Raw genomic sequence first — 70,414 nt, 5'->3', positions numbered from 1 at the left:
CCAAGTATTCCGCATGTGCAAAACTGTCTTGCACCTGTTGTATGTAAACGTAGAGTCTATCACCCCCGATCATCACGTGGTGTCTCAACACGATGAACTGTAGCAACGGTGCATACTCAGGGAGAACACTTTTACCTTGAAATTTAGTGAAGGGATCATCTTATAATGCTACCGTCGTACTAAGCAAAACAAGATGCATAAAAGATAAACATCACATACAATCAAAATATGTGACATGATATGGCCATCATCATCTCGTGCTTTTGATCTCCATCTCCAAAGCATCGTCATGATCTCCATCGTCACCGGTTTGACACCTTGATCTCCATCGTAGCGTCGTGGTCGTCTCGCCAACTATTGCTTCTACAACTATTGCTAACTCATAGCAATAAAATAAAGCAATTACATGGCGTATGCATTTCATACAATAAAGAGACAACCATAAGGCTCCTGCCGGTTGCCAGATAAATTACAAAACATGATCATCTCATACAATAACGTATATAACATCATGTCTTGACCATATCACATCACAACATACCCTGCAAAAACAAGCTAGACGTCCTCTACTTTGTTGTTGCAAGTTTTACGTGCCTGCTACGGGTTTCTAGCAAGAACCGTTCTTACCTACGGCAAAAACCACAACGGTGATTCATCAAGTTTGCTGTTTTAACCTTCTTCAAGGACCGGCCGTAGTCAAATTCGATTCAACTAAAGTAGGAGAAACAGACACCCCCAGTCACCTTTATGCAAAACTAGTTGCATGTCAGTCGGTGGAACCGGTCTCATGTGCGTGGATATGTAAGGTTGGTCCGGCCGCTTCATCCCACAATACTGCCGAATCAAAATAAGACATCGGTGGTAAGCAGTATGACTATCACCGTCCACAACTCTTTGTGTTATACTCGTGCATATCATCTACGCATAGACCTGGCTCATGATGCCACTGTTGGGAATCATCGCATGGAAAACAAAAAAAATTCTACACACACGCAATGATCTATCCATGGAGATGCATAGCAATGAGGGGAGAGTGTGTCTATGTACCCTCATAGACCGTAAGCGATAGCGTTTCACAACGCGGTTGATGTAGTCGAACTTCTTCTCACCTCAACCGATCAAGTACCGAACGCACGGCACCTCCGCGTTCGACACACGTTCAGCTCGGTAACGTCCCTTGCCTTCTTGATCCAGCAAGACATCGAGGTAGTAGATGAGTTCCGTCAGCACGACGACGTGGTGACGGTGATGGTGAAGTGATCTCCGCAGGGCTTCGCCTAAGCATCGCGAAACTATGACCGGGGGTGTAAAAGGTGGAGGGGACACCACACACGGCTAGGCAATTGTCTGGTGTGTGCTAGGGCGCCCCCCACACATATATAGGTGGGAGGGAGAGGGGAGGCTACCAGGAGGCGCCCTAAGTAGGCTGAATCCTACTTGGGGTCTCCCCTTGACCGCGCCCCCTGCCATATTTGCCGGAGGGAGAAGGAAAGAGGAAGGGGGAGGCCAAATCCCCCTTTCCTTTCCTTTCCCCTCTTTCCTTCTCCTCTTGGTTCGGCCCATATGGGGGGCGCACCAGCCCCTTGTGGCTGGTGTGTTTCCCCTCTTAGCCCATAAGGCCCATATCTTTTGCCGGGGGTGCCCGGAACCCCTTCCGGTGTCCCGATATGTACCTGGTACCCTCCGGAACACTTCCGGTGTCCGAGTACCATCATCCTATGTATCAATCTTTACCTATTGACCATTTCAAGACTCCTCGTCATGTCCGTGATCTCATGCGGGACTCCGAACAACATTCGGTCACCAAATCACATAACTCATATAATACTATATCGTCATTGAACGTTAAGCATGCGGACCCTACGGGTTCGAGAACTATGTAGACATGACCGAGACACCTCTCCGGTCAATAACCAATAGCGGAACCTAGATGCTCATATTGGCTCCTACATATTTTACGAAGATCTTTATCGGTCGAACCGTTATGACAACATACGTAATTCCCTTTATCCATCGGTATGTTACTTGCCCGAGATTCGATCGTCGGTATCTTCATACCTAGTTCAATCTCGTTACCGACAAGTCTCTTTACTCGTTCCGTAATACATCACCTCGTGACTAACTCCTTAGTCGTTTGCTTGCAAGCTTATGATGTGTATTACCGAGAGGGCCCAGAGATAGCTCTCCGATACTCGGAGTGACAAATCCTAATCTCGATCTATGCTAACTCAACAAACACCTTTGGAGATACCTGTAGAGCATCTTTATGATCACCCAGTTATGTTGTGACGTTTGATAGCACACAAGGTATTCCTCCGGCATCCGGGAGTTCCATAATCTCATAGTCGAAGGAATATATATTTGACATGAAGAAAGCAATAGCAATAAAACTGAATGATCATTATGCTAAGCTAACGGATGGGTCTTGTCCATCACATCATTCTCCTAATGATGTGATCCTGTTATCAAATGACAACTCATGTCCATGGTTAGGAAACCTTAACCATCTTTGATCAACGAGCTAGTCAAGTAGAGGCTCAAAAGGGACACGGGGTTTGTTTATGTATTCACACATGTATTTAGGTTTCTGATCAATACAATTCTAGCATGAATAATAAACCTTTATCATGAATAAGGAAATATAAATAACAACTTTATTATTGCCTCTAGGGCATATTTCCTTCGGCCCGCCCGCTCATGAACGGACATGTGGCAGGAGTACGTTTCTTGGCTTTCACGCGGGTTTAGTGGAGGCGTGTTCAGCCGGGCTTGCAGCGGGCGGCACCCTCGACCGGCGGGCCGCTTCAATGGCGGAGGCAGTGAGAGGTCGCGTCCGCCCTGAGCCGCCTTCAATGCGGAGCGGCGCGCTCTACAGCGGCATGAATGCGGGCAGCTGGCGTCGGGCGGGATGCGCGCGGGAGGGGGAGGATTTTTTGGTGGGTCAGGGCGGTCAGAAGCAGGCTTAGGATTGGTCGGACTCTTGCAAACCTCCGGACTCTTGTCTCCGGTTTGCCGAAGAAATCGCGTCCGGACCGCCCCGCGGACCATACAGGTCAGCGTTGGATGGTTTCCTCGATCTGAACAACGTAATTCGAATGGTTGCGGGAGGTTTGAGAGTCGGCGTTGGAGCTGCCCTAAGGATGCATTCAGGACGACTGGAAAAAAGTCAACTGAAGCAGTATATTCGGGCATCCATGCCTGAATGGAAGCCGACGAAACAAACATCAAACATCTGACTGTGTGTTGAGCCGTTGGCGCGGTAAACAAAGCAAAGCATCGCTGTCCGGCCTTCACTTGTGAAATGTACAGACTGCGCTTTCCTGGCAAGATGCCAAGGCGTGAGATATCCTCCTCGTGCAAAGCGCGAACTCCTCTCGCCACTCCCCATCAATCAACTCAAATTAACCAGAACGAAACCTAAATTGAATTGAATATGCAAATGGAAAAACTAAAACGATGCCCGAATACATACATTGTTTAAACGAAACCCATTTAGCTATCCCCGATACTGTTTCAGAGCTCAATTCGATTTAATTCGGGATCAATTCGATTTAATTCGGTTTAAAAAACGTGTTTATTAAACAACAACTGGCGGTTTAAAAAGGTGGGCGGAGGGACACGAGCTGACGAGCAGCAGTACTACTATGCAGACGTCTGAACTTGAAGGGGAAGCAGGACAGTACCAGTAAAGCACGGGACCGAACCGAGGAGATCACGCCTCCTCCGTCTCTCCCACTCCCACGGCAGCAATCCAGCGAGGCACGGCAAGCAACCAGCGGCCGAGGGGGCGGGGGCCTCGGGTCTTCGGGCAGCCCACCACGCCGCGGCGGCGATCCACCGGGGTGGCGGGGCGGAGATGTCGGACGCGCTGATCAACGGCCTCGCCGGCGCCGGCGGCGGGATCGTCGCCCAGCTCCTCACCTACCCCCTCCAGACCGTACGTCTCGCCTCCCCGCGCCCCAGATTGCTCGCTCGCTCGCCTTTTGCTGTTGTTGCTTCCGCGTGCTGAACGGGGAAGGGTTTCCGCGGCAGGTGAACGCGCGGCAGCAGACGGAGCGGGACCCCTCCAAGCCGGCGTTCAAGGACGGCGCCGTCCGCCAGTTGTGCCTGGTCCTCCTCCTCCCCCCGACCCCCTTCTCCTCTTCGTCCGGGCTGACGCGTAATCTGCCCTGATCCGAGTCTAATGCTTCCATGATCTCCTCTTCTGCTCTAGTAGGTGGTGCAGAACGAGGGGTGGGAGCGACTCTACGGCGGCCTGGCGCCCTCGCTCGTCGGCACCGCGGCCTCTCAGGTTCGTTCCCTGCTTGCTCGATTCACCTACTACCTGCCTGCCTTGTTTTTCTTCTTCCTGTGAATACAAGTCCAGCCTTGTTTTTGAGATGCTTTACACGCTTCTTGATGAAATTGATGTGCTATTAGGGTGTCTACTACTTCTTCTACCAAATATTCCGGAGCAGGGCGGAGGCAGCATCCCTTCGGCGATCCATTAGAGGAATTGGGGATGGATCCGTCGGGATGTTCCAATCACTCACTGTCGCTGCACTTTCTGGGTAATTCGAATTATTTGTGCATCTATCGTTGACCTCATGCTTTCGCATTGTCTTTTCCTGGACTTAATTACTGTAAGCTCATACTGTGTGTTCTAAAAGGTTACGGCTATGATGATGAGCTTTTTGTGCTCTTGATTCCAAATCTGCACGTTTGCTTTTTGCAGATGCGTTAATGTACTTCTCACGAACCCAATTTGGGTTGTTGTCACACGAATGCAAGTAAGGAAATGCCAGTTTCTGGGAGCAGTGTTTCCCAGTCAACTGCCTTTAGTGGAAATCATTTGATATCCTGAATACTAATTTATTATTGTCTGCAGACTCACAGAAAGGCAAACAAACAGCAAGGCCCTCAGGATCAGGGTTTGACATCTGCTCTTGATAAGGCCCTACAACCTGCCCCAGTGGAAAACGTCCCTCATAAAACTATCAATGTTGTATGTATCCCTGATCATTCTCCCTCTAGGATAAGACAATAGGGATGCAATTACATTTTGCTGACTACTACATGTCTGATTAACGTTTTGTTCTTAACCATATTGGGAAAAGGTGACGCTACTATTAAGTAGTTTGTGGGATTATAAGGTTGTGACTGGGCTCATGTTACTATTAAGTAATCCCTGCGTCAGCGACACATATTTCGGACGGAGGGAGTACTATTTATTTTGCATCTTGAATATCTTTTGAGGATTTTCGTGGATATGGATGTTTACCTTGTAACTGATAGTTCGTGCACATCCACGTTTCTTTTATTATAATTCATTAGTATGTCATTTCTTGCTAAGTCACAACCTTTGGCATCAGCTAGAAGCCTATAAGGTTACCATCTAGTAACAAGACACATATATCCTTATAATCACTAAGATTTCAAACTGATAAATTCACCCTTTCTCCGCCCTTTATTTGAAGGCGCCCAGCTGGTGAGAATCGGTAATGCCTTAAATTGTTTATAAGTATCAGGTTCGGGTTCCACAGGGTGTCAGGATTCACTAGCTGAACAGTAAGCACTGAAATGATACATGATATATTCTTCACATCATTGCTATGTTGCTGCACGTATCGTACAACAAAGTGCATATGGTTTGTATTCTCGATAAAAGGAACATGGTCTGAGCCGACTCTTTGAATCTTGTAAATGTTGAATTATGATTGTAATGTAAGGAATATAACTTGGTTGGGCTAAACTTATGGGAAAAAATCTTCCTATTTTGAATTTGCATATGTCGGAATGGAAGGGCCTGGGAGTCATCTTGCGGTCAGCATTACAGGACCAAGATAAATAATGTACTAGAATAATGGGGTCAATAATGTTACTTTATGAAGGCACATAACAAATTCATGTTTCCTTTCGTTGTTGTCTTTTATTTATTTATGTAAGGCTGTTATTTCACATGTGATCTTAATTCAAAGCCGCTCTCAACTGCTACAGTTATGAACTAGTTTGAAGTATGGCTGATTGACTTAGTCTATCTGCAGATTCAGGATCTTTACAAGGAAGCTGGAGCGTTTGGCTTCTGGAAAGGGGTTATTCCAGCTCTTATTATGGTAAGTCTCTGTTTTTCGCACTTTCTGTTTCTCAGTGGTCTTACAAGGGTGGTTCACCACGTTTTACCTGCTACTAGGTCAGCAATCCCGCAATTCAGTTCATGCTGTACGAGACTCTTCTTAAGAAGCTGAAGAAGAGACGTGCCTCTAATTTTAAGGGGGCTCAAGGACTGACTGCTATTGAAGTAAGCTATAGCTTTTCTGGTGAATTATTTTTAGTGATTATTAGGAGGTCTGTTGCTGGGGCCTGAAGGTCCTGAACCTATTACTTATGAATACCTAAAAGTTTGTTCATTCATGATATATATCCAGTCTATAAAAAGGGAACAAGATTTGTTGAAAGCACTTTGGCATTTTGATGTGCTCCTCTAATATTAGCATCTCTTTGTTAGTTAACTATGTTATGGAAATTCGTAACAGCTAACCTCCTTCGTGAAAACCCATGCTCAGGTTTTTCTTCTCGGAGCTGTTGCAAAACTGGGTGCAACTCTTGTTACATATCCTCTTCTAGTTGTGAAGGTGATTATTTGGTGCAGCAGATATAAGTGCAACTTTTCCGCTGCATATTTGTGCATGTATGTCAAACTGAACCATGCTTATGCTACAGGCAAGACTTCAAGCGAAGCAGATGATTGATGATGACAAGAGGCATCGCTACAAAGGTACACGATCAGCCATCATTCGTGTTTTTTAAATGATTCAGTACTGTTGCTTCAGTTCCTCTTTCTGCTACCAAGTCATTTACTTCTCTTCCGGTTATTATTTCTTGCTATTACTGACCTTCCTATCAATTATTTCATTGCATGATGTCTTCCTTTCAGGCACATTTGATGCAATCACAAAAATGATGCATTATGAAGGCCTATCAGGGCTTTATAAAGGAATGGGCACAAAAATTGTACAGAGTGTTTTTGCTTCTGCTCTCCTTTTTATGATCAAGGAGGAGCTGGTGAAAGGTGCTCGATTCTTGGTAACCGGTGACACCAGCCTGGTAAAGAAGTTGCCTTCAAAGCCGTCAAGATGATCTAGGTCTGCGCAGAAGTGTTAGTTGCTGATTATATATCATAAATTGCAAACAGAGTAGGCAAAAAGAGCTCGCCTCTGAGGCATCAGGTTACAGATGGTAGACACAATGGGTATGTAAACTTGAGATTATACGGTGACCACTATGATTCTCGTAGGTACTGGGATAAATTACACATTGGATAGGATATTTAAGCCATTCATGTAATGTAAAATATATTCAGGAACGTTGGAACATCAAAAATAAGTTGGTAGTTCGAATTGCAACTGTCTCATGTGCTCGGGTCTCTTGGTTTTCTTTAGCTTGTGTTTGTTTCATGAAAGGATGTCTTGTAGTATATCTGAAAATCAGCAATTACTTCAGCTTATCGATATTGGAAAGTATCTATAACACCAGTGAGTGAGCAGTGAGCCTGGTACTTTAGGGACTAGAGCTGACTTTGGAAACTAAAGTGTAAACTAACTACCTGATAGGAGAAAGAACTCCAGATGGAATTTAATTTGTCTTTTTGGGTATTCTTCCTGCTTTGTTCTGAAATCTATCAAAAATCTTATATAAGACATTGAAAGTTAGGACATCACCCCCATAATAATTTGTTTCAATCATTGTTCTTTTATAAGAAAAGTGTAACTTTTTTTGAACAAAATCTTTCTGTGATGAAAAATCTTTATCCTAAATGTCACCAGGGGAAAACCCGGTTTTTTAGAGCATCTCCAACCGGGCACCCCATGTTGGCCCCAAACGCCCGGGCGGCCTGCCCGGTCATTGTTTAGTCAGGTATTCGCCACCCAACTGGGTTGTGCTTTGGATTGTCCGGTACTCTTCATACTCAGCCCATATGTGCGACAGATATGGGGACACCCAAACACGCCCGCCACGTAGGTTGTGGCCCGCTATGGCCCACCACAACCCCACAAATGCCCCACCTATCGGACAAAACCCTAGTTCAGTCCACACTCGACCGCTCCACTCAGTCTCCTCCCATTCCCGTCCCTTTTCGTCCCCTCCCCTCACCATGGCCGGCTTCGGCAGTGACTACGGCATTCTTTGTCCGTCCAGATCGCGGTTCGGCAGGAAGGCCGATCCGAACGGACTCCTGAAGGAGGACGACTACGATAGCGAGGCGCTGGACGACGAGGAGCTAGTGCTCCACATCACCATTAAGCGTTCGTGGGTGGACACTGGCGGGAGCTCGAGCTCTGCGCCATCCTCGGTGGCCCGCTGACGCAATGCGGCCGAGCGTGACGGGCCGTCTCGCTTTGCGCCGCTGCAGATCCGGTGTCGGGTGTGCCTCTCCCCTTCCCCTCCGAAGAACCATGTCTTTTGGGCGGATTGTGTTATATATTTGTAATTCTGATCTACATAGCAATGTTGATCTAGGTAGTTGCATGCTTTGGATGAATTTGGGGGTTGGACGATTTGAGGATGACGGTTGTGGGCGAGGACAAATAGACGGTGCAAGTCAGTGTTTGTAGACGCGTCTGAACGCATTCGCGGATGTATAGAGACCATATTTGACAACCAGGGTTGTAGATGCTCTTAGAGCAACTCTAGCAGATATTGCGAATCCGCCGTCCCACAGAATAACCGTTAACCTAAGGTACTGGGGCAAAAAAAGGTCCCGAACAAGTGCCATATATCGGGCCGTCCCATAATTTACAGTTTCCTTTATCCTTGGCGGGATGGAAATTTCTGCACCAACCGCCATGCCTCGCCTGCTCCCAACCCCAACGAGCCCAGCGCCGCTGCCGCCTAGGGCCGTGGAGCAGTGTGGGTGCAGGCCGGAGACAGTGGTGTGTTCAGCTACCGGGGAGGCTCGGGGAAGGGTGCAGGTAGCGGTGGAGCCTCCCTAGCGTCTAGCGACGCACTCGCCGGCCAATGGGAGGGGCATCAGAGAGCTAGGGGACTGGGCGGCGCGCGCGTGCTTGGGGAGGCGAGGGGACATGGGGGCATGGGAGACTGGGCACGCAGCTTGCGACTCAGCACGAGGGAGGAGGAAGGAGGCGGGGCAGGAGCAAAGGGCTCGCCGCCGGCGACAAATGCAACAGTCCCCGACCCCGCACCCCTGCATCACCCCGGTCATCGGCCCCCGCAACGGCCGCCTCGCCCACACCTACTGCTCCTCGCCAGCCACCCTGGCGAATCTCGGGCGTGAGCAGCAGCTCGGGCGCTGTCATGGGAACAATTCCGACAGTAAAAGAGGAGACTTTTTACTGTGCATCATACTACCCAACATAGTGGGTAGTATTTAGTTGATCCAATGGTCAGTATTGATCTATAAAATTTTCACTCAAGGACATGTTAGTAATTCTCAATAAGAGGTAGATTTATTCTTTCTTAGCTTTAATCATAATTATATTAATCTAATTAATTAAGTTAATCCCATCTGACGCGACATTGTTCCTCCGCTGCTCACGAGGCCACGCCGCCGCAAAAATCTCCATGCGGCTCGCCGGCGCAAGGACCTCCGCTATACCCACTCCCTTGCAGCCAATGCATGCACACAGAACAACACGGCTTCATGTGGCGCCCGGTGCACTAGCCGATTTGATTTTTATTTAATGAGTAGCAACGGCAACGCGGCTGACAGGGCGATGGCGAGCAAGGCGGCGCGGGTGTGCGACGGCCGTCTGAAGTGATGGGCGGGGTGGTGCTGCGAGGTGATTGACAAGTTCGATAACTCCCTCGGTGCACTCCCAAGCCTCATTGCGAGGAGGCACGAGCGGATGCATATGCGGCCCACGTTACAGCTACTCCCTCGGGCTGCCGGAGCTGCCCCGCGAGAGAGGCACGGCGACGGCGACGAACCTGGTTCAGGCGCATGGTGCGGAACCCCTGATCGCAGGCCAAGAGCGTCGGGCAGCTTGTCGGCCCGGAAGTGTCCGGCGTCGACTCGCCCGAGGAGCAGAAGGGTGAATGGAAGACTTATCAACTGCCCATCTTCGATCCCGCCGTCGTAGAGCTCTGCTCAACGCCACCGGCCTTGTAATCACAAGGTGAGTTGATGCAATAGAGACAATCACAGGGGACCATATGTGCTTGTGGCCATCAGCAAGCGTCTCGCGTGCGCACTTGTGTTACGAGAGCAAGCAGTGATCTGATTGTTGCATATGTGCATGACGTGATTGTCTATCCGGTCGGCGGAGCTTTTCTACATCGTTGTGTCCTGTCTACGTGAGGGAAATTCCAGCTTGGTGCACGAACCGAGGCCGTCAGCTTTGCTTCGTCGGCGGCCGTGGCTTGTCACCGAAAAGTACAGGACAGCTTGCCGGCGTGGACTGGGCAAGAGATGATGGGAGGAAAGGTTGGCCATGGCGGGGAAGAAACCTGACCGCGCGATTGATAAATATTGAAGTACCCAAAATGCCCTAACTAGTAAATATACTACCCAAAACCTGGTGTAGTATGGACTCATCTGGGCTCTCCAAACCATAGAAACGAACAGCCCAAATTGACTTGATGCACTGTAAAAAGTCTCAAGAGGAGGGGTACGGTAAAGGAGTATGATCTATCGAGATGCAAACGGGTGTCACAAGTATTTTTACGAGTTCAAGCCTCTCACGACGGAGATAACAACCCTACGTCTCGTGCTTTGGAGAGGCTTTCTCTGTTTCCATATGATCATGAAATTGCAGTGAGTGTGAGAGAGAGTTTTTAGAGAGAGAGAGAGAGAGAGAGAGAGAGAGATGGAAGAATGAGAGCCCCTTTGTCTAGTGGTGAGGGGTGACCACCCTCCACCTCCTAATAGGTTGGCAATGAGGATTACCCAGGCGGGTATTGGACTCCCATCTCCGTCCCCATGATAGCCTTTCCATGCTCGTCCCCATCTCCATACCCGTCTGCGGAGATAAAAATATTACCATCCCATCCCCGTCGGGTTTTTATCACCGTGGGAAAACCCATACGCGCAAGCAACAACAACCTTTGATAGCATTTCAGTAGGTTAGGGTTTTCTTAGGGTTTTTTGTCCAAAGGTGGGATGAGTGGAAATTTGGGTGGGTAAGGGCGTGAATTACATCGGTTTTACTAATTTTAGAGCCCACATGTAAGGTCTTCATGTGTAAGGCGGGTAACTGGCAGGGGTAATGCTATCCCATCTCCATCCTTGTCTTGCACGCTAAGTAAGGTATTTTACCCACCAGCTTCCCTATGGACATTAAAGTTGGCACATCCCCGTCTCCTAATAGAGTAAGTATCCATGGGGATGCAGGTAACGATTAATCATTACCAGCTTGACCTCCTATGTTACAAGTGGAGATATTATTTCAGCCCACATCAAACCGCTATTACCGTCCACTACGCAATATAGTGAGAGTTTTAATAACGTATGGAGTGTTGAACCCTTCGATGCCTCAGACGCTCCTATTGGTTGTTCACCTTCTAATACGTTATTCAGCAGAGTAATTCCCATCTGCCCGAGTACCTGACACGCCGGGTCGTTCGAGTAATGTTGGCTCAATGTCGTCTGAGTAAGGCCAACTTCAACGTGTGATCTCAAACGGATGTTCGGTTCGTCCGCTTTTTGTTTGTTTGAGGCAGAAAAAAGGCACGACCGTCCATTTACTGTCGTGCGGGCATCGGTGCGCCCAACAGGCACGCCTTGCCTTTAAATTTTTGCCCCCAAAAGACGAAAATAAACTTGCAAATAATACAAAAACATGAATATAAATATAAAACGTCCATACGATACGCCCATACGTCCATGGTACCAAAGTTGAACGCAGATCTTAATTAAACTACAACTTAATCAAAGCCATTAAAAAAGTAGATAAAGGCCCGTCGCCGGTGGGCGCCGTCGTCGTCCTACTGGTCATCGTCACCGGTGAGGTTGGCGTAGGGCGGTGGCTGCCACAGGTGGGCTGGCGGCCCCTGCCAGACGGGGGGCGCCTGTGCCGGAGGCGCCTGTACCACCTCCTCCCGTGGCTCCTGCTCGTGCTCTGGTGACCGTGGCGGTGGGCTGACCATGGGCCGACACCCACTGCGTCAGCCATCTCCGGCGCCGTGCACGACCAGCTCCATCGCTGGCCCACCAGACGAGGGTTCCACGCGGCGATGGGCGCCTCCTCCGGCACCTCCTCCTTGACGTCGACGTCCATCTCCGAGATGGCCACGTCTCCGGCCGCAGACAGGGCCAGAGCGGTTTCCAGGCCATACCATTGCTGCTCATTGTGCGTGTTCATGGAGTCCTCCATAACACACCTCATGAGCACGGGCCTCCTCCTCCTCGGTCATGGGCGGGGGCGGTGGCAGGGACGGGAACGGAGAAGGCGTCGGTGTGATGCCGCCACACGCCTACGACTCCGCGTTTGGGGAGGGCTATCATCAGCACGAGGAGGACGCGGGCGGCGCGGGCTAGGAGGACGACCGGCAAAAAAGGATTGCCGCCTCTGGTCGTGCTCGTCGCGGAGCCACGTGTCCCATACCGGCGAATCTATGGCGTACCTGGAGTCCGCCAGTAGATCCGGTGGGAGGCGTCGACGCCGTCGGTTGATCTCCTCGCAGCGGGCGCGTCGCGGGCACTGGAGGGATCGACACGCGGTCGACAGAGAGATGCCAGTTATTTGGCAGGTGGACATCTCCCCAGGGCATCGGCATCGCCGTCTCCCAGTAGCGACGACATACATCGACATGGATGTATGGCCTGTCGCGATGCCCTGCCGCTGGCGGCGCCATCTGGAAAGCTGGCGGAGCAGGTGGCGGAGAAGGCGGTCTGCTGGAGCGGCGTTGGCCCGAGGAGGAGCTGGCCTCGCGGTCGTGCTTCCCCTTGATCCAATGCCAGCCCGTGGCGCCGGCGGTGAGGTGGGCGAGCGGGGCGGCGGGGAGGTGGCTAGGGTTTGCTTGTGTCGGCAATGGAGGAGGCAAGCCGGCTTGGAAGTGGAAGCTGTGGACTGGGCGGTCCACGACTTCCACATTAAGAAGGACGGTGACCCCATGCCCCTATCAATGACAGCCGGGCCCCGCCATGCATGTGCATTCAATTTGGACGGTGAAGGTAGGTGGACGGCCGCCACGCGTCCCATGGCGGGCGAGGAGCTACCGCGTGCCCGTCCGTTCGGCGTCCGTCTAGACGCAAACCGGGCGTAAGTTTGCATCGGAAATGGGGCGGGCCGGACGCAAAACAGACAAAATTTAAGAATGCGGTCGCGCGTTGGGCCGTGACATCTGTCTGTTTTGGAACAAACGAACGCGGGCGGACAGGATGAGGCCGCGCGTTGGAGTTGGCCTAACTTCATAGGTGAGCGAGCATGACCCAATTACAATCTATATTTTATTTGTAGGGTGTTTTATGCTATTTTGCAGGACCGCTGACGATTTGTATGTGATTTGCTATGTCCAATGTCTCGCGGTACTGTAAATCCGGTTTAGTAGGAACCGTGTAATATTTCTGCGGGACGAGTTTTTTGGCGTTTCTGCTCCGGTGCTCCCCCTGGGCTGAACGCGAGGGGGAGAAACACAAGGACGGCTGAGATCTGTCAAAAACGATTCGTGAAGAGGGGCACGATCGTATTTTTATGCCCGCGGAGAGCGCGCGTACAGCCCTGTACAAGCCCGCATCGGCCCGATTACTTTTGTACACCGGGGGTATACATGTATTGTACGTGGGCGATTCGTTTTCCCTTGTCACGTGCGGCGGTCGTGGGCGTGGGCGGCGGCGGTCGTGGGCTAGCCACGCGGCCACGCGGCGCACGAAAACTTCCAAAAACGTCACATCCTATAAAGAGGGAGGGGAACCACCACCGGCCGCATCTCCCCCACCATTTCCCCCCAAATCGGCTCACTCCCTCTCTCCTTGCCGCATCGTCTCCCCCTCGTCTCCATCGCCCCGCCACTGTACCTACTCGCTCAACCCCACCGCCTCCCTCTCTCCGGTGGGTTCTCTTAGGCTTCGATGGCGCAAGGTGGTGGCGCTGCCGCCACTGCGCACGGAGTTGCGGTCGAGGCCGCGAACACCGCGGCAGATGCCGTCCAAGAAGTGGCCGCCGTCGGCAGTGCGGGAGATGCTGCACCCGCAGTCGCTGGATCGGTCGCTACGGCGGCGGATCCGGTGGAGTAGGGGTGGTGGGCTCGGACTCCGTCGTGCCGGACCTGGTGGTGACGGCGTCTGGCGGCGCACTGGATGCAGGTGCGGAGGCGAGCGACAAGCAGGTGGTGGATTTGGTAATCCTTCTCGTTCCCCTCCTCTCTTAGTTGTAGTTGTTAAGCAGAAGATTTAGTAGATAGGGTTTTTTATTGTAGATTTGTGATTGAATGCGGCACCCCCTTCTGCTTGTTAGGGTTTTTTGATTGAATGGGGAACCCCATTTGAGAGTTAGGGTTTTTTATAGTTGATTCATGGTTGAATGCTAGAGAGATCATAATGAGAGTTAGGTTTTTTATATTAGAATCTGGATTGCCTCATGTGCTCAGATTTTGTTCTATGATGTATATGTTGTTAGATTTGTTTTGCATATTCCCTCAGTGGGCCACGACAGGGGCCGAGCCACCACCCAGTGTATCTATTAAAGTTGATATTGTACAAATGAGGTTAAAATCCTACTTTGTTCATTTGATGTCTATCAATTAATTGTTGAAATGAACACAGTACGTTTAACTAGTGCACAATTTCAAAATAGTTAGGAGCTTCACTTTATTATCCATAAACTAAAATTGTAGGTAGGATTTATTTTTGATCTGTAGGATTGCTGTACTTATAAAGTAAACCATAAGTAGATTTGCTAGACATGCAACTATGCCAGATGACCAGGTCATATTAAATTTATGTTGCATAACTCCATGAATGAATGTCACTATCCAATATAAGGTTCAGATTATAGGGCAGCTGATGCACCACTATGTACATTACATGAGCCAGATGAAGTAAATGCAATTACTTGTTGTCAACCAATGTACTACCTCCATTAACTGGCAGACCTGAGCACTCACAAGATTATTGTTGCTGCCCAGTCTGGCATTATAGTTTGAAGGACCACAGTCAGCATGATCTAAAATTTTAGTTTGACCAAGCTATCATTGTAGAATGCTTGACCTTTGGATAATTTTAGGTCAAAGTAACATTTTAGGTTATTAGAAGCACATTGCAGATTACTTGACCTTTGCATACTATGTTATATGTAGTTAGTAGTATAATTGAATTAATTACTTATATTGCAGAATGAGGAAGCTGCTGGCAACAAGAGGAAGCTGGACATCGCTGGGTTCGACGACCCGTCTGATTCTGACGACGACGAGGAGGTAACCCCAAGTTGTTTTTGGTCTGTTTATTAATCTGTGTGAGATGTTGTTTGTTGATGATGCCCTATATGAATGCCTCTAAATTGGAATGCTATATAGTTTATTCATTGATATCATAAAGTTGTGTTGTTTGGTCATTAATTAGCTCTAAATGGCATATTTGTGGTCTTTGATCATGAAACCATATCTGAATGCACATAAATGGAAATATTGTGTTGTTTGTCCATTGTATTATTCTAAAATGGAAAGTTTTGTTGTACTTTCAATTAATTCCTGTGAAAGTTGTGTTGTTTGTGCATTAATTAGCTGTAAATGGGATATGTGTGATGTTTTTTCATGAAACCATATATGAATGCATATAAATGGAACTATTCTGTTGTTTGTCCATTAAATTCTTCTAAATGGAACTATTCGGTTGTTTGTGCATTAATTAGCTGTAAATGGGCTATTATGTTTGTTTGTTCATTAACGGGCAAGTAAATGGCAATTATTTGATGTTTGTTAATTACATTACTCTAAATGGGAAGTATGTATTTATGCAAATCATTTGTATGTGCAGTACAACTCTGGAGATGAGGTGGAAGAGTGGAACCACAAGTCCTTCATTGAGCATGAAGCCAACAAGATCAGGGAGAAGGGGAAGGCGGCGTACTACAAGTGGGGCAAGTTCAGGTGCCCATACTGCACCACTAAGCCAATTCCCAAGGATGGGATGTATGAGCACCTTATGTCGCATGCACGCGCTTTAAAGACGAGTGGGCGAGACGTGAAGATCAGGGCAGAGCATGCAGCCCTCCTGAAGGCTATGGATCCCATGTAGTCACCCTCTGTGAAGCTGGTAGTGGTACTAATCATCAGTATAGTTGATGATGTTTAACTTTTGCGCTAGTATGGTTGTGAACTGTGAATCTGGAAGGTGGAAGTGTTTGTGAACTGTTAAGTAGTATGGCAGACTCTTAAGTAGTATGGCAGAGACTTAATTAATCTAGTATGTCTCTGAAGTATATCAACTGTCTAGATGCAGGTCAGCTATGCTTTGTTGCAGTGTTTATATTCTGATGCTGCAACGATCACAGTAGGTGCTTCAATGTTGCTTGACTGATGAGACATGCTGCATACAGTGGGCATGTGCTTGGTAATGGTGTGTGCAAAGAACAAGCCTTATCTACATAGGATAGATAGTAAAAAACATTGACTTGAGGTTTTCATAAGTTAGCATGATCGAATCTTCCATTACAAATATATTATTAAATTTAGAAAATGTTGAAAATCATTTTTTGTCAATGTTCTTAAGTTAGCATGATTGAATATTCCATTTCAAATATATTATAAAAATTGGAAAATGTTGAAAATCCTTTTTTGTCAATGTTCATAAGTGAGCATGATTGAATATTCCATTTCAAATATATTTTTAAAATGAGAAAATGTTGAAAATCCTTTTTTGTCAATGTTCATAAGTGAGCATGATTGAATATTCCATTTCAAATATGTTTTTAAAATTAGAAAATGTTGAAAATCTTTTTTGTCAATGTTCATAAGTTAGCGTGATTGAAACTTCCATTTGAAATATATTATAAGAATTAGAAAATTTTGAAAATCTTTTTTTGTCAATGTTCATAAGTTAGCAAGATTGAATCTTCCATTTCTAATATATTTTAAAAAGTGGAAATTTTGGAGGTGGTCGATAAAATCACCGCCTTCTGGAGGGACCATTTGGTCAAACTTACATGGTGATTTTTTGCAGTCAGTCTATAGGGCAGTATAAATTCAAAAAAAAAACTAATATAAAACCTTGGAAACCTAGCTTTGTTTGTGCAAGAGATCATGTGTGCCCAAATTGAGGTGATTTGGAGGTGGTCGAAAAAATCACCGCATTCCGGAGGGGCCATTTGGTCAACTTAAGCCAGTTTTTGAGCATAGCTGATTTTTTCCACCACCTCCAAATCACTCAAATTTTCTTGTACTTGGTGACCCACATGTGCCAAACATGGCTATGATAGAAAAATTTGAAAATATATATTTTACAATGCCCCCTTGAGGTATAGACCGATGTTTTGACCACTCAGTCTAGAGGGCATTATAAAATTAAAAAAATTAAAAAAAATATAAAACCTTGGAAACCTACCTTTGTTTGTGCAAGAGATCATGTGTGCCCAAATTTAGGTGATTTGGAGGTGGTCGAAAAAATCACCGCATTCCGGAGGGGCCATTTGGTCTAACTTAAGCCAGTTTTCGAACATACGTGATTTTTTCCACCACCTCCAAATCACCCAAATTTTCTTGTACATGGTGACCCACATGTGCCAAACATGGCTATGAAAAACAATTTGAAAAAAATAATACATTACAATGCCCCTTGAGGTATAGACCGATGGTTTGACCACCAGTCTAGAGGGCATTATAAATTAATAAAAAATTCAAAAAATATAAAACCTTTGAAAACTAGCTTTGTTTGTGCAAGAGATCATGTGTGCCAAAATTGAGGTGATTTGGAGGTGGTCGAAAAAATCATCGCATTCCGGAGGGGCCGTTTGGTCTAAACTTAAGCCAGTTTTTGAACATACGTGATTTTTTCCACCACCTCCAAATCACCCAAATTTTCTTGTACATGGTGACCCACATGTGCCAAACATGGCTATGAATTTTTTTTGAAAAAATAATACATTACAATGCCCCCTTGAGGTATAGACCGATGGTTTGACCATCAGTCTAGAGGGCAGTATAAATTAATAAAAAATTCAAAAAAAATAAAACCTTTGAAAACTAGCTTTGTTTGTGCAAGAGATCATGTGTGCCAAAATTGAGGTGATTTGGAGGTGGTCGAAAAAATCATCGCATTCCGGAGGGGCCATTTGGTCAACTTAAGCCAGTTTTTGAACTTACGTGATTTTTTCCATCACCTCCAAATCACCCAAATTTTCTTGTACATGGTGACCCACATGTGCCAAACATTGCTATGAATTTTTTTTTGGAAAAATAATACTTTACAATGCCCCCTTGAGGTTAGACCGATGTTTTGAGCAGTCAGTCTAGAGGGCATTGTAAATTAATAAAAAATTCAAAAAAATGTAAAACCTTGGAAAACTAGCTTTGTTTGTGCAAGAGATCATGTGTGCCAAAACTGAGGTGATTTGGAGGTGGTCGAAAAAATCATCGCATTCTGGAGGGGCCATTTGGTCTAACTTAAGCCAGTTTTTGAACATACGTGATTTTTTCCACCACCTCCAAATCACCCAAATTTTCTTGTACATGGTGACCCACATGTGACAAACATGGCTATGAATTTTTTTTGGAAAAATAATACTTTACAATGCCCCCTTGAGGTATAGACCGATGTTTTGACCAGTCAGTCTAGAGGGCATTATAAATTAATAAAAAATTCAAAAAAATGTAAAACCTTGGAAAACTAGCTTTGTTTGTGCAAGAGATCATGTGTGCCAAAACTGAGGTGATTTGGAGGTGGTCGAAAAAATCATCGCATTCCGGAGGGGCCAACATACGTGATTTTTTACACCACCTCCAAATCACCCAAATTTTCTTGTACATGGTGACCCACATGTGCCAAACATGGCTATGAAAGAAATTTTGGAAAAATAATACTTTACAATGCCCCCTTGAGGTATAGACCGATGGTTTAATCATCAGTCTAGAGGGCATTATAAATTAATAAAAAATTCAAAAAAATATAAAACCTTGGAAAACTAGCTTTGTTTGTGCAAGAGATCATGTGTGCCAAAACTGAGGTGATTTAGAGGTGGTCGAAAAAATCATCGCATTCCGTTCCCCATTCACTCCATGAGCTCAAATCTCACATCTGGCGTCGCCGGCGATGGGGGACAAGAAGGGAAGGAGGTCGCGGTCGGCAAGTGATTGCCGCCGCGCTCAAGAAAAGTGGGAGGAGGCAGTTGGGAAGTTCTGTCAGGGCGATCTGGAGAAGAGGGCGAATGTGGAGGAGATCTGCAGCTGGTTTCCCAGCTTGCAGATGTTCATCGAGCATGGTAGGGGTCTCATCAAAGTGCTTACGGGCAATGAGAAGAAATCGTTGTTTGGTCCTGCTCGAGGAGTTGTTCTAGTCCAGGTTTTCCTTTGGGCTATGAACGAAGCGGAGAACTCCCCGGATCCGCGTCAGCGTGCGAGGTGGTACATGTACCGCTCCCGCCGCTGCGCCCCTCCTATTCCAGTGCCAGATCTTGTCGGAGTGTTGCTCGCGGTGCCTGCTCCGGTTGATCAGTCCAATGTTCACTCTGACAGTGATGTGGAGCAAAGAAAGGATGACAGTGATAGTGAAGATGTGGAGCATAGCGAGGATGAGAGTGATAGCGAAGATGTGGAGCAGAGCAAGGATGAGAGCGGGGAAGAGGAGGTTGTTCTGCTGCTGGACGACAGTGCTGGAGAGGAGGAGCAGGATGATGTTGTCCAGGAGCAGCCGGCGGACGTGCAGATTGTGGGTCCAGGGATCCCGCAGCTCGGAGACAGGACCATGCCGATTGAAGCGGAGACCTACATCCGTATGGGCATTCGTCACTCAAAGCGCATCAACAAGTTGAAGGACAAGAAAACAGAGTGATGGCATGTCAGTGTCTTCAGTTAGTCTATCTGTGTGAGTCAGTTTGGACCCGTTTGATAGCATACTATGTTCTAAGTTCTTTGAGAATACTTCAGTATTTGAGATTATGTTAGTTTTATTTACAGTGAGCTGTTTGGTTGCCCCTAATAAATGTGATTTTAGTACTGGAAAACTATAGTTATTTCTCTGCATGAAAAATGTAGCCCCTAATAGGATTGTTGATTGATCTATTTTGCAGACAAAGGAGCCACAAAAAAGGTGCTGGAGGTGGGAGCAAGACTGCTAGAGCGAGTAGCAAGTGAAGTGTACACAGCGAAGCAGGGGTGGAGAATCAACGTGGCAAGACTGGGAGGATAAAAAAGAAGACTCTACTTCCTGCTGAAGATGTGGCCTTTACTTTGTTGCGATGTTTTAGTAGTTGTTGCTGTTATTTTGCGGTGCTCACGAACTTTGTAAGCCTAGGATGATGGGTTAGGCAGACTGCAGGCCATGCTGGCTTTTGGTTATATAGGTTTATGCTGGCTTGAAGTGGAAATAGAGCATTATTAATGATATATGGATCAGCCAGTTCTTCAACTCTAAGGTTGCGTTAATTTGGTTCTAGATTCAAATACATAGCTTAACCCTGCAAGGTTATCATAATCTCACATTTGTGTTTGGAAACAATCCTAGTTAGCCTAAATTACTGGTTGCAATGGAAATGTGTGCATTGCCATGATGTTTACGTATTTCATTTCTTATATATATTTCAAATATTTGAAAATCAAATCTATTTTTCCTCTTTCATTAATTCCGACAGTTTTACAATTCAAATTATGCAAGATAATACATTCTCTTTCATTTCACTTGTTAATTAAAATATTTCTTTTTAGTTTTATCTTTGAAATAATTTTGAATCTCATATATATTTTTCTGTATTATTTGTTCTGACAGTTAGAAAATTCATGAATGTGCGAAAAATTGTTGTGTTATATTCTTTTATGAGGTGATTTGAAGAACAACAAATAATGGTGGCAAATGCAAAAATTGAAATATGACAAAAAAAAGCCAGCCTACTAGCTGCATACTACACAATTCAATGGCGAGCATACGACTAGCAACCCAATCATTTAATGGGCCAGGATGCAGGCCCGCCAGATTGTGATAATAGGCAGCTAGTAGGCCCCACTGGGAAGGGACGGACTGGGTTAGGCAATGTGCTGCCCGCTTTAGAAAGGAACTTGAAAAGAGAAGCTCAGCCCGGTATATAAACCGGTGCGAGCTCCCCTCGCTTGGCGAGGTGGGACTAAACTCCCAGCACCGCTGGGATGTGCCCGGCGCGACGCTCGCTTGGGCCTAATTCGGGTGGGCCGTCCCAGGCCAGCCTCACCCGCGCGCAGATTATTACCACATTTAAAACCCAGCTGCTTCAATGTGTTATATTTCACTTATTCAACGTGTACGAAAAATTAATGTCTTATATTTGACTTATTCAATCAAATATTTATTTTCTTTTATATGTAGAATAATTTAAAATCTAATATATTTCTACTCTTTCAGTTATTCTCAGACTATTAAAATTAAAAAATGCAATATAATATGTTTCATCTTTATTATAATATATCTTTCTGTTTTCTATTTCAAAAAAGGTATATCAAATATATTTTTTCTATGTTATTTCTTCTTAGAGTTTTAAAATTGAAGTATATGTTTTGTATTTTATTTCTTATTATAGTTATAAAAATCAAAATTCCATGAATGTATGTTGTCTTCCGTTTCACTTCTTAAATATAATTTTCATTCTATTTTCAAAATTCCATTTGGTTGACTCTAGAAAAACAACGTCCTTCGGGCTCCCCCTCCGGCAGACCCGAATGATGGTGATTGCACATGTGCTATGTGCTGGCCTGCATGAAATGACACCAAACTTTGGCACCATGTGAGGAAGCCCAATGTAGGCCCCCATGCAACATGTGAGCCATTCCTGACACCGAACGAACATTGCGTCACGTCCGGGCAGCGTTTCGGGTTCTTTTCGCCGGCAAAATCCTAGTAAATGCATCGAGTGTCAGAAATCGATGAGAATTGGCATGCATGATGTCCATGGTCATCCCATTGTGTGAAAAAATTTGGGGCCATTTGGTTGAGTCCAGAAAAACAACGTCCTTCGGGCTCCCCCTCCGGCAGACCCGAATGATGGTGATTGCACATGTGCTATGTGCTGGCCTGCATGAAATGACACCAAACTTTGGCACCATGTGAGGATGCCCAATGTAGGCCCCCATGCAACATGTGAGCCATTCCTGACAGCGAACGAACGTTGCGTCACGTCCGGGCAGCGTTTCGGGTTCTTTTCGCCGGCAAAATCCTAGTAAATGCATCGAGTGTCGGAAATCGATGAGAATTGGCATGCATGATGTCCATGGTCATCCCATTGTGTGGAAAAAATTTGGGGCCATTTGGTTGAGTCCAGAAAAACAACGTCCTTCGGGCTCCCCCTCCGGCAGACCCGAATGATGGTGATTGCACATGTGCTATGTGCTGGCCTGCATGAAATGACACCAAACTTTGGCACCATGTGAGGATGCCCAATGTAGGCCCCCATGCAACATGTGAGCCATTCCTGACACCGAACGAACGTTGCGTCACGTCCGGGCAGCGTTTCGGGTTCTTTTCGCCGGCAAAATCCTAGTAAATGCATCGAGTGTTGAAAATCGATGAGAATTGGCATGCATGATGTCCATGGTCATCCCATTGTGTGAAAAAAATTTGGGGCCATTTGGTTGAGTCCAGAAAAACAACGTCCTTCGGGCTCCCCCTCCGGCAGACCCGAATGATGGTGATTGCACATGTGCTATGTGCTGGCCTGCATGAAATGACACCAAACTTTGGCACCATGTGAGGATGCCCAATGTAGGCCCCCATGCAACATGTGAGCCATTCCTGACAGCGAACGAACGTTGCGTCACGTCCGGGCAGCGTTTCGGGTTCTTTTCGCCGGCAAAATCCTAGTAAATGCATCGAGTGTCGGAAATCGATGAGAATTGGCATGCATGATGTCCATGGTCATCCCATTGTGTGAAAAAAATTTGGGGCCATTTGGTTGAGTCCAGAAACACAACGTCCTTCGGGCTCCCCCTCCGGCAGACCCGAATGATGGTGATTGCACATGTGCTATGTGCTGGCCTGCATGAAATGACACCAAACTTTGGCACCATGTGAGGATGCCCAATGTAGGCCCCCATGCAACATGTGAGCCATTCCTGACACCGAACGAACGTTGCGTCACGTCCGGGCAGCGTTTCGGGTTCTTTTCGCCGGCAAAATCCTAGTAAATGCATCGAGTGTCGGAAATCGATGAGAATTGGCATGCATGATGTCCATGGTCATCCCATTGTGTGAAAAAAATTTGGGGCCATTTGGTTGAGTCCAGAAAAACAACGTCCTTCGGGCTCCCCCTCCGGCAGACCCGAATGATGGTGATTGCACATGTGCTATGTGCTGGCCTGCATGAAATGACACCAAACTTTGGCACCATGTGAGGATGCCCAATGTAGGCCCCCATGCAACATGTGAGCCATTCCTGACACCGAACGAACGTTGCGTCACGTCCGGGCAGCGTTTCGGGTTCTTTTCGCCGGCAAAATCCTAGTAAATGCATCGAGTGTCGGAAATCGATGAGAATTGGCATGCATGATGTCCATGGTCATCCCATTGTGTAAAAAATATGGGGCCATTTGGTTGAGTCCAGAAAAACAACGTCCTTCGGGCTCCCCCTTCGGCAGACCCGAATGATGGTGATTGCACATGTGCTATGTGCTGGCCTGCATGAAATGGCACCAAACTTTGGCACCATGTGAGGATGCCCAATGTAGGCCCCCATGCAACATGTGAGCCATTCCTGACACCGAACGAACGTTGCGTCACGTCCGGGCAGCGTTTCGGGTTCTTTTCGCCGGCAAAATCCTAGTAAATGCATCGAGTGTCGGAAATCGATGAGAATTGGCATGCATGATGTCCATGGTCATCCCATTGTGTGAAAAAAATTTGGGGCCATTTGGTTGAGTCCAGAAAAACAACGTCCTTCGGGCTCCCCCTCCGGCAGACCCGAATGATGGTGATTGCACATGTGCTATGTGCTGGCCTGCATGAAATGACACCAAACTTTGGCACCATGTGAGGATGCCCAATGTAGGCCCCCATGCAACATGTGAGCCATTCCTGACAGCGAACGAACGTTGCGTCACGTCCGGGCAGCGTTTTGGGTTCTTTTCGCCGGCAAAATCCTAGTAAATGCATCGAGTGTCGGAAATCGATGAGAATTGGCATGCATGATGTCCATGGTCATCCCATTGTGTGAAAAAAAATTGGGGCCATTTGGTTGAGTCCAGAAACACAACGTCCTTCGGGCTCCCCCTCCGGCAGACCCGAATGATGGTGATTGCACATGTGCTATGTGCTGGCCTGCATGAAATGACACCAAACTTTGGCACCATGTGAGGATGCCCAATGTAGTCCCCCATGCAACATGTGAGCCATTCCTGACACCGAACGAACGTTGCGTCACGTCCGGGCAGCGTTTCGGGTTCTTTTCGCCGGCAAAATCCTAGTAAATGCATCGAGTGTCGGAAATCGATGAGAATTGGCATGCATGATGTCCATGGTCATCCCATTGTGTGAAAAAAATTTGGGGCCATTTGGTTGAGTCCAGAAAAACAACGTCCTTCGGGCTCCCCCTCCGGCAGACCCGAATGATGGTGATTGCACATGTGCTATGTGCTGGCCTGCATGAAATGACACCAAACTTTGGCACCATGTGAGGATGCCCAATGTAGGCCCCCATGCAACATGTGAGCCATTCCTGACACCGAACGAACGTTGCGTCACGTCCGGGCAGCGTTTCGGGTTCTTTTCGCCGGCAAAATCCTAGTAAATGCATCGAGTGTCGGAAATCGATGAGAATTGGCATGCATGATGTCCATGGTCATCCCATTGTGTAAAAAATATGGGGCCATTTGGTTGAGTCTAGAAAAACAATGTCCTTCGGGCTCCCCCTCCGGCAGACCCGAATGATGGTGATTGCACATGTGCTATGTGCTGGCCTGCATGAAATGGCACCAAACTTTGGCACCATGTGAGGATGCCCAATGTAGGCCCCCATGCAACATGTGAGCCATTCCTGACACCGAACGAACGTTGCGTCACGTCCGGGCAGCGTTTCGGGTTCTTTTCGCCGGCAAAATCCTAGTAAATGCATCGAGTGTCGGAAATCGATGAGAATTGGCACGCATGATGTCCATGGTCATCCCATTGTGTGAAAAAAATTTGGGGCCATTTGTTTGAGTTGAAATAATTATTTGATATCAAAATTTTCTAATATGAAAAAGAAAAGAAAAAAAGTACATGAAACGAGCCCCTCGTCGCTCAAAGAGAGGAGCAGCTGCGATTTGTTACACAATTCCCGGATCGGAATCTACAAAAAAAAACTCGAGCGTGGGAAGCCTATCCCTTTAATTTAGGAGCACGTACTGCCTCTCCTCAACCAAGGAAGGCAAAGATCACGGGCGTTCTATCCCTGGTGGTTACGACGACCTAGGAGATCCTCCTCCTCCTATTTAGTCTCGGCATCGTCTTTCATGTCGTCTACGACGGCTCCTACCGCTGAGTCGACGACAGCTGCGTCCCTAGCATCGGCCCAACCCCAGCAAGATCGTCGAGAACATCCAGGTCGTCAGCGCGTGCTGGCCGTCGTGGACGAACTGCGTCCATGTTACAACGCCGACAACTTCCATCTTCATCGAGTGATCCAGTATGTTGGCAACCGTACCGCATCCACGATGCTTTTCTTTGTGCGTGTGTTAGATTCGATAGGACTAAGATTAATTAGCGCATAATCTTCGCATTACATCTGTTGGAGTAGATGTTTTTTGTTTGTGCGTGTATTAGATTAGATAGGCCTATGACATTAGATTTGTTTGTGCGTGTATTAGATTAGATAGCCCTACGATTGCAAATTAGTTTCTGCATGTTGTTTGTTGTCTTTCACTTGTAGGTTGGATTGATGAATAAACAACAATTTTTAATCAGTGTTAGTTATAGCATAGTTACTTTAAGTTATAGCAATGCCCTAAGACATGCATGTTGCAACTATGAGACGCCGACTAATATTGTATGTGTTGCACGTTTGTTTGATGCATGTTCCAGTATGCATAATTTTGTTTTTTTTCAATTTACTGTTAATTAGGCACTGTCACCGATTCTTATATCTATTTGTACAGTACCATATGAAAATAAATGATTAGATAAATTATGTTGCTTTTTATTATGAAACTAATTGGTTAAATAAGTACTTGTTAAACTGTCATTTTATGTGCTGCACGTGTCTCTGCTGAATGTTTCAGTATGAATAAATTATGTTGTATAGTTTTCTATCGACTGTGGGATAGTGTATTCCATTATTATGTTTCATGCAACAATATGTTAGGAAAAAAGTTGATTACATAATTTATGTTACTATAACCAAGTATATTTTTTAACAGGATGGATGAAATCAACGGAGAAATTGTTTGCGCCGTAGAAAAATGGTGCAACTTATTGCCGGTCTATCTTCCGGTCAACGGGCCGCACTTGCCGAAACACCACTCCGTAGCATGCTTCAGATACCTTCGCTGAAGATGCGTACACTGTTGATCCGGTACATGGTTGAGATATTTGATCCTAGCAAGGGCAGATTCATTGTACAAGACTTGGTTGGCGAAGTGTCTCTCGGTGCCGTGGATGTTGAGTGCATCTTGGCCTTGGAGAACCACAGACTGTCGGCAGAAGGTATTCTCGGTGAGGAAGGTGAGGATGTTAAAGATCGAGTGCCGCCTCAATTCTTGTGCAAGACCACAGGTAACATAGTCATCGATGATCTGATTGTGGACATCACAAAAAATAAATCTGCCGACGACGATTTCCTTCGGAGAGTTGTCCTCGTGTTGCTTGGAACAGTTCTTGCTCCCATGTCGAGCAAGACTGTACCAAAGCAATATTACGCATTGGTGGACGATGTGAAGCATATATCCAAGATTAATTAGAATGCATTCACCCTCCGGGTTCTGCTGGACTGCCTTCACAACGTGAGGAGAGGCAAACACCTCCGCCAATGGCCGAGAGGGAACTTAGCTCTCCTGCAGGTACACCTTTCAGACTTGTACCATTGCAAAAAAAATATGATTGCTAATTTACCTGCTGTATATTACTAATTGTAATTTTTCATATTCATGCAGTACCTGTACTGGGAGAAGGTTCAGCCTCTGGAAGGTGAATGCGCATTCAATCCTAGCTTGTCCATGGAACCTCTAATGAGGAATTGGACTGAAGCTGCAGCCTCAAGGAGAGACAAGTTTGATTATGACCACGGCCGTGGCCGTGGTAACATCAAGGTAATTCATTACATTGGGTACTTCTTAAATCTTTTATATAACATAATTAGTTGTATTAATATTTTTATTGATCACATATACTTGTATTTCACATGCAGATTGAAGACAACATAACGAAGGAGTATAGGGCGCAGGAGCGCAAAGTACCCGAACTAGAAAAGCCAAAAATGAAGCCCGCCGTTGGTGCGGCAAAGAAGTCCAAGTTAGCCTCAAACGCGGACGAGATGATGAACCTCATCATGAAGCGGTGTATGGATTACATACGCAGCCAAATGAAGGAAATACCGGAACAAGTAGCCGAGGTGAAACACCCTTAATTCTATGTTTACAACATTTTTGAAGTTACAAAACCGTGCCGACATTAATTAATATTTTTAATGTAATGCAGAGATTGCTAGAGAAGTTGAACCAAAATGGTGTGATGTACAAGCCAGCGGCTGCTGCGGCTTCCGGCAACAACGATGCCGACCTAGAAGTGGATTCCTTTGAGAATGGTCCGCCAGAAAAAAAAGAATTCGTGTACAAGGATGACTCTGACGGTCTAGAGCCCGTGATTGATTTGACACAGCCTGACGAGCCTGTTGTAAACCAGAACAACGATGATGAGGAAGTATGTTTTCATTTAATTGTCTTCATTTATCTCAATTATGCATCTTCATTTTCGTTAACTGAACCTATCACATTATTTCTTTGTTAACTAGAAAACACCTGCCAAGTTAAATGTTGACAAGACAACGAAGCCTACTGATGAGTGCGGCGCAACACCGGAGAACCCTTGGATTGTAGGTAATTCTCCTCGAGCAGAATCGTCCGACATTGACATTTCTGCAAGTTCTATCGACAGGATGGTGGGTAAGAGCAAGGGGAAAAAGTCTGCAGCAACCGCAAAAGAAGACGATGTTATATCCGGGAAGCGCCGACGGACTGTTCCCAAGAAATTTGAATCCCCCTTTAAACTTGACAAGCCCGGCAAGCGAAGCGCTCGCGGTACTAAGCCATCCGGCAACACTACCGCAACTAGAGGTACCGTTAGTAGCTATCTTAGTGCTTAATTTACTACCATTTCATGTACTCACCGTTCGTGACGTTCGTAATTTATCATGCAGCCCTGTTTAGTGACAATGACATGGAAGGCTCTGTTAAGGACGATTTGACACCGGAACTCATCGATGCTGCTGTTGCGTTTGTGGAGGCAGCTGCTCGGTCTGAGAAGAATATGACAAAAAGAGTTTACTACAATGAACGTGGCACCTCTGTGACTGTGGAGAGTATACGACCGGTACTTGAGCATACATGGCTGGCGGATGACGTAAGATCTATTACCATGTCCTGCTATTTAAGTGCATAATCTAGGTGTCACCTATGAAAATAAAATGTTCTATTATTTTACGCAGATTATCGATGCTTATCAGACACATTTGGCTCTGCGCGTTGGTCATGATCGGCACCTCTGTCCAACCTGGAGGTCCAAATACCTTGTTGACCGTGCTAAGGCACGAGACAACCCTAAACCGTCGAAATACAACATGGATAGTGCGCTGAGTAGAGCTGGAGCAGTACGTAGGGTTCTGGACGAGTATATCGTCCGTGATAAGGTACGATATGTTCTTACTAGTTCATTAACACTCATTTCAACAAGCATAATTGCATCTGATTACAAATGTGTTCCAAATTTTAGTCGTTTATCCCGTTGAACGTCGGCAATACACACTGGATCACCGTGGTGATGCACAACCTCAAGAAAGAATTCCGAGTTTTTGATTCGCTCTATCCTCTCGAGTTCTCTCTCGACACTGTGAAAGCACTGGTACTCTCCCCAACATTGAGCATTCTTCATATGAAATGTCATATGGTTTCTCATTACTACTTTCTTTCAAATAGCGACTAGCAATAGCAATTGATATGGCAGAGGCAAACTGTATTACACCTGGCAAATATCCAGACGTCACTAAGTGGCCTATCATACCTCAAATCGACATGCCACTACAAGAGGACGGGTGAGTTATGGTTCATCATTTTCTACTTACGAAAGACAAGTTCGTGTGCACGGTGACTAATGTTTGCATATATATTAGGAACTCTTGTGGCCTTTTTGTGATTGAAGTTATGGAGCGTTGGGACGGGGATCGATGGACCGCCGATTTTACCCAGGTAATTTGTCCTCTCTGTTCGTACACTTGTACAATTGTCGTATAATACCAACTTCTATTCATTAAACCTTGTTCTAAAAATTGCAGGGCACGGTTAATGCAAGGAGAAGGCGTCTCGTCGCCGAGTTGGTTCTCTCACCTACCAACACACTCGAATGTGTGAAGAACAAAATCCGCGACATCGCAAAGAAAAGCAAGGCGTGAAGACATCATACATGATTCAAGATTCTAGTTTTAGTCGTTTGTTTTAAGTCCGGAAGAACGTTTCCCGGCATGGACAACTTTGATTTTCTATCATTCATGTAATAAGCACGATACCATGATTTTGTGTGGATTTTTGGTCGCTCACACATACTTGTGTATGTGTAATGCAGTCAGACTATACGTTTCGTACCAATAAATTTTTGCTTCCCTTCATTTGTTCTACCTTAATGTTTTTTGCTGCTGTGTTCATTCTTTTCTGTCATGGAAGAGCAATTCATTTCTTTTTTACTTTTGCATATTTTTTGATTTGATTTGGCATTATTCAACAATAAGAAAAAAATTGATAAATTCCTTTTTGTTTGCCTGAGAATCAACCTCGGCTGTCGTGCCATCCGGTGTGGGATCCCGCGCCCGAGACAACGACAGATCCGGTCCCCGCGCGGGCGACCCAGTCGACGAGCGCCAGTTCGCGCAGGGGGCGTGGTAGGTCCGGTCCCGCCCGACCGCTCGGTGGAGACAGCCCGTGTGTCGGACGCAGACGGGCCACCCGTGGATCCTGCGATTGGTGGAGTAGGCAGATCTGCCTAGGATCCCGTGCGCATGATTGCCGTTGGATCTCTCGGGATCGGCGTCCGCAGGTGGATCTTCCTCGTGTCTTGCGCCAGACTCCCTTGGCGTTATGTGTTGCTTGAAATCACGTTTCACAGTTTTTTTGCTGCATTTTTGTTAGCCTTTTCCTTTTCTGCATCATGAAGATCAGGATCAGTAGCACCATCAATCACATGATCATCTACTATTTCGCCCCCTTGATCAGTACGATTTGGAGCTCCGGTGGAAGCAAAAGAATTTCAGTGCTTAGCCGAGAACCCGCATTAGGATGCAGGTCAAACAAGGGCAAACTATTTCGAAAGTGATATAATTTATTGGTTAATATAATATACTTAGACCTTACACAAATGAACTGGCCACAATGCAGATAGGACTTGATCATTCTGTTCAACAATAAACCACAAAACATACTTAAAATTCATCACAAATCTCCTTCAGCTTCTTGATCTTATCAACGTACCCATGTTTCTGTTTGAGAAAATCTGCAATAATATACTCAAGTTTTTTCTTCTCTTGCTTCAGCTAGTCCCTCTCTCTCATCACTTGGTCTCTCTCTAGCACCACCCGGTCCCGGTCTTTCTCAGCCTTTACCCTCAGGACCTGATGTAGATTGGCACAACCATGGTCTGCCATCTTATTCTTCTCCAGCTCCTCTTTGAGATCGCTAAGTGACAATCTTGCATTGCCCAACTGCGTGAGAGCATCCTCCTTATCAGCCACCAGTTTAGCAAAGTCCATTTTGAAAAATCTCAGCTCTTCCTCCGTCCTCCTCTTTTCTCCAATTAACATGCATTTTTCTTCAGCATTCTTAATATTCTGTCTCAGCTTCTCGTCATACATGCTCCACAGTTCTCTCACGCAGAACTTCGTAGCCACTGACCACTCCGGGTCTACCCATTCCACATAGTTACATTTCACTTCTTCCTACAGTATGAAAAAATATGGTCTCAATCATATATGCACAAATGCAATACAATTACATGCAATGCACTAAAAATATGGTCTCAATCATATAAACACAAAATGTAGCATGCAATGATATACATATATATATATGGATCAATTAACTACAAGAATATGCTATTATGTGCTAAAACAAATATTAGACCGTAAAAAAAACAACATAAATACGGACTTTGTAAATGCACAAATTAATTGAAATTGTATGCAATTTTGGGCAGAACAATTGATTACCGCGAAGTAAATCGAGCACGAGGTAATGTAAACATATATTTACAGTACGGAACAACATACCTTCTGACCACAGGCAAGAAAACGTCTGCCAGTGTCCAAGGAATCAAAAGCAACTAGCCTGATGCAAGGTTCTCGATGCAGACAAAGAGAAGACAGATCGTGAGCAATGCCACTCCATTCATAGCAAGGGATAGTCATAGGAAGCTAAACGAAACAACAGAGATAATGCACAAATCAACGCCCTGCGTTAAATACCGGAAATGAAGAACCCTAACCCTAAGCCTAGCACTTTTAGGAGATTATATAGTAGGAGCGTACCTGCAGGCTAGTCACGGATTCGCCATCTGAAGAAGAGCTCGACTCGTCGCTCCACGAAACCATGGCATAACGTGACCGGCGGCAAGACGTGGATCGGTGGTGGCGGCGGCGGCGGTCGCAGTGGATAGATAGAACGCGCGTGGAGATCGCGAGGGAAGAACCGCCCCGACCAGGAGGCCAGCGCGGCCCATTTAAACGGGCTGTAATAAAAATAAAAATTGTTAAATGGGCTCGGCAACGAGAGCGGCCGTGTGTCGCGCCGTCTAACGGCATCCGTCACACCCCCCTCCACGTCATCGCGACAAGCGGCCCGAGTTACAGTACAAGCCATAAAATGGTGGGTTTTTCTTTTCTTTATGAGAGGAAAATGGTGGGTTTTTGGTACGAAGTCTATACTATAGACCAAAGTGAGCTGGTATCTTCTATATCTAAATGGTGGTGAACCAAAGGAGTGAATTTTTTTTAATTATTACCACACATAATTACATCTTCTATATCTAAACAACTAGCCACCACTAACCTATTTCTTTTAACATGCAAGTTTGCCACCTCGTCATTCAACATGTATGGAGAAAGGTCCACCACAACATGCAAACAAAATATTCCCGCAACAACATAATGTTACACGTAACCATTTCTCTATGAATATATTGCAAAACATTCCCGCAACAACATGCCGGGTATCCTCTAGTTTTCTAATATAATATAACTACAGTGGACAACACAAAAGATGCCATCATTATACAATGGCTAAAATGCTATCCATTTTCCATGATTAAAGTCCCTAGTGACCGCCTCGTGTTTAGTCCATATATGCTACAACCACTATCTCAAGGTACTGGCCTCTCGCAATAGTATATATCATGTATCATGTATGCAGTAACACGTTGTAAACACCTCACTATTAGATCACTGGATTCATCCTAACATAACTTTAGCAACTGTTCTACTCTTCTTCGCCCACCACGCTTCTGCACACGATAACAGGAAAAGTTAATGAATGACAAGTTAAAAACAATTATAACCTACAATGCATACAAAAACTTACTTCTTATTTAGTTTGCATTTCTTGCTGCATTTAGTGTGCCCTAGCAATTTGCATGCGCCGCACCTGATTCTGATCTCGTCGTACGAAAGTGGCCTACCATTTTTCGACATAGGGCGGTTCTCATCTACCTTAGTTGCACCTTTCGTTGATACTTTAATAGGATCATGAACTTCAACTATGTTGCCTTCACCATCGTCTACATATTCAATTGCACAAGTACTAAGATCAGCCGTTTTCTTACTCAAATTTTCCTTTAGCTGATCATACTCATGGCTCTTAGCTATCACGGTCTTCAAACTCTCCTGTAACTGATCCCACAAAGTTGGGTGTTTGCATGCTGCATGCATAGCTTCTGAAGCCAACACACTGACCTGGCTATATTTCATTCTTTCAGCTGCTCCAGTCCATCCAAATCCCAACAGATCGCTTGTGCGCCTGGCGGGCAGTCCCAACCTTGCGTCTTTCGTGAACCGCACAAGAACTAAACACTTTGGTATTTCAAATATATTCAAGTACTTCAGTACATGGAATATGTGCTTGCAAGGTAGACCCTTTCGAATCATTCTTCTGCAGCTGCACCTTATAGTTTCTGCGGAATTTACTGGAGTGTACTCCACCCAAAAACGGCTCTTCCGGTTATTCTTCCAGGCCACGATGTACTGCTGTGATCCGTCTCCGAGCTTTATTTCTACAATCTCCATGCCACCAATTTTCCTAAGATCAGCTTGCAACATATAGAAGTTTGCTGGAGTGAAGACGTGAGAAGCAGCTATCTCAAGTTCCCTCGAGCTAGTAACTGGCACCGGTAAACTCTGTGAGGCCGTGCAATCATCTCGTGCCTCATTCTCACGGATACGTATAACGGCGTTCTCATAGTGCAAAATCATATCCACCAGGGTCATTTCACCGTCTAGGTGGAGGTGAAGGCATGAGTTTAGACTTTCACTCCTCTGGTTGCTTTTCATGCCAAGCCAAAAACCCTCTCTCAGATAAGCCGCGGCCCACAGTCTCCTCTTCTTATACATCCGTCTCAACCATGTTACTGTTTTTTCCGACTGCCATCTTTTGGAAAACGCGTGCCATCTCTCCTCAAACGTGGCCGTGGACGTGCTGTAGTACAGAAGAGTTCGGAACTCCTTCAAGGACTTGTGACTGAGGTGAATCTTCATATTTTTTTCTATATGCCACGTACATATACGGTGTCACACGTCTGGCAAGACTTGGCGAATTGCCTTGATCATCGCAGCGTCGGCGTCCGTGATAACACTCTTCGGCATCTTTTGACACATGGACCTCAAGAAAGTCTCCAGCAGCCACACATATGTCTCTTCGGTCTCGTCCGAAACTATGGCACAAGCAAAAACAGTGGTCTTCCGGTGATTGTTAAGACCAACAAAGGGTATGAATGGCATACCATACCAGTTCATCTTGTACATGCTGTCAAATACAAGCACGTCGCCGAAGTCCTCATAGTCATGACAAGACTGGGAGTCACACCAGAACATCCTATTCATATGTCCTTCCTTGTCTAGCTTGTACTCGAAAAAGAAGCTAGGATCCCTCTGTTTCCTACTGACCATGATGACTATGACTGTGGCAGCATCACCTTTTGAAAGCAGCTTCCTCTTCTCCCTGGCGCAAAGGTTGTATATTTCACGCCTGGTAAAACCAACACCGCCATACCATACATGTTTGCTGATGAAGGTATCCATCATGTCGTGAATTTTAATCCCTGCAGCTCCCATGGACAGTATCTCAGCTCTCTGGTACTCTTTGATTTTTCTGTGGGACCAAAGAAAAGGTACCTCGTCCGGTCCTGCCAAGATATGGCTATGCTTGTCCTCAAAACTATCAACATACCAAACCCCACGCTTTTGGTCAAGCTTCACGGTCAGGTGCGCTTCGCAGTGGCAGCGTGTCTCGGGTCTGAGCCTACGGCTGTGTCCTTCCTCGGTTAGCAACCTGCTGTCACGTTTTCCTTGTCTGGAACAAACAAACCGCCTATAACGCATATGACGTGACTCGGTTTTGCTATACCTGACCCTATTCTTTCTAATGCTGAAACCATTATCTCTAGCATAGCTGTTGTAGAAATCATACGCAGCCTCGTGAGACGTAAAAGTCATTTGTATTATCTGCATGAACACATCCCTCTTATCATCTGCACTAGCAGTATCTTGGACATTCTTTTTCCCCTCAACTTCTGTCACCTACACAATCATAACATAGCCATGAAAACAGTTTTCTATGGTATAACATTACTTCCATACAACATTGATTACATACATACCTCACTCATGATGACCGACGATTGTGACTCCCCAGAATCAGATGCAACTAATGATTCGACATCAAGGCCTGTCTCCGTGTCGGATTCACCGTAATAGTCGTACGCATTATGACATTCGGAAATGAGCTAAAAAATATAACACAAATACATAAGTACTTATCATATAATATTCCAGGATTAATTCAATTTGCATGCATGCCAACAAAAAATTCCACTTCCATACCTGACTAATGTAATCTTCATTCGAGATCTCCGAGTTGTTTTCCTCACCACCATCATGCTCATTGTTTTCCTGACCATCATCATGTTCATCCATCTATAAATTTTCAAAATATAATATTGTCGGATGCCACCAAAAAATTACAACACGATAATGCCACTCACATTAAGATCTTCCAATACGTTCCCATTCTCTGACCTATCTCCACGATCTGAATTTTCATCATCTGACCAATCTTCTATCAAGTCTTTCATCAGTTCTTCAAACTCCATGTCATACATCATATCAGTTAACTCATCGTCCGCCATTTCCTACAACAATTATTATGTATCATCACATGTGCAAACATTATCAATGCTGACATATACAACACCTAGCGCACGATCACGGATGTTAAATAAACTACACCAACCGGAGAGCGCCCCAACCGAGGGCGTTTAGATCGTGCACACAACCGACGCCAACGACCTCTGATCGCCCATGGATCCTCCCCCCTTTCCACACCAAGCGGCGTTAAGGTACGTCCCACGAATCCAGTACGTGATCACTTTGGATCACGAGAAGCAGCGCTACCCGTGATAACATGCGCCGCTGGATTCCTAGCCCACGGCACCAGTCGTGATTATTTTGGATCGCCGGATACCTAGGTAAGACGCCGCATCAAATAACGGAGCCGTCGTGCACACAACCGACGGCAACCAACGCTAGGTTAACCCTAGAAAGAAGAAACCCACTTTAGCCCGCGTGATCACTGTGTATATCACGACGAGCAGCACTACCAGAACAAGATCTGCGATGGCCTGGACCGCCAGAAAGCTAGGTTGCCCGCCCCGCTAGGTTAACCACTACGACGAAAACAACGGCAGTTCGTTTGATGCTGCCGCGAGCGAGACAAACGTGGGGAAATGGGATGCGGTACCTGCGAGCGCTGGAGGTTGACGACGGTGCCGTGCGCGCTCTCGGACGAGATCGCCGGCGATAAGATCGCTGCCGCCGATATTCCTACAGAAACTCACCAGAATGATGGAGGAGCTGCGTGAATGATGGAGCTGCGTGATTGATTGAGCTGCGTGATTGATGGATCGGCCGTCGGCATGTCCTACCTGGTCGTGGGGTCGTGTCATCTTTTTTTTTTCGGGATGTCACCGTATACATACGTATGGGTCATACGGGTTATACGGGGCTTGGATATGGGCTACGGGGGCTTGGATATAGGCAGCGGCGGGCCGGAGAAAAAATAGATGACGGGGGTCAAGAATACCCCTAGAAAATTGAGTTAGGGGGTGCACCGGAGCAAGCCTCGTTTTTTGGACCTGCTAGCTCAGGGAGTGGTAAGAAGTGCTGACTTGGCGGGGTCAAAAGACGCAGTCGACAGTGCGCGACGGACGGAGACACTCCTGCCGAACGGGTGTGGTGTGGATAAAGAGATAGAAGCGGCTGCTGCAGCGGCAGAGCCATCTCCTCCCCCTTCTCCGTCCGCCCCCAGCGCAGCGCAGCCGCCGTAGAGCCGCCACAATGCCGGTCTCCTCCGTGGCCTCGCCCCTCCTGCTCTCGCTCTCCGCCTCTTCCTCCTCCTTCCTCTCCTCCTCCTCTGTCTCCTTCCTCCCCTCCCCCTCCTCCTCCTCCTCCTTCCCGCACGCCTCCGTCAGGGGGAGGCCGTCCGCCTCCATCCTCCGCGCGCTGCGGGCCGAGGCCACCACCCTCCCGGTCATCAACTTCACCGGGGAGAAGGTCGGGGAGGTCGCCCTGGACATCAAGGCCGCGCCGCCCTCCACCGCGCGCGCCGTCGTGCACCGCGCCCTCATCACCGACCGCCAGAACGCGCGCCGGGGCACGGCCTCCACCCTCACCCGCGGGGAGGTCCGGGGCGGCGGGAGGAAGCCATACGGCCAGAAGAAGACCGGGAAGGCGCGGCGCGGGTCGGTCCGTACGCCGCTCCGCCCCGGCGGTGGAGTCATCTTCGGCCCCAAGCCCCGGGACTGGACCATCAAGATCAACCGCAAGGAGAAGCGCCTCGCCATCTCCACCGCGCTCGCCAGCGCCGCCGTCGCCAACGACTCCTTCGTCGTCCAGGAGTTCGACGAGGAGTTCGCGACGGGCCCCCGGACCAGGGACTTCGTGGCCGCGCTGCAGCGGTGGGGGCTCGACCCCAGGGAGAAGGCCATGTTCTTCTCCACGGAGCTTGATAATAACGTGCGGCTGAGCGGCAGGAACATCGGCACCCTCAAAATGCTAACTCCCAGGACTCTCAACCTGTACGACATCCTCGACGCACGCAAGCATTTCTTCACCCCGGCCGCCATTGACTACCTCAACTCGAGGTACGGTACCACCGGTTTTGATGAATATGAGGGTGACGATGGCGAGGACGACGGTGAAGAGGAAGGGGTGGAGGAGCAAGAGGAGGGAGAAGAAATCACAGAGGAGGCTGACCAAGGTACATACAGCTATCCATGAACATTTTGCAGTGCTGATTGCAATTTGCTGTTTGATTATTTCTATGCTAGATATGTGGGAAGAACTAGTAATTCCAAGCTGAAATCCTTTAGGTACTACTCCCTCCGTCCGGAAATACTTGTCGTAGAAATGGATACAAATGGTTGTATCTAGAACTAAAATACATCTAGATACATCTATTCCTCGGACAAGTATTTCCGGACGGAGGGAGTACCATAATATAAGAGCGTTTTTGACACTATGAGATGGAGTTTAAAAAACGCTCTTATATTATGGGACGGAGGGAGTAGTATACATGTTTAAACAGGCAGTGAGGTGAACATGTAGGAATGATTAGGTTGTTAGGACACCGATGTTACAAACCCTTAACATTACCATGGTTGAGGCTTTGACATTATCTAGTGACATGAATTGAGTTGCCTGTGACTGCCGTAAACAGTTAGTGCAGCATATTGCATAAAGGGTTATGGACAAAAGATGAATGAAATTTGACAGTTTATATACTTGATCCACTGCAATACCAAGATAGATTGTCCCCTCCAGTTAATCAATAGCTTGCAGCGACACTTACCGATACCATTAAAAGGAAAATAAAATCCTGCATGTTTCCAATCAAGGCACCTTTGATGTTAAAAGCCGTAGCTTAAGTAGGGGCACACCAATCAAGACACCAAGACAAAGAAATGTTAACACCATTTTGTTTCTTAAGGCTGGATAAAGGCTCCATGGGATTAGGATTATATGTTTTTGACAGTTGTAGGATTCTTCACACCATTTAAGAAAGTCTATCATGCTTGAGTCTCTTATTAATCTGTACTCCGCACTGTATTTCCCCTTTGCTTTTACTATGACAAGCATAGAGTGAGCTTTTCTTTTTCAAAAATCTCATGGACCTAAAGCAAAAAAAATTAAAAATCTCATGGAGGATATAGTTGAAGATTTACTATAGAAGCATGCTTACAGATCCACCTATGTTGATGATAGGTCTATCTAGCGCTTGTATGAATTGTGTGCAACAATATGCTAATTCTGTACTTCTGTAACCGGGGTAATTTAATCTCTTAGATTAGGGGGGCAAGTCAATAATTTATAAATATAAAATGACCTCACATGATGGAATTCAATCTTTTATACCAAAGATGGATTTAAATTTCAAACATTGAACCAACAAAGAAAAGGTGTGAAACCATGCTATCCATGAAATCCGTGGAAGTAGAACTCCAGGAATCCTGATGCATTCCTTGTAGTCACACAATCTGGTGTGCCACCTGCCTACCACTAATCAGCCGTTCACCTGACACTTTCATCATTGGTGCTCTCACCATTTATTTCAAAGTTGTTCTGTTAGAATTTGAAAGCACCAGCTGGATGTCTCAGTTGAAGCCTTGCTACGGGAGCCGGCAAGTGAATGCATGGTCTAAGTGTAACAGCATGATTATGTTAACTAGTCTCATTTTACCTTACAAGTGGTCGCTTGTAACAAACTTCCTTAACTGTTATTCTCTCTAAATGAGAGGCAGCGCGTCTGCCATAGTTTCTCGAAGAAGAAAACAACTACTCCCTCCGTCCGAAAAAGTTTGTCCCAAGCTTGTCCCTCAAATGGATGTATCTAGCACTAACTTGGTGCTAGATACATCCATTTGAGGGACAAGCTTTTTCGGACGGAGGGAGTACTTGGAATCACTTTAATGAAGCAGACAGTAGTGAGTATGCTGGGTGTAGTAAAAATAAGTGGTAAACCTGTTTAGAACAAATGTTTCTCTCAAGCCCATTCCTCTGCACATACTCCCTCCGTCCGAAAAAGCTTGTCCCAAGTTTGTCCCTCAAATGGATGTATCTAGCACTAACTTGGTGCTAGATACATTCATTTGAGGGACAAGCTTTTTCAGACGGAGGGAGTACTAAGCAGTAGTTACAGTAGATAAGTAATTATTTATTATTTGGTACAGTGTTTTGTTAGTCTTTGATTCCTCCTCTATTAGTACTTGTTATTATTTCAAAAACAATTTATGAAGTCCGTTTTGTGCAATTTTCAGATGCGATTGGAGAGGCTGAGGCAGACAGCATTTCCTAGGTAATTATTATGGTGTTTCTTATTTGTTGGTTTAGGAATTGCCTCTCCAATGAAGAAGCCTTTTTGGTTTGCTTTTATTGTAATTTGATTATGTATGTTACACACTGATGCAATATATTAGATTTTCAGTTCTCCCATATATTTTTCAGATACACTCAAGTTTTTCAATCACCACATGTTTTTTGCAACTCTCGTAGTGTTTCGCATCCTTGTTTCTAAGAACTGATGTCAATCAGCTGGTTACTCCCGCTTTTCACATACTTGAGGATTTACGAGATTCCAAATTTCTGACCAGAATATACTGCAAAAATGTCTTAATTAACTGCAAAAACGTGTTACATACTTGCATTATGGGGCAGAGGTAGTACTAAGTTGTGACCATAATTTGGTTGGGGTCTGCTCCTGTGTCGATGTATGAACTGTGGTTTCATTATGATAATGGAGCCGGGGAGAGCCTCCCTGTTAGTCTAAAAAGTTTTTTTGGTTGGGGCGTGCATGGCCCCGGTTTTACAAGCCTCAGGCTGACTCACTGCATTTTGCACTATTAGAATAAAACCAGGCCAAGAGCATTCTGGGCTGGGCCTAGCTCGACTTGGACATGCAGTATGAAATTAGTATATCTAGCTGCTGGTCTTGAAACTCTAATCCCAGCCCAGCCATAAACGTCAAATCATTTTGCTAGGATCTATTTCGGATCCACATAAGTCATAAGGACCCTAGTGGACCGTAGTCCGGCTAGTGTGCTCTTGTTGGACACCAAGATTTATATTTCATGCTTGGGTTGTTGCCTTGTTGGGCACACGGGGCTACGCAAGAAGAAAATTGCTAGGCCATCATTTTAAGCTTGAGTTGTTGCCTTGTTGGACACATGGGCTACGCAAGAAGAAAATCGGTAGCCATCATTTTAAGCTTTCTTCCTCTTTGACCTGTAATAGCTTTTCTGAAACCTTATCCTGACATAGCACTGGCCAAAGCTAGGCCTTATACTTTTAAAAAGGTGGAAACTTTGGCCTTCAGTTAAAATTTCCCTTTTACTTGCAATTTGTTGGACCTTACTTGTAGTTTGCCCTATTTACTCAGAAGTCCTTATCTGCTCCTGAGCTCAAATGAACCCAGAAGAACAGTAAAATTTGAAAAAATAGCAAACAAACTCAAAAAATTCTGAATCTTTGTGGCAACAAACATGGTTGAGTGGCGAATGGGCTTGTAGCCTAGTGGTTGCAGCGACCTTAGTAGCACCCTGGGTTCGTCTCCCGGTGTGAGCGGAGTTAAACAGGTCTGGGCAAAAATTTCTGGAATAAAAGACTGTAGGGCTGTTGCTCTACAGTAAAAAAAACGAGACCATCCCTTGGAGGCATATTTTTATAGAAGAAACTCTAAGCACCACGGGTTACTCCGTGACTCGAACCCGGGTGGGCTAGATAGCTCCATGCCAAAAAACAAACGACATCAGCTCAAAGAGTTCAGGAAGACCAACCATCCACACTTGATTAGTACTGTGGTGCGCTGGGAAAAAAAGGTACCTCCAAAATGTATTTAAAATGGCCTTTTAGAGCACCGGTTTTTTTTTCAAGCATCGTGTATGTCATTTCTTCATGAAAACTTGCAGTAGTTAGAACACTCAACCATGTCTGTTGTAAAAAAAATCAGAATTGTTTCGTTTCTTTTGCTAGTTTTTTGGATTTTTACTGTTCACATCTGGGAGCCAAAACTCAATGTCCCTATTTACTCTGCTTTTGACAATCCTAACAGATTATCTGTAAGATTATGACTAACACAATAACCCACTATGGTCATGGGCGGAAATGAGTAGAATCTTACTTAGGTTGAGCCAACATCCTTTTCATTGTTTTTTAAGGTTTTGCTGGATAGAAAGCATCCTTATTATAACAGTCCACTATGGTGTAAAGCACGCAATTATGGGAGTGGGACCTGACACGGCATTTCATTCATTTTTTGTGGCGGACTGGTCATACAGAAAGTTTGCGCAATTGATTGGTTCCGATTTGGATCTACTCCTACAACTTTTTCTATACTCCCTCCGTCTAGGTGTATAGGCCATCTTACGAAAACAAAATATTCCCAAAAGTCCTAGACGCATTACATTAAATCTCGTTCTCGTTTCCCTCCCAGCCTCGTATTGCTACACACCTAGGGAGAAAGAGGAGGCGCCCAGAGGAGAACGGCCACTGCATGCATCGCTACTGGAGTTTGATTAGGCAAGAGGGGAAAATATCAGCTGCTACGGGAGCACCTAAGTTTAGGTGCTCCAAAAGCTTCTCGGCCATTGGATCTGAAATCCAACGGTCATCTACAGATGCGCTGGACCCGATTTGCAATACAAATTTTTGGGGGTGTTTCCTGAATAAAAGCGTGAGCTCTCTCCTCGGCCTTCGGATCTCAGATCTAACGGTTGAAAAGCTCCTGGAGCACCTAATCTTAGGTGCTCCCGTAGCACCAGATATCCTCCCTAGGCAAGAGATTGATACTCTCTCCGTTTCAGTTTACAAGTCCTACGCGTATACCTAGGTTGCCAATTTTATCACCGTAACATAAACTATATAACACAAAAATTATACCGTTTGAAAATAGAACTTCTGAAGTTTATAATGGTATGTTTTTTGTAATATATGACTTCTATTAGGTTGGTCAAATTGACGACGTAGAGGTACGCGCATGCCTTGTAAACTGAGAGAGGGAGTAATTGTTTTACATGCACTCACGTATTCAATGCATATTTTACTTTTGTTTTAAACCAGCACTGTGATTGGAAGTTTCCTAACTTGCCGTGCTCGTACTTATCCAATCACGATCCATCTAGGTCGCGCTGCTCTTCCTAAGACTAGCCACAATGGGTAGTAACATAGGCTAGTAACATGGTGCATGTTACTAGTCTATGTTACTACCTCTATAGTGGGGAGTAACATATGTGTGGTAACATGCAACACTTAATTTATTAGGCTATAGAGACATCTTTCCTTGATATGTGTGATGTTACTCATACTACTAATAACTAGCTATGTTACTATTCCCCTCTCTTTCTTCATTTATTTCTTGCCACATCATCTACTTTATCTAGATATGTGTGATGTTACTACCTATGTTACTCCCACTGTGGGTAGTCTAATGTGACTTACTCACCTAGACGGAGGGAGTACTAGCTCTTGTACTAATGGTTCTCTTGGCCCTCATCCTTTTCTTCCGAGGGTTAATAACTGCCACTGTCCTAGTCAGTACTAGTCATTGATCCTCTAACTGTACAGAAAATGTCATGCATATGTACTTCCCTTAGATATGAACTACTCCTTGGTAGACGCTCTCACTCGCTGCTGAAACTGGGAAGGAAATATTTTCTCGAGGAAACAGGAAATCCAGTTGCACATCACTTCAAGTCTAGAGTCATCACCAAAAGTATTTTGTACAATGGGTTGGCTGTTTCTTGAGCCGTATCAACACTAAATGAAAAAGGTTCCCTTAGCTCAATTATATAGCTTGATTCTTCGTAATCGTAGTAGCCCCACTGTTGGTGGATAGTGAACCTGGAGTCAGCTGACGTCGCCTTGGGAGCGGAAATGCCGGAACTAACATGATTAGAGAAACTTGGAGGTGGTCAGAGTGTCGAGCGCTTCCCAGCAAGTTGGTCCTATTTTACTTTGGTACTGGCGGGCTACAGTTATGATATCTTCCCGCGTATCGCTGAAGTCTGCACATACTGCTATCACACACTGCATCCACGGTTTCTTTTCTCAAATTATGCTTACCGAGTTGTTTGGCCAGAGCTTCACTTCAGCTCATGCTTGTGTGTCCTTGGATCTTAATACATTCTGCAAGTTTATGTCAGGCCTTTATATCCTCAGGTATCGTGGGGTTCGTTATTTATGCCCATTCATGATTACCAAGGGAATTATGCCCATGCACTAGATTGTCATAATTCTCTCTACTCGCATATGATTCTCGTACCCGCTTTTGCTTTAGAAAACGCCGGATAATTTATTTTTAAAAGAACGGCAACAAACTCCTATCTAAGCACACGAACACCGAAAGTGCTTTTCTACTCCTGAGCTCAAACGAGCTCAGTGAACAGTAAAATCGAAAAAAAATCTAAACGTTTTCAAAAAATTCCAAATTTTTTTGGGAGAAACATTGACAAAAGTTCTAAGTGCATGCAAAAAATCGTCAAGAAATCACATTTCTGTAAGGCGTGGCAAAAAAAAAAAACAAATTCAGTGCTTCAAAATGCTTTTGAAAATAGCATTTCCAGAGTATTGATTTTGTTTTTTTTTGCCACGCCTTATAGGAATGTGATTTCATGACAAATTTTTGCAAGCACTTAAAACTTTTGTCAATGTTTCTTTCAAAAAAATTTTGGAATTTTTTGATTTTGTTTTGATTTTACTGTTCACCCGAGTTCATTTGAGCTCGCGTGCAGAAACTCTGTGTCCCACAAACACATCCTTCTCGCGTAGGTAGCATTTGCAGGACCAATCCATTAGTAGGTGGCTATCTAAACTATGCAAGCACTCTGGAGGTTCCTTTATACGAAGTCGGAGCCCTGTCGCCTCTTTCTGCTCCGAAAGAAAATCTATCAGTATCGAATTCCATTGCTATGTGGACCGCCCCCGCTCCGTGTGTTGTGTTGTAGCGCCCTCGCGTCCTCCTGTAGGGTGCGAGCGTGACCGTGCCTGGCCGCGAGCTCCATCCAGGTTCCAGATCCAGTGGTTCTCGTCTCCCGCTTCGGGTCGGGGACGCGCGACCTTTCCGAGCCGCGGGCGAGCGGACAGACACGGGAAAAGCGGCCGCGCCGATCGCCTCCCTCGCGCGCCCGCACCCCATGTGGGCGGGGCGGGGCGGGGCTTGGCGTCGCGCTAGCCATAGCCGCGCTTTCGCCGAAAGCATCCGCCATCCCAACGGACCCGACGCCTGCCGCTTTCCACGCCCAACGGTCCAAAAGCGCGCACGTCTGCCTGCCTCGCAAGTGCCGTGGCGTGCCGCGTGCCAACACCTGCCTCCAGTCGCTGAGTCCGCCCCTCAACTCCTCCTCTCACTGCTCAGCCGTCGCGCGCGCGCTACCCTTGGCACGGCACGGCACGGCGAGTTGCCCGTTCCGGTTGGGGTAATGGCCTCGAAAGCCTTGCCCGCCGCCTCCCGATTTAATAAGTACGGCGAGTTGTTGATGCAACCCACCGGTAGTTGTAGCCATATGGGACGAGGGCGCGAGTCATCATCCTGTCACATCAGATCTATGGACGGATCCAAGGATCCAGCCGTTGCCCAGGGTGGGGATTCGCTGAGGTAACCGAAACCCAGCATCTTCACTCATGGTCATGGAGTGGCGATGGCTACGTAGAGAGAGTACATCACATGCCGCAACTTGTTCGTTGCGTGCCCCCGTATCCTTGTGTAGCAGTACAAGAGTTGATTAGGGTGTCATTTGTTTGATCATCGACCAATACATGTTCTGTGCTGGCGTGCTTTAGATGTGTAGTGTGTTCGGTGAAATGTCCCTTGAAAGGTGCCCGGACTATATGGGACGCGTCACACATGCGTGTTTATGACGACCATAACTCCGATGACGTATGTTCGATTAGTTCATTACCCTGCCATATTATCCTCTAAAGTCTAGCCTCGATTTACTTGTGATCACCCTACTTGCGCAGTACTCCAAAATGTCAGACTAAATACCGAAACATATGTCAGTGTACAGGTAGACCAGCGGATTAACTTCATAAATCTCACTAATTTTCTTCTAAAGTTTGGCATGATCTGAACTTGGTCCTCTTGGTGAAGTCCTTCTCTCCCACCAGGGCGATGTTTTGTTAACACGGCAAGGACCTCTTTGATCTACAGGATTTTTGTAAAACTCATGAATAGACAAAAAAATCGGAGGAATAGTATGTCATGCCACCGTTGATACCACAAGATTGCATGGACGTTTGATTGAGCACAAGAAAAGCAAAGGTATCTTCACATGATGTTAGAGTGGATGAAATTTTCCTACGAAATCTAGTACAAATGAATCGTAATGAAAAATCCTATGGATTGCATTCCTGCAACTCAAACAACATGCGCAGGTGAAAGGATCGAGATGGACCTAGAGGGGGGGTGTGTGAATAGGTACAATTACAAATTTTAACTCTTACTTAGCAATTTTAGGCAATAATGCGGAATATGAAAGTGAGTAACAATTGCAAAGGGGATACACGAGCTAAGCAAGGATAACAAGTTTAGCTAGTAAAAGGATAAACAAGCACAATACAACTTAAGTAAAGACTAAGAGACAAATAACCACAAGTAGGGAGCTAGGGTTAGGAATAACCGCAACTCCAGAGACGAGAATGTATGCCGATGTTCACTTCCTTGGAGGGAAGCTACGTCACCGTTTAGACAGGTGGATATTACCACGAAGGCACACCAACGCCACGAAGGCTCATCCTATTCTCTCTTTGAGATATCACCACGAAGGCTATTCTCAACCACTAGTGGTAGACCTTGGGGTGGTCATCAAACCCTCACAAACTTTCCGGGGTAATCACAATGAACAATTCCTCACCGAAGAACTCCTACCGCCTAGGAGTCTCCAACCTCCAAGAGTAACAAGAGCGATGGGGAAAAGCTCAAGACTTGTTCAAATCATAAATTCCTTTGGTCAAGAGAAGGGGAAGGAGTGGATCTATCACTTGATTGGACAACTTCTTGAGAACTCTCACAAATCCCTCCGGGATCTTGGATTTGGTGTATGAGGTTGTGTATGAGAGAGAAATGTGTTCTAGGGTTTGCTCAAAGTGAATGGCCAACTTTTTCCCGGAGGGGAAGAAGGCTATATATAGTTGTGGTGCAAATATGGCCGTTATAGTGTAAGTGCCTATGTCGGCACGGACATCCGGGCCAAGGGCCGGACATCCGGTGAATAGAAAGCCCTGTGAAACTATACTGTATATGAGAAAAACAGAGGAGCCGGACATCCGGGGGTAGACCGATACGTCCATTTTGCATCATGTTTTCCTACTGTTATTTATAGTGTTTTTGTGGAGTATTCCTAATGCCTTTTCTCTCATAACATGCAAGGTTTACACAAAGACGGAGATTGCCAGCAGCTAGAATTCTGTACCTGAAAAAGCTATGTCAGAGATACCTATTCTGCACATCTCCAAATGAGCTGAAATATTACGGAGAATTATATTGGAATATATAGAAAATACCGGAGAAAAGAAATATCAGAGGGGGCCACCCAGGTGCCCACTAGGCACGAGCCCTGGTAGGTAGTGGCCCCTTGGCCTACTTCCGATGCCCATCTTCTGGTACATAAGGTCATTTGCCCTAGAAAATTTAAAGAGAGGAATTTCGGGACGAAGCGTCGCCGTCTCGAGGCGGAACTTGGGTAGGAGCACTTTTGCTCTCCGGTGGAGCGATTCCACCGGGGATACTTCCCTCCAGGAAGGGGAAATCGAAGCCATCGTCATCACCAACAACCCTCTCATCATGGGAGGGCCAATCTCCATCAACATCTCCACCAGCACCATCACATCTCAAAACCCTAGTTCATCTCTTGTGTTCAATCTTTGTACCAAAACCTCAGATTGGTATCTGTGGGTGACTAGTAGTGTTGATTACATCTTGTAGTTGATGCTAGCCGGTTATTTAGTGGAAGATTATATGTTCAGATCCATTATGATATTCAATACCCCTCTGATCTTGAGAATGAATATGTTGTGTGAGTAGTTACTTTTGTTCTTGAGGACATGGGAGAAGTCGTGTCATAAGTAATCATGTGAATTTGATATTCGTTCGATATTTTGATGATATGTATGTCGTGATTCCCTTAGTGGTGTTATGTGAACGCCGACTACATGACACTTGACCATCTTTGGGCCTAAGGGAGTGCATTGTGGAGTAGTTATTAGATGATGGGTTGCTAGGATGACAGAAGCTTAAACCCTAGTTTATGCACTATTTCATAAGGGGCTGATTTAGATCAATATGTTTAATGCTATGGTTAGATTTTATCTTAATTCTTCTTTCGTAGTTGCGGATGCTTGCGAGGGGGGTTAATCATAAGTGGGATGCATGTTCAAGTAAGAACAGCACCCGAGCACCGGTCCACCCACATATCAAATTATCAAGGTAGCGAACGCGAATCAAACCAACATGATGAAAGTGACTAGATGAAATTCCTGCCTGTCCTCAAGAACGCCTTGCTTGCTATAAGATATTCTTTTGGCATGTACTTTGCTACAAAAATGATTGGGCTATCTTGCTGCACCTATTGTTTCTATTGCTACTTATTACTTGTTACAAATTATCTTGCTATCAAACTATCTGTTACCGACAATTTCAGTGCTTGCAGAAATTACCTTGCTGAAAACCGCTTGTCATTTCCTTCTGCTCCTCGTTGGGTTCGACACTCTTACTTATCAAAAGGATTACGATTGATCCCCTATACTTGTGGGTCATCAAGACTCTTTTCTGGCGCCGTTGCCGGGGAGTGAAGCGATCTTGGTAAGTGGAAATCGGTAAGGAAATTTTTATATAACGTGTTGAAATTTACTGTTACTTGTTACTATGGAAAACAATCCTTTGCGGGGTTTGTTCGTGGTATCTTCACCTCGACCGGAAACACAAAGAGTTGCCCCTTAACCTACTGCACCTACTGAAAATATTGGTTATGAGATTCCTGTTGGGGACACACATAACAGGTAGGCCAACGAAGGGTCGAAATATCATAAAGCATGGGGTCCACACATCATGTGGGTCCAGATAAATCTCATACAGACGTACGATCCACTCGGACATATCGACGAACTGTCCACTCGGAAGACAGTCAACCACTCGGTCGTATGGCTCACTCGGACGACAGTTTATGGCTCACTCGGATATGCGAAGACCAACAGTCGACAAGGCAGTCGAAGCATCATTTGACGTTATGACATCAATGCCCCACTTTGTAACACAGGAGGTGAGGGGGTGGCGCACTCTATATAAGCCACCCCCACCACTAGACTTGGGGGCATGCCCTCATTCTTCTCCTCCTAGTTCTCTCTCTCACCATTAGTATCAGGACTTGTTCAGGCATGAGGATCTGTTCTTCTCTCTCCCACACATACATTGTAATCTCCGGATACATAATCAGATAAAACAAAGCCTCTCCGGAGCACGAGACGTAGGGTTGTTATCTCCACCGTGAGAGGCCCGAACTCGCTAAAACCACCGTGTCACCCATTTGCATCTCGATAGATGATGCTCCTTTACCCTATCCCCTCTTACTGTCAGACTCACTCCCACAACAGTTGGCGCCCACCGTGGGGTCGGCATCTTAGCGACTTCCGGCGAGGTTGCAATTTTTTCGATCTCCATCAACATGGTTTCCGGCGGTGGTTTGTCCCTGGGCCACGAGGTCCGCCTTGGAGCGCTTGTTTTCATCGCCGACGACTCCGCCTGGCTCCAAGAAGCCCCCCTCGACGTCGAGACGCTCCCCGTCTGCAGGGCGACGCACTTTCGTGCGTGCGCTCACGGCGTCCTTCTGCGGCAGCCGTCGACCCAGTATCGGTCGGCTCCCGCGGCGTCCACGCTCCCCGCTGTTCATCGTTGCAAGCGATCTGGTCGATCGCGGCTCCAGCAGTGGGTGAATGATGCGGTGGCTCACCAGTCGACCACCCCTCAAGTCGCGGCAATCGAGCTCGACGAATCTATATACGGACCATTCGATCTGTCGACTGGGTCCGCAGATACTCTTTCTGAGCGCGGAAGCAGCGACCCTGCAACGGAAGTCCTCATGGTCGACTCTCGTCGCAGCCCGCCCGGATTCCGTCGCGGCGGCGGCGGAGACGGCGGTGGCGGCTCGTCGCATGATCATGATGAATATAATCCCCAAGCCCTCACTTCAGAGCAGAGGGAAGGTCTGCATCGCCGCAACGTGGAGGCGCTCCAGACCCCCCATCGTTGGGGAGACTTCCGAGGCTCGGGCCCTGGAGGCTGCGCGCCTGGCCACCTTGGCTGAGCGCGTGCGTCTGGAAAATCTCCAATATTCACTCGACGAACGCGCTCGTCGGCAGATCCCTGAATCCAGTCGACGGCCACGACAATTGTTTCCGCCTGAACCTCAGGTATACTGCACTCCGGTCCAAAATCTTGCAGCTGCAGCATGTATAGCAGAATCAATTCAGCCGTGTCGTTCAGAAGCTGGTAGAGGTTTGATGCAGATTCGAGCGCTGCTCCGAGCAGCGGGAGAACAAAACTCGGTTGTTTCTTAGTCGCGCAACAGAATCCATAGCAGATCTGTGGTTGCAGACACAATTCAGTCGGCACATAGTCTGAGATCGCCGCCGTGGCGTGAGGATCGTGGTCACCGCCAGGATCAGTACCTGGGTCAAGGCCACGGGCAATATGATCATCGGTATCCCCGTGATGACCACCGTGGAGTGCCTATGCCCCCTCCTAGGGGCAGATCATATGCGCCCCGGAGGTATGATGACAGGCAACCGTATGGTGATGAGCGGAGAGCTCCGATCGACCCAAGAGAGCCTGGGTTCGATGCGAGATCACTCCTCGTACAAGGTTTGGTCGACAGGGGCCGGGCGCACAGAGAAGGACAAGATAGTGACCATCCGAGTGGAAGCAGAGCATTTGTTTCTGGGCCCGAATGTTTTAGCAGAGCCATCCGAGCTGCTGAAATCCCTCCCAACTTCAGGTTCGCAACGAGAGTGAGTAAGTTCACCGGTGAGTCGAAGCCCGACACATGGTTGAAAGATTACCGAGTGGCTGTGCAGATTGGTGGAGGCAACGATGACATAGCCATGAAGCACCTCCCCCTGATGCTTGAGGGTTCGGCCAGGGCCTGGTTGAATCCGTTGGCCCTTGGAAGTATTTTCTGTTGGGATGAGTTGGCCCGAGTGTTCATCAAAACATTCGAGGGCACTTGCAAGCGACCTGCTGGGCTGACTGAATTGCAGCATTGCGTCTAGAAACCGAATGAAACTATGAGAGACTTCATCCAGAGATGGACTACCCTTCATCATACAGTGGAGAATGTGTCAGAGCACCAAGCAGTTTGTGCTTTCAAAGAGGGCGTAGAATACAGAGAGCTTAATATGAAGTTTGGTTGTTCAGGAGATATGTCTCTAGGCTGAATGATGGAAATTGCCACTCGGTATGCCAATGGCGAAGAAGAAGATCGACTCCGCAGTGGCAAGGGAAAACCAGTCGGTCAAGGTCAGGACACTGGAGGTGGAAATTCTAGTTGGAAACAGAAACGTAAAGCCGAACCTGCGGGTCCAGCCGAGGCCGTAGTTCTGAATCAAGGAAAATTCAAAGGAAAAACTAAGGCGCTGCGGGTGCCCAAAAAGGTGAAGGATCAGTCCGGCAACGACGTCCTTGATTTACCATGTCACATACACACAAAGAAAGATGAGGAGGGTAACTTGATACTGCCCAAGCATACCACTCGACAGTGTCGGCTCCTGATTCAGAAGTTCCGAGAGGGTCAGCCCCCGGAGAAAGACTCTGATAAGGAGGAAGAGAAAGAAGAGGATGATGGTTACCCCAATGTAAATGCTACTTTGGTGATTTTTGCTGACGTTGAGAGCAAGAGTCGACTTAAGGTTATCAACAGAGAAGTGAACATGGTTGCTCCGGCAACTACGACGTACTTGAAGTGGTCGAAGACTCCCATTACATTCGACCAGTCCGATCACCCAGCGCACATTGCTACCCCTGGGCAGCAAGCGTTGGTGGTCGACCCAGTCGTTGGGGGCACCCGACTGACTAAGGTCCTTATGGATGGCGGCAGTGGATTGAACATTCTGTACGCTGACACCCTCCAAGGGATGGGCATTCCAATGTCCAAACTTAGTGAGAGTAACATGCAGTTCCACGACGTCATTCCCGGAAAAAAGGCAAAGTCACTCAGACAAATCGCTCTTGATGTGGTTTTCGGTGATTCCAAGAATTACCGCAAGGAGAAGTTGACGTTTGAGGTGGTGGATTTCCACAACGCATATCATGCAATTCCGGGCAGGCCCGTATATGCTCGTTTCATGGCTCGACCATGTTACGTATATCTCATGTTGAAGATGCCAGGGCCCAAAGGAGTGATCACGGTCACAGGGAATCGGCAAAGAGCAGAAGAGTGTCTTCAGAAAGGCTCAAAGATTGCTGACGAGCAGATGGCAGCAGTGGAGATGAAAGAATACCAGAAAAATGCAGATCCGAGTGATTTGTTGTGAGCTAAGAAGCCTGCTTCAGAGTCCGCATTTCAGTCGGCCGGGGAGACAAAGCTTGTCCACATTCACCAGGAAGACCCCAATGCTGCCCCGACTCACATCTCAACAACACTTGACAGCAAATAGGAAGAAGCGCTCATCCAGTTCCTCCGTGAGAACTAGGACATCTTCGCATGGAAACCATCAGACATGCCAGGTGTACCCAGGGGACTGGCTGAGCACCGTTTGCGTGTCGACCCGAAAGCAAAACCCGTCAAGGAACACCTCCGTCGGTCCGCCGTAGAGAAGAGGAAGGCAATTGGCGAAGAGGTGGCTCGGCTCCTGGCAGCTGAGTTCATCCGCGAGATATACCATTCCGAGTGGCTCGCCAATGTCGTCATGGTCCCCAAGAAAGATGATTCACTCCGTATGTGTATCGACTTCAAGCACATCAACCGGGCCTGCCCGAAAGATCACTTCCCTCTCCCCCGCATCGACCAGATCGTCGACTCGACTGCGGGGTGTGAGAATTTGTCCTTTCTGGACACGTATTCTGGGTACCATCAGATCCGACTGTATGGACCCGATGAAATAAAAACGGCCTTCATCACCCCATTCAGGTGTTTTTGCTATGTTACCATGCCCTTCGGCCTCAAGAATGCTGGTGCCACGTTCATGTGCATGATTCAGAAGTGCCTGCTCACTCAAATCAGTCAGAACATTGAAGCTTACATGGATGATATCCTGGTCAAGTCACGCAAAGGTTCCGACCTACTGGCTGACCTCACAGAAACATTTGCCAACCTAAGAAGATATGATATCAAGCTCAATCCGTCGAAGTGCACATTCGGAGTCCCAGGCGGAAAGTTACTTGATTTTCTCGTTTCCGAACGAGGGATCTATGTAAACCTGGAAAAGATTGGAGCAATTCTCCGAATGAAATGCCCTGTGCGTGTGCATGATGTTCAGAAGCTTACTGGTTGTTTGGCTGCATTGATTCGATTCATTTCCCGTCTCGGTGAAAAGGCATTGCCTCTTTACTGACTGATGAAAAAGTCTGATAAGTTCGAGTGGACTCCTGAAGCTGAAGCAGCATTTGTAGAGCTCAAAGCCCTGCTTTCCACCCAGCCGGTGCTTGCTGCCCCAGTCATCAAAGAGCCTCTATTGTTATATATCGCAGCCACTGGATAAGTTGTCAGCACAGTGCTCACAGTCGAGCGGGAAGAAGAAGGCAAAGCCTACAAAGTTCAATGCCCAGTGTACTATATTTCTGAAGTATTGACTCTGTCCAAGCAAAGGTATCCAGATTACTAGAAGCCTGTCTACGGGATTTATTTGACCACGAAGAAAGTTGCACACTACTTCGCAGACCACTTGGTTTCAGTCGTCAGCGACGCTCCATTATCAGAAATTTTGAACAATCGAGATGCAACTGGTCGAGTGGCCAAGTGGGCGATTGAACTCCTCCCTTTGGATATCAAGTTCGAAGCAAAGAAGGCAATCAAGTCTCATGCAATAGTAGATCTCCTAGCCGAGTGGATTGAACAGCAGCAACCGACTCATGTTCACTTGGAACATTGGACTATGTTCTTTGATGGGCCTAAGATGTTGAATGGTTCTGGTGCTGGAGTGGTCCTGGTATCCCCAAGAGGCTACAAGCTCAGTTATGTCCTCCAGATTCACTTCGACTCCTCAAACAATAAAGCTGAGTATGAGGCACTTCTGTATGGGTTGCGTATGGCCATCTCACTCGGCGTCCATCGCCTGATGGTCTACGGCGGCTCAGATTTGGTGGTCAATCAGGTAATGAAGGAGTGGGACATTAGGAGCCCTGCCATGGCTGGTTACTGCAATGCAGTGAGAAAATTAGAAAAGAAGTTTGAAGGGTTGGAACTCCATCACATACCCCGACTCAAGAATCAAGCAGCTGATGATCTGGCGAAGATAGGTTCCACTCGGAAGCCTATTCCCAGTGATGTGTTCTTGGAGCATCTCCACACCCCTTCAGTTCAAGAAGATCCCTTTATAGAGGAGCCCCCGCAACCGATAAGTTCAACCAATCCGACTGAAGTTGAAGTGGCAGCAGTGGTCGACCTGATCATGGAAGTTTTGGTAATAACCCCCGACTGGACAGTACCATACATGGCATACCTGCTCAGGCAGGAGCTTCCGAAGGATGAAGATGAGGCTCGTCAGATCGTGCGCAGATCAAAGGCTTTCACAGTAATAAGTGGGCAACTCTTCAGAGAAAGCGTCACTGGCGTGGCTCAGTGGTGTATCTCTCCAGAAGAGGGTCGACTGATCTTAAATGAGATTCAATTGGGGACCTGTGGTCACCATGCATCCTCTCGGACCATCGTGGCTAAAGCATACCGAGCTGGATTCTTCTGGACACGAGCGAATGAGTTGGAAAAAGATATTGTAGACAAGTGTGAAGGATGCTAGTTATACTCAAACATGTCCCACAAACCCGCATCTGCATTGAAGACTATTCCACTCATCTGGCCATTTGCTGTTTGGGGATTGGACATGATTGGGCCTCTGAAGACCGGTAGAAGCGGCTTCACTCATTTACTTGTAGCAGTCGACAAATTCACCAAGTGGATCGAAGCCAAACCTATCAAGAATCTTGACTCAAGCACTGCCATCAGTTTCATCAGAGAGTTGATATTCCGATATGGAGTCCCTCACAGCATTATCACAGATAACGACTCCAACTTTGATTCTGATGAGTTCAGAGCATTCTGCGCTTCCCAAGGCATGCGGGTCGATTATGCATCCGTTGCGCACCCGCAGTCGAATGGGCAGGCTGAAAGAGTGAATGGCTTGATCCTACAAGGGCTGAAACCTTGATTGATGCATGACCTCAAGCATGTAGCTGGAGCTTGGGTGACTGAATTACCATCTGTCCTGTGGGGATTGAGAACAACTCCTAATCGATTGATTGATCGAACCCCTTTCTTCATTGTATATGGAGCTGAAGCCATGCTTCCGAGTGATTTACTGCACAATGCCCCCCGAGTGGAACTCTTCTCAGAAGTCGAAGCAGAGCAAGCACGTCAGGACGCCGTTGATCTCCTGCAGGAAGAACGAGAAATGGCTCTGATCCAGTCGACCATCTATCAACAAGACCTACGTCGATTCCATGCCCAAAATGTCAGGGGCCGAGCATTTCAGGAAGGAGATCTCGTGCTCCGAATTCACCAGAAACGACCTCACAAGCTCGCTCCAGCATGGAAAGGGCCCTTCATCGTCACCAAGGTGCTCCACAACGGAGCGTATCACCTTTACAACGTAGCCAAGAAAGAGGACGAGCCACTCTCGTGGAATGCGGATCTGCTCCGCCGCTTTTATACCTAAACACTCGGATCGACGAGTTGTAATAAGAATCCTTCAGTTTGTTTATCAAAGACATGATTTTCGCAGTATCCCAATGATTGTTTTCACTTAAACTTATGTGTCCAAATCCCCCAGTGGGTGGCTTAGCCGCGAACCCGATTCGCCTAAGTTTCAAAACATACTCCGAGTGAAGAGCAACCCTCTCACTCGGGGGCTTAGCCGCGAACCCGATTGGGAGCAACCCTCTCACTCGGGGGCTTAGCCGCGAACCCGATTCACCTAAGTTTCAAAACGTACTCCGAGTGAAGAGCAACCTTCTCACTCGGGGGCTTAGCCGCGAACCCGATTCGCCTAAGTTTCAAAACATACTCCGAGTGAAGAGCAACCCTCTCACTCGGGGGCTTAGCCACGAACCCGATTCGCCTAAGTTTCAAAACATACTCCGAGTGAAGAGCAACCCTCTCACTCGGGGGCCTTAGCTGTGATCCCGTACTCGCCTAAGTTTCAAAACATACTCCGAGTGAAGAGCAAGCCTCTCACTCGGGGGCTTAGCCGCGAACCCGATTCGCCTATGTTTCAAAACATACTCCGAGTGAAGAGCAACCCTCTCACTCGGGGGACTTAGCTGCAATCCTATGCCCGCCTAAGTTTCAAAACATACTCCGATGAAGAGCAACCCTCTCACTCGGGGGCTTAGCTGCGATCCCGTACTCGCCTAAGTTTCAAAACATACTCCGAGTGAGGAGCAACCCTCTCACTCGGGGGCTTAGCTGCGATCCCGTACTCGCCTAAGTTTCAAAACATACTCCGAGTGAAGAGCAACCCTCGCACTTGGGGGCTTAGCTGCGACCCCATACTCGCCTAAGTTTCAAAACATAATCCGAGTGAAGAGCAACCCTCTCACTCGGGGGCTTAGTTGCGATCCCGTACTCGCCTAAGTTTCAAAACATATTCCGAGTGAAGAGCAACCCTCTCACTCGGAGGCTTAGCTGCGATCCCGTACTCGCCTAAGTTTCAAACCATACTCTGAGTGAAGAGCAACCCTCTCACTCGGGGGCTTAGCTGCAATCCCGTACTTGCCTAAGTTTCAAAACATACTCTGAGTAAAGAGCAACCCTCTCACTCGGGGGCTTAGCTGCGATCCTATACTCGCCTAAGTTTCAAAACATACTCCAAGTGAAGAGCAACCCTCTCACTCGGAGGCTTAGCTGTGATCCCGTACTCGCCTAAGTTTCAGAACATACTCCGAGTGAAGAGCAACCCTTTCACTCGGGGGCTTAGATGCGATCTCGTACTTGCCTAAGTTTCAAAACATACTCCGAGTGAAGAGCAACCCTCTCACTCGGAGGCTTAGCTGCGATCCTGTACTCGCCTAAGTTTCAAAACATACTCCGAGTGAAGAGCAACCCTCTCACTCGAAGGCTTAGCTGCGATCCTGTACTTGCCTAAGTTTCAAAACATACTCCGAGTGAAGAGCAACACTCTCACTCGGGGGCTTAGCTACGATCCCGTACTCGCCTAAGTATCAAAACATACTCCGAGTGAAGAGCAACCCTCTCACTCGGAGGTCTGACTACAAGCTCTGAGTTGCGCCACAAGTACAACGCCTGGTTGCACTCTAAGCTGCGCCACAAGTACAATGTCTGGTCGCACTCTGAGCCGCGCCACAAGTACAACGTCTATTCCGAGTGAAGAGCAATCCTCTCACTCGGAGACTCAGCTGTGATCCTAGATTCGCCCGAGTCAAAAGATCCGAAGACAATAGAGACAACACAACTGCATTCAAAAGAAACAACGAAGTTCAGATAAATCCAGCAAGGTTCAGAACCACCAGCAGAAAGTACTCGAGCACCAAGCCCGAAAGAGTTTAACGATTATAGAATCACTCGGCATTCCGAGGCAAATAAAGTCAAGTGATCAAGTTTTTCACTCGGCAGGAGGAGGACTTGCTGGCTCGACGAAACTGTCCAAGTCGATGCCATCTGCAATACGAGTGGCTGCGTCAATGAAGGTCTCCATGAAAGATTGGAATTGAAGCTTCCTAGTGTTGGCCACCTGAAGAGCCTTCAGCCTCTCTTCCTTGACGTCCTTGCAATGAACGCGGACGAGTGATAAAGCCACGTCAGCACCGCAGCGGGCAGCTGACTTCTTCCATGGCTGCACTCGGTCAAGAATGCTATTGTGTCGAGTCATCAATGACTCGTGATCATTCAGAAGCGCATCCTCTGGTCATAACTCCTTGTCGATCCGGGACAGCGCGACCTTCAATCGAGCGATGTAATCCAAGACACTGGCAAGGCGAGATTCCAGTCACAGCACGTTCATCACAGCTTCATCCTTGACGGGAGAGTTGATAGGATCCAGACCTGTCTCGATCCGCCCAGTTTCTTCCTCGAAGTTTTGACAGAATTCTGCACGCACAGAAAGGTGTTAAATTGATAGTAACATAGTGGAAAAGTTTTCTGCAGTCAGTCGGATAAAGGAAAGTACCTTCAAGCATGAGGAACATCTTCTTGGCAAGATCTCCCAGATAAGTTTCCAGTTCGTCTCTCTTCCAAGTGAGGACATCAACTTTGTCAGCCAAGGCCACCTTCTCCTCCTTCAGCTGCACGACTTCTTTCTTCGCTTGATCAACAGCAGTTTTCAGCTTGGCGTTCTCTTCTTCCAATTTTCCGACTAAAGCCAGCTTCTTGTCAGCAAGTTCAGTCCTCTCCCGCGTCGTCTTCTGCGCCGCTGCAAGGTCAAGAACCTTCTGTTTCAGAGCCCGCTTCATTTTGTCTAAAGAAATAACATTCTTTAGACGATCTTGGAGTTGACGGTTTTCACTATGCACATCTGTTCGAGTGAATCACTTGGTTCAAAAGATGAGAGGAAAAGATGACAAGGCGAGCAGTCGACAAATTGTTACCTCCCATGACAACTACTTCATCTCGGGCCTTCTTCAGGTTCTCCTTAGCCAACTCCAGGTCGAGATTGAGTTGGATCTGCTTCTTCTCCAAATCAGCAAACTTGGTTCCAAGCTCACAAGATTTCTGCAATCAACAACAAGACACGTCAATCGACAGAAACAAAGATCAGTCACTTCCGAGTGATAAAACGCATGGTCAGATTATTATGACAAAAAGAGTTCTAAGACTACTACCAAATCAAATATTCAACAGCAGTCTCAGGGACTACACCCAGTGGGTGCACTTGGCGTGCCCCCACTGGTTCAATTTCCCACTCGACATGGTCCGCCCATCACGAGTGGAAGGAGAAAAAAAAGAAGAGATTAGATAGTTCTAAGACCACCATCGACTGCCAGCAGTCAATAGCGGTCTCGGGGACTACACCCAGTGGGTGCACTCAGCGTGCCCCCTGGACCAAAACTTCACTCGACACGACCTGTCTAATTCGAGTGAAAAGAGCTACACACAGCTACATGATGCACCCACTAGGTGTAAAGATGCAAGAAACAGATCGACATCTTACGAATAATAAAGCAACAGTTTCCAGGTAGCATATCCTAACAGAGCAAAGGTCAAGCTAAAAGCCAATTGGAAATCAACTTACAATCCCACTTACTCGGATGTTGGTTTGGAGGGCAGAGCTGGCATCATAGGCGGCCTTGCTGGTGTCATACACCACCTTCATTCGGTCCATCATTAGGCCTGCCTGGATCATGGCCTCCTTGGCAGCTCCTACTTAGTCCTCCGGGACGTGATGAGCAACAAAAAGAGGGGTTGTTAGAACAGACGATTTAGCCGGTGGAGCTGAAGCTTGAGGTTGTTCAATCGGAGCAGGGGCTTGGGCAGTCGACACCGAAGGCCGATCAGTCGACAAAGGATCAGCAAAGGAAACAGTAGTCCGAACTGGATCGCCAAGTTGCTGGACGACTGGCTCAGATGCCGAGTGAGGCACTTTGCTGGCGGGCACCCTCCTACTCGAAGTCCTACTCCTCCGCCCTATATTCCTTTGAAGCACTTCATCATCATCATCGTCGTCAGGAAGCTGGATAACATTTGTTGGTACTGCAAACACTCGACAGTGAAATTTCAGTTGACCAGAATATCAATCGACAGAGCATTGACATTGCTATAGAGTCATACCTGCCCGAGAGGTGGCCACATCTGCAGTTTCTGCATCACCCCGATCCTCGTCAACATCCATAGACGTCGCAGAAGTAGCAGCACTGAAATTTCCCAACTTCACTCGGTCAAACAAGAAAAGAAGTTTACGATCAAAACGAAAACAAAGAGAAGAAATACTTACGTTGAAGCAACGGGAAAAACCACCTTGATCCTGGGCAAGGCCTTCTGAGGCTTCAGTGGAGCAACTTTGTGTTGCTTTGTGGCCTTCTCCGACGGCTCTGGAGTCAAGGTCCGAGTGCGCTTCGGGATTTTCGAACTCGGCGGAACTGCTTTGTCGCGTCCTCCCGCGGGATCCTGCGACTGCTTGGAATGCCGTTCGGAGCGGGGCGGTGAGTCAACTTCCTCACTGCTACCAGAATCCTCGCTGTCCTCTTTGCTTTCATCTTCAGATTGCCAGTCGGCGCTTGCTCCATCGCTCTCCACTCCCTCCTGGTGCTGCTCCCCGTTTGTCATCGAGTACACCTTGGTGATAATCTGCAAGAAATAAGTTACAAGTATCAGTCGGATTTAAGAGCAATTGCAGATCGAAAGAAGGAAACACTCGATAACTAGAGCCTGACCTCTTCCGGCTCGTGGTCGGCGTTGAATGGCAGAATCCTCCTGGACCCCCTGGGGTTATCCTTGTTCCCAGTAATGCTCCGCAGCCACTGAGCCACCGTCTCCTCGGCAACCTCCTCTGGGTCGATCCGAGCAGTGTCTTCAGAGCTCGAGTACATCCACATTGGATGATCACGAGCTTGAAAAGGCTGGATACATCGGCTGAGGAACACCTCCAACAGATCCATGCCAGTCACACCCTCCCGGATTAAGTTAACGACTGCGTCGACTAAAAGGGACACCTCACCCTTCTCTTCTGGGCTTACAATCAATGAAGAAGGTTGGAGGAGTCTCTTCATGGTGAAAGGAGGGAGGCCGGTCGACTGACCAGGAGTCGGGATGTCTTTGCAGTAGAACCAGGTCGACTGCCATCCTCTGACTGACTGAGGAAGGGTCATGGGAGGAAAAGTGCTTCTACCCCTAGTTTGAATCCCTAAACCCCCGCACATTTGGATCACGTGCGTCTTTTCATCCGTCGGATTTGCTTTCTTCGCCGTTTGAGAACAGCAAGTGAACATGTGTTTGAATAGGCCCCAGTGTGGTTGGCAGCCCAGGAAGTTTTCGCACAATGAGATGAATGCAGCAAGATACGAGATTGTGTTGGGGGGAAATGGTGAATCTGAGCACCAAAAAAGTTCAAGAAATCCCGAAAGAACGGATGCGGGGGAAGGGAAAAAACTCGATCGATGTGGGTGGTGAGGAGGACACGCTCACCCTCGGTGGCTGGGGCTCGGATTCCCCCCCGGCAGCCTCCAAGATCCGTGAACAATCATGCCATCGGCGGCGAGCTTCTCCAAGTCTTCTTGCTCGACGGTGGAGCGGATCCAGTCCCCCTGGATCCAACCAGGCGGCAGACCGGACCGCGACGACGACCCCCGTGTCATCGTCTTGACCTTCGCCTCCGCCTTCTTCGCGCGCTCCATATCCGCGGTCTTCTCCTTCACCATGGTGGCGGAGCGCGAGCGGGGCAGGCGGGACGCGTCTACTTCATTCGGACGCCCCGCGCATCGTCACTCCGCGGGATGCGTCTACTTCACTCGGACGCCCCGCCCATCGTCACTCCGCGAGACGTGTCTACTTCACTCGGACACCCCGCCCATCGTCACTCCGCGGAACTCGTCTGCTTCACTCGGACGCCCAGCGTGTCGTCACTCTGCGGGACGCGTCTGCTTCACTCGGACGCCCCGCGCATCGTCACTCCGCGGAACACGTCTGCTTCACTCGGACGCCCCGTGCATCGTCACTCCGTGGGACGCGTCTCCTTCACCCGGACGCCCCGCGCATCGTCACTCTGCGGGACGCGTCTACTTCACTCGGATGCCCCGCCCATCGTCACTCCGCGGGACGCGTCTACTTCACTCGGACGCCCCGCCCATCGTCACTCCGTGGAACGTGTCTGCTTCACTCGGACGCCCGCGCGTTGTCACTCCGTGGGACGCGTCTCCTTCACTCGGACGCCCCGCGCATCGTCAATCCGTGGAACGCGTCTGCTTCACTCGGACACCCGCGCGTCGTCACTCCGCGGGATGTGACCGCTTCACTCGGATGCCCCGTGCGTCGTCACTCCGCGGGACACGTATGCTTCACTCGGACACCCAGCGCATCGTCACTCCGCGGGACGCGTCTGCTTCACTCAGATGCCCCGCGCATCGTCACTCCGCGGAACACGTCTGCTTCACTCGGACGCCCCACCCATCGTCACTCCGCGGAACGCGTCTGCTTCACTCGGACATCCCGCGCATCGTCACTCCGCGGGACGCGTTTGCTTCACTCGGACGCCCCGTGCATCGTCACTCCGCGGGACGCGTCTCCTTCACTCGGACGTCCGCGCGTCGTCACTCTGCGGGACGCGTCTGCTTCACTCGGACGCCCCACACATCGTCACTCCACAGGACGCGTCTCCTTCACTCGGACGCCCCGCGCATCGTCACTCCGCAGAACGCGTCTGCTTCACTCGGACGCCCGCGCGTCGTCACTCCGCGGGATGCGTCTGCTTCAGTCGGACGCCCCGCGCGTCGTCACTCTGCGGGACACGTCTACTTTAATCGGACGCCCCATGCATCGTCACTCCGCGGAATGCGTCTCCTTCACTCGGACGCCTCGCGTATCATCACTCTGCGGGACGCATCTACTTCACTCAGACGCCCCGCGCGTCGCCAGTCGGTTGGTCATCACGTCACCACTCGGCCGCCCCGTGCGTCGCTACTTGGTTGGTCACCTCGTCACCACTTGGCCACCCCGCGCGTCCCCACTTGGTTGGTCACCTCATCAACCAAATAGTCTAGTTTTGACATAATAATTTGGTTGGTCACCTCATCACCACCAGGGCCCAACTCGGTAATGAGGTGACCAACCAAATTATTATGTCAAAACTAGACTATTGCTTTGAATCACATAAAAAGTCCAAATGTCCGTGCTATAATGAAAGGAATATGATATGACTTGATAGACAGCACTCCACATCAAAAATTCTGTTTTTATCACTTACCTATCGAGGACGAGTAGGAGTTAAGCTTGGGGATGCTGATATGTCTCCAACGTATCTATAATTTTTGATTGTTCCATGCTGTTTTATCATCAATCTTGGATGTTTTATAATTATTTTATAGTCATTTTTTGGTACTAACCTATTGACATAGTGCCAAGTGCCAGTTGCTATTTTTTCCATGTTTTTTACATCGCAGGAAATCAATATCAGACGGAGTCCAAATGCAACGAAACTTCACGATGATTTTTTATGGACCAAAAGGAAGAAGTTGGGCCCTGGTTGCACCTGGGGGGAGTCCCGAGGAGGGGACAAACCACCAGGGCGCGCCAGGAGGCCCAGGCGCACCCTGATGGGTTGTGCCCACCTCGGGTGCCCCCGGACCGCCTCTTTGCTCTATAAATACCCAAAAAATACCAGAACCCTAGGCAAGTCAACAAAATATTCATCTAGCCACCGCAGAGTCCAGAACCACCAGATCCAATCTAGACACCATCTCGGATGGGGTTCACCACCTCCATTGGTGCCTCTCCGATGATGCGTGAGTAGTTCTTTGTAGACCTTCGGGTCCGTAGTTAGTAGCTAGATGGCTTCCTCTCTCTCGCTGAATTCTCAATACAATGGTCTCTTAGAGATCCATATGATGTAACTCTTTTGCGGTGTGTTTGTTGGGATCTGATGAACTTCGTGTTTATGATCAGTTATATCCTTTTATATCCATGAAAGTTATTTGAGTTTCTTCACTGAGGGAAATACCTACCGTCGCTGTGCTACATCATCCCTTCCTCTTTGGAGAAATACCGACGTAGTAAGCAGACAGGAGCTTTTCTGGCGCTATAGTCACAGAGTGATCAAAAGGAATTTCTGGCGCCGTTGCCGGGGAGGATCTTCAACATAACCAGGTTCCTAATCACGAATCTCATCTCCTCGCAATTTACATTATTTGCCATTTGCCTCTCGTTTTCCTCTCCCCCACTTCACAAAAATTTGCTGTTTTATTCGCCTCTTTTTTTTCGTTCGCCGTTTTCTCGTCAGATCTATTCTTTGCTTGCAATCATGAGTTATTTCGGTATGGCACCAGCAGATGATGGCCTGACTCCTAAGACTGGACGCAGGCAATCTGGATGCTAAATTTTTTTTCTTGGGGCAAGGGAACATTATGGGAATCTTGGGGCAAGGGAACATTATGGGAAAAGAACGTATCCAAGAATTTTTCAATTGTGTTGGCAATCTAAGTCTTGATGATGCTCCTATACTTAAAACCACTAGATCTTATGCGGATGCTATTTCAGCACTAGTTCTGGAACTTGAAAGTAAATTTATTCGTACGCATCCTACTTTGCAAAGATTGTTCCCGAGATAAAGAATCCTAGGGCTAAAAACTTGGCCACTCTCGTTCTTATGAATGAGTTTGACTACATGATATGGGAAGCCAGGGAAATATTTGACTTTTAAGGTATGAATCGTGAAAAACCCATGACAGATGAAATTCTTTACAATGGTGATTATGCATTAAGGCATTTTCTTAGGGATAATAAGATCTTTGATGAGAATCTTAAAAAGGAAGTCCCTGTTCTAGATATAATCCAACAAGTTTTCAACAATGTTAATCAACATTATTCTTGGATTGTTGTGGGAAATCAAAGGGGTTATGATGAAAACCAACTAAGGATTGCTAAAGTTTCCATGGATAATATGTTTTATGTTGTGTTTACGAAACCCCATGATGAAAACACCTCTAAGAAAACTAAGAAGAAGAAGGATGGCAAAACTTAGATCCTTGCCTGACGCCTAGCTAAGGGCGTAAAACTATAGCGCTTGTTGGGAGGCAACCCAATGAATAAAATTTATTTTTGCTTTTTTCTTTCTGTTCTTGAGTGTTTACACAATTATGCTACTGGTATGATTGTGTTTTTATGTTTTAATTAGTGTTTGTGCCAAGTAAAGCCTATAGGATCTTCTTGGGTGGTAGTTGTTTAATCTTGCTGAAAAAGACAGAAACTTTGCGCTCACGAAAACAATTCACATTTTTTTATCAGAAAGAGCTTTTTCCCTGATTCTTTTTGCATAAGATTAATATAAAAATTACCCAGGTCTTCCTATTTTGGTAGAATTTTTGGAGTTACAGAAGTATTCGCAAAAGTCAGATTACTACATACTGTTCTGTTTTGACAGCTTCTGTTTTCTTTGTGTTGTGTGCTTATTTTGATGGCTCTATGGTTTTCTTTGATGAGTTTTTGGCATATAAAAGTAGGAATACAGTAGATATAATACGAAAAAAATGAATTGGTTTGATGCAACACTTATAGTAGTGGTTTGCTTTCTTATACTAACGGATCTCACAAAGGTTTTGTTGAGTTTTGTGTGATTGAAGTTTTCAAGTTTTGGGTTATCTTACGATGGATGAAAGAAGGATAGAAGAGCCTAAGCTTGGTGATGCCCCAACATCCCAAGCTACTATCCAAGAATGAGCAACCAACTAAGCTTGGGGATGCCCCCGAGTGGCATCCCCTCTTTCTTCTAACGACCATCGGTATTTTACTGGAGGCTATATTTTTATTCGTCACATGATATGTGTTTTTCTTGGAGCGTCTTGTATGATATGTGTCTTTGCTTGTTTTATTTTGTGTTTTAAGTCATCAATCCTTGCTGGACACACCTATTTGAGAGAGCCAAAATTATATCATGACTTGTTAGAATTTCTCTCTATGCTTCACATAAATCTTTTATGAGCTAGGACTTGCTCTAGTGCGTCACTTATATCTTTTTGAGCATGGTGTGCTTTGTTATTTTTGAAGAAATGCTCTCTTTCTTCACTTAGATTTATTTGAGAGTTAGTAACATTTTGAAGAAATTCTCTCTTGCTTCACTTAAATTATTTTGAGAGAAAGAAATTTGTTATGCTCACGATCTTCACTTATATTTGTTTGAGCTTGTGAAAAGCAACACATGAAAATTAGTCCCAGAGTGATAGATATCCAAGAAGGGTAAAAAAATGTCATGAAGATCATTGGACAAAATAAACTTGATTCTTAGTATAGTTTTGAGATATGATGATGTGATATGTGAGTTATGTTGATGAGTAATTGTGCTCTAGAAGAATATTGGTGTTAAGGTTTGTGATTCCCTATGCATGCACGAAAATCAATAATCATGCAATGAAAATTACATCCTACTTGTGGTGCATTATTCGGTGTTAATTATGCTTAATGCTTGCTTATGAGATTATTCGTTTCTTGGTTGGTCGCTTCTCAATCTTTTTGCTAGCCTTCATCTTGCACCAAGTATGATCTCTACTTGTGCATCCAAAATCCTTTAAACCAGTTTTGCCACATGAGTCCACTATATCTACCTATATGCGGTATTCTTTTGCCGTTCTAAGCAAATTTGCATGTGCCATCTCTAATTTTCAAAATAAACTTCTCTTTTGTGTGTTTGTTTCACTCGCGGAACGGTAACGGGTGGCTAATGTTTCCCATGTTGGATGTGTTATTCTCATGGTGAGTGTTTATTCACTTGTCATTGCACGAGAGTAAGGCAAAGGTTTTAGGGATGCCCAGTCCCAAAATGCAAAAATAAATTTACTTTATGTTGTCAAATAATAAATTCCTTGGAAAGTGTTGGTATGGAAGGCACCTGTGGATACGGCTAGCCATGGAAAGTGAAAGTACGATGGAAAAAGGAATAAACTTTATTTTCTATTTGGGAACCGCCTATGGCATATCTAGCATGGAAAGTGTTCGTAGCTCTACGTCGTTTTCGTTGGTGGGATGGATACACCTCCCAAAATGTTTTTATCTCTTATTTTTTCGCTGTGAGCTCTGGGACCTCTACAAATCCCTACTTCCGTCTACGAAGGGCCTTTCTTTTACTTTATGCAATTTTTATTTTATTTTTGAGTCTCCAACTTCTCTTACAAAAGCACCAACTAGGAGGCAATATGATCGTGCTTAAGTATTGGGTGCAATTAATATTCGAGTGTGTTTCATGAATGGATCAATGTTTGAGCATGATGGGCTAGGGATAACTTATTTTAGAATTGATATTTTGAAAGACATGGTTGCTTGTTGATATGCTTGAGTATCTAAATTATTATGTCAAAACTAGACTATTGCTTTGAATCACATAAAACGTCCAAATGTCCATGCTATAATGAAAGGAACATGAAATGACTTGATAGACAGCACTCCACATCAAAATTTCTGTTTTTATCACTTACCAACTCGAGGACGAGTAGGAGTTAAGCTTGGGGATGCTGATACGTCTCCAACGTATCTATAATTTTTGATTGTTCCATGCTATTTTATTATCAATCTTGGATGTTTTATAATCATTTTATATCATTTTTTGGTACTAACCTATTGACATAGTGCCAAGCGCCAGTTGTTGTTTTTCCCATGTTTTTTACATTGCAGGAAATCAATATCAGACGGAGTCCAAATGCAACGAAACTTCATGATGATTTTTTATGGACCAAAAGGAAGAAGTTGGGCCCTGGTTGCACCTGGGGGGGAGTCCCGAGGAGGGGACAACCCACCAGGGCGCGCCAGGAGGCCCAGGCGCGCCCTGGTGGGTTGTTCCCACCTCGGGTGCCCCCGGACCGCCTCTTTGCTCTATAAATACCCCAAAAATACCAGAACCCTAGGCAGGTCGATGAAATATTCATCCAGCCGCCGCAGATTCCAGAACCACCAGATCCAATCTAGACACCATCTCGGATGGGGTTCACCACCTCCATTGGTGCCTCTCCGATGATGCGTGAGTAGTTCTTTGTAGACCTTCGGGTCCGTAGTTAGTAGCTAGATGGCTTCCTCTCTCTCGCTGAATTCTCAATACAATGGTCTCTTGGAGATCCATATGATGTAACTTTTTTGCAATGTGTTTGTTGGGATCCGATGAACTTCGAGTTTATGATCAGTTATATCTTCTTATATCCATGAAAGTTATTTGAGTTTCTTTGATCTCTTATATGCATGATCTCTTATAGCCTCGTATTTCTTCTCTGATATTTGGGTTTTGTTTGGCCAACTTGATCTATTTATCTTGCAATGGGAAGAGGCGCCCGGTAGTGGGTTTGATCTTACGGTGCTTGATCCCAGTGACAGAAAGGGAACCGACACATATGTATTGTTGCTACTAAGGATAAAAATATGACATCTATATCTACGCAATAGATAAACGGATCTTGTCTACATCATGTCATCGTTCTTATGTCATTACTCCATTTTTCCATGAACTTAATACACTGATGCATGCTGGATAGCGGTCGATGTGTGGAGTAATAGTAGTAGATGCAGGCAGGAGTCGGTCTACTAATCTTGGACGTGATGCCTATGTAATGATCATTGCCTGGATATCATCATAATTATTTGAAGTTCTATCAATTGCCCAACAGTAATTTGTTTACCCACTGTTTGCTATTTTTCTCGAGAGAAGCCACTAGTGAAACCTACGGCCTCCGGGTCTTCTTTCTCATATATTTTCTTGCGATCTATTTTTCCTTTGCATTTTATGCAGATCTATTAAACCAAAAATACAAAAATACATTGCTGCACTTTATTTTATTTGTGATCTATTATTTCAATCTATTACAAATTTCTGGCATCGTTACCCGAAAGGGATTGACAACCCCTTTAACACGTCGGGTTGCGAGGTGTTGTTATTTGTGTGCAAGTGATGTTTATGTTGTGTTGCTTGGTTCTCCTACTGGTTCGATAACCTTAATTTCTTCACTGAGGGAAATACCTACCGTCGCTGTGCTACATCATCCCTTCCTCTTTGGGCAAATACCGACGTAGTCCTAGCAGATAGGAGATTTTCTGGCGCTATAGTCAGCGAGCGATCAGGGGGGCATGCATTCATAGCTTAGGATTCCCTTCGTGCCGACACGAGGGAGGGGGGTGCTGGCTACTTCGCACTTTGCTAGGTGAACCTCGGTTGGGGGGGAGGGGGCATGCATTCATAGCTTAGGATTACCTTCGTGCCGTCACGAGGGGGTGGGGGTGGGGGCAAGCAATACCATGCACTTTGCGAGATAGGTGCCACATCGAAGTTGCATTTAGTATTTGAAAATCAAACCACCCTTTTCATACATAAATTTGGTCCACATGCAACTGTGTTCATGTTCTGACCCTCTCCCGCGTCATTTTTCGCTAAAATTATGAACATTAGACAAGTCGGATGACGCAACAGACATGGTTCACTCAAACTAACCATGTGCATTGGGCTCCACGGGGCCTCCCCTCTCAAAAATATCTACCCGCTTGCAGCTTTTTCTGTTTGATAACACATGGTTATTGTGTTTCGACTATGTGTGATGTTTCTTGTTCCCAATCCCGCCTGCATCCCTCGAAAATATCTGCCCGCCTAGAGGGTTTTTCTATTTCATAACACACGGTTGTTATCTCCGGACCGTGTGTGATGCACCATTATCAAAATTTTCAATAGCCCCGGCATTTCACTCCCGCGTAGTAAAATTTTCAGTACCCGCGTCATTTCCTCAAACACACCCCCGCCCCTCCACACACACACACACACACACACACCAAAACCTCCTCGGGCTTGCGCACACACACGCCCTCCCTCGCTCGAAACCCTAGCAAGTTCCCCCCGCCGCCGCCGCCGCAAGGCCTCCATTGTCAACATCTGCCAGTTTTCCCGTGCAGCTTACCCACCGATCTCCATACCTAGGCCGCCCTGAGTTTCTTAGATGACGCCTGCCAAACATCCCCTTTCCCACAGAGCCCCATCCCCCACTCCAGAGCGTCGCGGCCTAAGCCTGGCTACGCTTCTTGTGGAGCTTGAGGAGCGACTGGCCCAAAAGAGGTGTATCACAGTCTCTTCACTCATCGTCGTCGAGGAAGCTGATGACCATTACTGGCCGTAGACACTCAATCAGCGGGCTAGAGTATGCGGGTATGTAGCGGACGCTGGCTATGACATCGCGGTCGTCGACAGCGATGGCCTGAGGCGGGCTATGTCACAGGTTAAGTGGCCCTCCAACCCCTTGAGTTCAACCGCCGTCGATCTCATCCATGGCCCCACCGCTGATCTCCCCTAGCTCGCTGTCAAGAATTTGCCATCCTACATCGCCATTGAGCCCCTTTTGTCATTTCTGAAGGACATGTTCTGTGACACTGGCTTGGGATCCACAGCTTCCAAGTCACACCTCATCGACGGTGACCACGAGGAGGGCACCCTCTCCAGCTCTCCCAAGGGGAAAGAGCCCATCTACTCTTCCAAGGGGAAAGCGCCCATCTGTGACAAGTGAGGAAACCCATGATTTGTTTTGCCGTGCCTCTTCACAGGGGGAAACCCATGATTTGTTTTCTCGAGTCCCTTTTGTAGTGTAGTGAGAATATGTCCAGTTTTAATTGCTATATCTGGTTGTTTGCAGTATGCCTTGTTTATTTCAGGTATTCACAATGTGATGCTCTATATGTGCAATTATTTACTATGCAGTACATTACATCAATCCAGTTTTAAACACACCGATAGGAATGCATATATTTGCTTGCTGTTAAGCCTGTTATATCTAGCATATGCCTCTTTTAAAGTTTTTGATTGTTTGGTTGTTTGTAGTTAGCATATGTCCAGTTTCAAATGCTATCTTTGGTTGTTCGTAGTATGCCTTGTTTATTCCAGTTATTCACAATGTGATGTTCTATATGTGCAAGTATGAACTGTGCAGTTCAATTTCATCAGTACCAGTTTCAACAATACCACTATGAATGACTACATTTGGTTGCTGCATCTTGTAGTTAACACGCCTTTCCATTTTTATT

General features: G+C 46.6%; 6 protein-coding genes across 6 annotated transcripts; 5 read left to right on the top strand and 1 right to left on the bottom strand.

Annotated features, from left to right (window-relative positions):
- Positions 1–3,604: 3,604 nt before the first annotated feature.
- LOC109779278 (peroxisomal nicotinamide adenine dinucleotide carrier) lies at positions 3,605–7,382 on the top strand. Its single transcript, XM_020337877.3, has 11 exons — positions 3,605–3,937; positions 4,033–4,110; positions 4,217–4,291; positions 4,420–4,550; positions 4,715–4,769; positions 4,868–4,984; positions 6,024–6,092; positions 6,170–6,277; positions 6,543–6,611; positions 6,700–6,754; positions 6,914–7,382. Exons 1-11 carry the CDS (start codon positions 3,857–3,859, stop codon positions 7,114–7,116), a joined length of 1,041 nt encoding a protein of 346 aa, XP_020193466.1. The 5' UTR covers positions 3,605–3,856; the 3' UTR covers positions 7,117–7,382.
- Positions 7,383–26,592: 19,210 nt separating this feature from the next.
- On the top strand, positions 26,593–29,675 carry LOC120963456 (uncharacterized). The gene is made up of 11 exons (XM_040388095.2): positions 26,593–26,913; positions 27,166–27,321; positions 27,420–27,623; positions 27,710–27,931; positions 28,023–28,308; positions 28,428–28,600; positions 28,716–28,916; positions 29,000–29,128; positions 29,203–29,318; positions 29,397–29,472; positions 29,559–29,675. The coding sequence occupies exons 1-11, from the start codon at positions 26,593–26,595 to the stop codon at positions 29,673–29,675; spliced, it is 2,001 nt and encodes a 666-aa protein (XP_040244029.2).
- A 4,371-nt stretch (positions 29,676–34,046) lies between these two features.
- Positions 34,047–35,662, bottom strand: LOC109779271 (protein FAR1-RELATED SEQUENCE 5-like). Its single transcript, XM_020337871.3, has 5 exons — positions 35,519–35,662; positions 35,358–35,450; positions 35,135–35,260; positions 34,882–35,054; positions 34,047–34,827 (listed from the first exon to the last, which is right to left on the bottom strand). Exons 1-5 carry the CDS (start codon positions 35,660–35,662, stop codon positions 34,047–34,049), a joined length of 1,317 nt encoding a protein of 438 aa, XP_020193460.2.
- A 1,053-nt stretch (positions 35,663–36,715) lies between these two features.
- Positions 36,716–40,022, top strand: LOC109779279 (large ribosomal subunit protein uL4c). Its single transcript, XM_020337878.4, has 2 exons — positions 36,716–37,791; positions 39,848–40,022. The coding sequence occupies exons 1-2, from the start codon at positions 36,870–36,872 to the stop codon at positions 39,883–39,885; spliced, it is 960 nt and encodes a 319-aa protein (XP_020193467.1). The 5' UTR covers positions 36,716–36,869; the 3' UTR covers positions 39,886–40,022.
- Positions 40,023–51,653: 11,631 nt separating this feature from the next.
- On the top strand, positions 51,654–52,103 carry LOC109779272 (uncharacterized). Its single transcript, XM_020337872.1, has one exon. It carries the CDS (start codon positions 51,654–51,656, stop codon positions 52,101–52,103), a length of 450 nt encoding a protein of 149 aa, XP_020193461.1.
- A 1,581-nt stretch (positions 52,104–53,684) lies between these two features.
- Positions 53,685–54,932, top strand: LOC141021896 (uncharacterized). The gene is made up of 2 exons (XM_073497749.1): positions 53,685–54,354; positions 54,784–54,932. Exons 1-2 carry the CDS (start codon positions 53,685–53,687, stop codon positions 54,930–54,932), a joined length of 819 nt encoding a protein of 272 aa, XP_073353850.1.
- The last annotated feature ends 15,482 nt before the right edge of the window (positions 54,933–70,414 follow it).

This window comes from Aegilops tauschii, chromosome 4 (assembly GCF_002575655.3).
Source record: "Aegilops tauschii subsp. strangulata cultivar AL8/78 chromosome 4, Aet v6.0, whole genome shotgun sequence".
Classification (NCBI taxonomy): Eukaryota; Viridiplantae; Streptophyta; class Magnoliopsida; order Poales; family Poaceae; genus Aegilops; species Aegilops tauschii.
The sequence above is the reverse complement of the archived record's forward strand: the minus strand, read 5'-3'. Positions and strand labels throughout refer to the sequence as shown.

What these genes read in the sequence shown, in the direction of transcription:
- LOC109779278 (XM_020337877.3), top strand. Translation starts at nt 3,857, where the DNA reads ATGTCGGACGCGCTGATCAACGGCCTCGCCGGCGCCGGCGGCGGGATC. An exon ending in TTATTCCAGCTCTTATTATG is followed by an intron (nt 6,093 to 6,169) that starts GTAAGTCTCTGT and finishes ACCTGCTACTAG; the next exon opens with GTCAGCAATCCCGCAATTCA. An exon ending in CAAGAGGCATCGCTACAAAG is followed by an intron (nt 6,755 to 6,913) that starts GTACACGATCAG and finishes TCTTCCTTTCAG; the next exon opens with GCACATTTGATGCAATCACA.
- LOC120963456 (XM_040388095.2), top strand. Translation starts at nt 26,593, where the DNA reads ATGGTTGAGATATTTGATCCTAGCAAGGGCAGATTCATTGTACAAGAC. An exon ending in AGTATATCGTCCGTGATAAG is followed by an intron (nt 28,917 to 28,999) that starts GTACGATATGTT and finishes TCCAAATTTTAG; the next exon opens with TCGTTTATCCCGTTGAACGT. An exon ending in ATGCCACTACAAGAGGACGG is followed by an intron (nt 29,319 to 29,396) that starts GTGAGTTATGGT and finishes CATATATATTAG; the next exon opens with GAACTCTTGTGGCCTTTTTG.
- LOC109779271 (XM_020337871.3), bottom strand. Translation starts at nt 35,662, where the DNA reads ATGGCGGACGATGAGTTAACTGATATGATGTATGACATGGAGTTTGAA. An exon ending in CGTCGGTCATCATGAGTGAG is followed by an intron (nt 35,055 to 35,134) that starts GTATGTATGTAA and finishes ATGATTGTGTAG; the next exon opens with GTGACAGAAGTTGAGGGGAA. An exon ending in ATTAGAAAGAATAGGGTCAG is followed by an intron (nt 34,828 to 34,881) that starts GTATAGCAAAAC and finishes TGTTTGTTCCAG; the next exon opens with ACAAGGAAAACGTGACAGCA.
- LOC109779279 (XM_020337878.4), top strand. Translation starts at nt 36,870, where the DNA reads ATGCCGGTCTCCTCCGTGGCCTCGCCCCTCCTGCTCTCGCTCTCCGCC. An exon ending in CACAGAGGAGGCTGACCAAG is followed by an intron (nt 37,792 to 39,847) that starts GTACATACAGCT and finishes TGCAATTTTCAG; the next exon opens with ATGCGATTGGAGAGGCTGAG.
- LOC109779272 (XM_020337872.1), top strand. Translation starts at nt 51,654, where the DNA reads ATGGATGGCGGCAGTGGATTGAACATTCTGTACGCTGACACCCTCCAA.
- LOC141021896 (XM_073497749.1), top strand. Translation starts at nt 53,685, where the DNA reads ATGTTGAATGGTTCTGGTGCTGGAGTGGTCCTGGTATCCCCAAGAGGC. An exon ending in CACTGGCGTGGCTCAGTGGT is followed by an intron (nt 54,355 to 54,783) that starts GTATCTCTCCAG and finishes GCATTATCACAG; the next exon opens with ATAACGACTCCAACTTTGAT.